This window comes from Elgaria multicarinata, chromosome 4 (genome assembly GCF_023053635.1).
Source record: "Elgaria multicarinata webbii isolate HBS135686 ecotype San Diego chromosome 4, rElgMul1.1.pri, whole genome shotgun sequence".
Classification (NCBI taxonomy): Eukaryota; Metazoa; Chordata; class Lepidosauria; order Squamata; family Anguidae; genus Elgaria; species Elgaria multicarinata.
In genome coordinates, this window is record NC_086174.1 from 144,806,212 (window position 1) to 144,867,159 (window position 60,948).

General features: G+C 44.5%; 1 protein-coding gene across 1 annotated transcript; it reads left to right on the forward strand.

Annotated features, from left to right (window-relative positions):
• The first annotated feature begins 17,877 nt into the window (after positions 1-17,877).
• On the forward strand, positions 17,878-55,415 carry LOC134397858 (uncharacterized). The gene is made up of 5 exons (XM_063124849.1): positions 17,878-18,136; positions 18,263-18,546; positions 20,184-20,227; positions 20,606-20,683; positions 55,342-55,415. Exons 1-5 carry the CDS (start codon positions 17,942-17,944, stop codon positions 55,413-55,415), a joined length of 675 nt encoding a protein of 224 aa, XP_062980919.1. The 5' UTR covers positions 17,878-17,941.
• Positions 55,416-60,948: the final 5,533 nt, after the last annotated feature.

The following is a 60,948-nucleotide window of genomic DNA, read 5'->3' on the forward strand; positions in this document are numbered from 1 at the left end:
TCTGGGTGGGCGTTGGAAAACGCCATCTTGTGGATCCATACTTCCCCCACCCCATGTCCTCCAGGGTTGCCTGCCTACCCCTCATGGGGATGGGAGATGGAGAGCTTAGAGTGGCAGTGCCAGCAGCAGCAGCCGCCTTCGGCTTTCCCCTGGAACCAGTCGCCTTGGAAGTGCCCGCCTCTTTCCCCAGCAAGATCGACTGGTGCTGCCTCTGAAGATGCATCTTCATGCTGCTGGTTCCATAATGCAGATGAACCCCTGCTTAGAGTGAGTTTGCAGTGGCAACAGACAGCAAAGCGGGAATCCACTCCCACCTCAAAGTGGTCCCATACTATACTTCTCTTTCGCTTCCGTGGTGACACCACCAATTGCCCGCCTGAGCTCTCTGGTGTTGCCACAGAAACAGGGGTTACAGCGGAAGAGGTGTGGGATGAGACTGGGGAGAGAGCCTCAGCCTGCTGCTGCTCCTCCTCAGCACCCACATCCTGGAGGACCACCGCCTCCTCCTCCTCCTGCCCCTCCACTGTGCTGAGGACCTCGTCTAGGAGGTCTGGAGACAGGTCCATCAGCGGGCTCATGGGCTCAAACAATAATGAAGGAGTTGGGGATACTCCTCCTCCTCTAATGGCACTGCTGCCACCTGCCTCTTGCAAAGGGGCACTTTTCCCATTCCCACCCTCAAAAAGAGAACTCCGGGCACAAGTTGCAGAAGAAAGTGCCTCTGCCTGCTGCTTCTCCCGCTTCTGTTGCGGAGCAGCCAGCCAAGGAGTTGCCCATTTGATTTTCACAGCAGGAGAGGCAGCCTGCTTACTGGTGCCAGCCTGAGCCTTGCCTTGACCACTGCTTTCAGCATGCCCCGCCACAGACATGCGCCTGCTCCCTCTTCTCATGATGATATTATACTAATACTAATAATAATATGTATAAGAATATACTAATACTAATAATAATATGTATAAGAATATTAATACTATATGTAGGGAAATGGGACAAGAAGTGTGTATGCTTTGCCCAGGATTTGAAATGCTCAATCTGTGGCTGTTGCACTTCACAAACAGTGCACACAGCACACTCACACAATAACACAGTCACACACACAGTCCAAGTAACAGAGAGAAGAAATAGAGAATAATATTTTTTTTTGGTATTTTTTTGTATTTTTTTGTATATAGAAGGAAGAAGGAAGATGAAACACAGTCAGGCTTTAAGAGAGGGAATGGGTGGGGAACAACTAACCAACCAACCAAACACTCCAAAATTTAAAAATAAAGTTTATATTAAATCAAAGTAAGGGAAAAACACAGAGCAAACTAAGCAAAAAGTCAGAAAGAAGCAAACAAACACACACACATGCGCCAAGCTAAATCCTAAATCTATCTCCAAATACAGCAGCAGCACCTAACTAACTCCTCTCCCCATGAACGCTACCCACAAGACGCTAAGAGCTCAAAGCTCTGAGGGTGCCTCTGCCTTAGTCCCCCCCTCAAACGCTGGGATTGGAGGATGCTTCATGAGGTGATCAATTCTCATCAGGACTCTCTAAGCACAAGAAGTTTCAGAAAGATAGCTTTAAATACAACACAGTTATCCCCTTTTCTTTTCCACAATGCAATCCTATGGGCGAAATTTTTCAAAATGGTGATCGAATCGGTCCGTGGAAAGAGGATCGCTCCGCCAATGGGCGCTTCTCTTCGCCTTGCTTCTAGGGGTCTGCGGTCCGCTTCTACTCCGCCTCTGGGCAAGGCGGAGCAGGCCAATTCGCTTCTGATTCTCCGCTTCTAATCTGAGCGGAGCACATGGTTTGAATGTAATACTGCAGAAATATACCTAAATTATATTTTTTGAATGCTTTTCATTGTAGTTTGAATACGATACTATACAGTGTATAGATATTTTAATTCCTGTGACCAGTGACCTTTTTCAGCACATTAAAAGCCTTTTCGTAGTATCTCATCCACCTTTGCTACATATGTGATTGTTGGTAGCGATAAGGTCCTCCCCTTTCTCACATCTCATGGTTTTGATTTCAAGGGGTCTGGATTCTTACCTATTTGTGGCCAATGTCTTTAGAACAGAGAATTTGGGTGGGTGTAACAATTAAAAGGTGCACAAACCGAAAGGACTACGGTTTAAACCATCTCCTCTTGTCCTCCCCAAAACCTAAATGACTTTTCACTTACATTAAGCTATTAAATAAACCACATTCATTTATCTAATACATGAATATTTATTTATTTAAAACATTTGTATCCCGCCCTATATCATTAAGATCTCAGGGCGGTGTACAGATAAAAGCATACAGTTTACATGAATATCGAGGAGCTAGAAATGTAGGAAGGCATTTAGAAAGTGAGCCGATGAGAAATACAAGTTTCCTTAAATGTTGAGCACATACTAAAACCACTTGAGTCAACCAGAACTGAAGATTTCTGGTGAAACAATATTTTATTGTTGTTGTTTTGAATACGTGAAACAGTTAGCTACTACAAAAACCAATTCTCTCTCTGTAGTGGAGTGTTATGAAGAGAAAGGTCACTCCAATTATTTCCAAAGCCACAAGTATGGCAACACAAAATTCAATTCTCAAATAAAATTTATTACATGTAATTAAATAGCTTGCTTTGTCTTTGGCTGGACCCCAGATGCTCGGGATATTAATTTCCTATCACAAGTAGAATGTCCATAATTCTATAATTAGTTGTGGGATCTTATTTTTCCCTCAGACTACTAATTAGGCAATTGTAGCCTGACAATGACTGAAAGTCTAAGGGGCAAAGAAGCTAGAAAATTAATATACTGTTGTTGCTTGTGTTGTCTTTCCAAACAGGGAGAGCAAAGGAAAAGAGATCTTAAGACAAGATACAAACCATTTTAAATGTCTATATCTATAATCTATATGCAATTATGGCTTCACAGATTCTAGCCTACTTAAATCTATAATAGCAAGTATGTCCCTCATTTGCCAGTGCAGAGAGGAGGGAAAGACAAGAAGAAAATGTGAGTTTCTGACATTCTTATGGGACATGCTATGGCTTTTAAAAATAGATCTAACAGCGAGTGAAAAGAAAGTGAGATTCATATTATTTTTAAAAAAGGGAGAGCCAATGGATGTATTCTCACATTATTTTGTAGGAAATTCTAGTATCACAGTAGAGTGAAGTGCTAGCCCATGAGGAACGTGTGATTCGTCTTGGACAACAGTTTGTACTTCAGCCATGAAGGCCCATTTTGCATTCTGGAAATATTTGCATACTAGCCCTTAGGTCTTGCATTTCTAGGAGAGTAAAAAGAAGCCAAAGGCAAAGGTAGAACCAGGCAATCTTCAAAACGGAATATTTACAAAAGTTTATTTACAGTGCCAAGGTGCTGCTGTAAATAAACTTTTGTAAATATGGCACTGTAAATAAACTTTTGTAAATATTCCATATTGAAGATTGCCTGGTTCTACCTTTGCCTTTGGCTTCTTTTTACTCCCCCACGGGGTTTTCCTTGCTTTTGCACTTCTTGCATTTCTAGGGCCAAAATAAAGTTTTGGTTTACAACTGCACAGTGAAATATTAGTGGCATTGCTATATTTCAGGAGGTGTGTTACACAAAAGAGAGGAACTCTCACTGTGAAAACAGGAACAAGTAAACAGTTCTTTTACCTCAGTAAACTATATAACCTGTTATAATTGTTATTCGGTGTAGCAATATTTACCTATTTTTCCTCCTTTTCTTGTGTCCATTCAACCATGGGTGTCAGAGTTCACAGCACATTTGTTTATTTAATGACCCATTGATGAAACTCAACACATTTTGTTACTAATGAAGTCAGAAATTTCACAATCCGGAGTTACCGTTTAAATGTAGATGTCTGTGAGAGAGATAAATGTGGGGTTATGTTCTTGAATTTCAAGGTATTGAATGCATGTGTTTACTTGCATTTATGTTCTGTAAATGAGTCTGTGCTTAATGAGGCATATGAGATATTTTGCCTAAGTTGTAATCTCATAATATGAGCCGTGTATCTGTGTAAAGGTTGTCATACTTTAATGCACGTTGACCATTAATATCAATGTTTGTATAACATTGTACAACATGATCGATTTTTTGCATATGTTGAGTTTTTGGGGATACATACATCCCAGATAATACAGATTAAGAATCACCAAAAAAAACCAAAAAAACCCCCACTCAACCCCCCCCCAACTTGTACACAGTCCTATTCATTACTCCCTTGGGGTCCTCCTGTTTGTTCCATACTTCACAAGGCAGCGCATCACAGCCAGTTTCTGCCTAATGGTTGTTCATGCACACTCAATAAGGTAGTCACACCATGAGTGTTGCAGTTATATTATTTTGTTACCATTCCTTGATATACTTGTATATCCCCTACATACGTTGGCATTGAGAAATTGTATATTTTCCAGCATGTACCTAACCTGCTATAAACACAGCTATGATTCATGACCTAGCTTTGAAATAAATTATCACAAACAGTACAGTGAGCAACATCCTGAATACTTCTAACTTAGGCCATTTTGCAACAGGGGGCAGAGACCTACAGAGGGTGTAGTGGGACACATTCCAGAAGACTATCAGAGCACAAGAAGGGTGATTGTCATGCTCAAATCACCATGCCTGGAGGAGAGGGAGGCCTATTGCCCAGGAAGGAGAGGGTGCCTGCTGCTGCCACCAACACCACTGCTCTTCCCCCATGGACTTCTGCCTGAACAGACTGCCACTCCTGCAGGATTAGGCCCCCAGGTACTAAGCCAGCTCCTGTGGACAATTTCCCTGGCTGACGGTTTGACTGCTTGATCTGTATGTCATACTGGCCCTGGCCTTCCAGCGGCGCTGGGAGCTCAAGCGGAGAGTCGAGTGTGAGGTAGAACGCTCGGCCGCCACATGGACAAACAATGTCAGTGGGACAGGGAGCAGTGGTGGTGACGCTGGCCATGGAAGGAAGGACACTTGCCCATGCCGATCACCTAACACCACGAACACCACCACCATGTCGAAGGGCGATAACGTAGGCATCACAAGTGTGTGAGTGGACAGGTGAGGCAGGCAACAGCATACTGTGTATTAGTCAGGGGAGCAGGAACAAACAGGTGCAAAGGCACGGGCCATCTTGCTGAGTTCCGCGGTTTCGCAACTCGTGCATGTACTATGGTCGCTGACTGGACAGGGTGCTTGCACCAATAAAAAACTCTGAAAGCTCAGAGCAAGCGCCTGCAGGAGAAGGGAACACTGCCACCGCCCAGGGAAGAGGGAGAGCCACCTGCTGCTGCCTGCCTGATTGCTGTGTTGTCACCGCCTCCCCTCCTTGTTGGACTTCTGCTGGTTGCTGTGCAGAAGTCCAACATAGATAGATAAAATAAGTTTTTATCTATCAAAAAAAATTTGATAGATAAAACCTTGGAAGCAGGCACCCTCACAGCTGCCATCTAGATCCACATTTATGGCAAGTTTCAAGCAAATTTATTTATTTATTTTATTTATTTATTTATCATATTTATACCCCGCTCCTCAGCCAAAAAAGGCTTTCGGAGCGGCTTACACTTAGCAAAAAAGACAGTCCCTGCCCTAGGCTTACAGTCTAATAAAGACATGACACACAAGGAAAAGGAGTTCAGGAGGGAAGAGGTAAAGAGAGAGAGAAATTAAGTGGACTGGGAAAGGGCTGATGGGATTATCCTGCTCCCGAAGGAGGGGAGTCCAACTGGAGCAGGCCCCGATGTTTCCTTGGCCTGCTCCTGTCCCCTCGGTCCTTCTTCTTCCCCACAGGACCAAGATGGCAGTTTGCCCTGTGGGGGTGGGGGAAGAGTCCAACAGGAGCAGGCCCCGATGTTTCCCATCATCCCCTGATTTTTGGCGGGGCTTTACCCTCTAAAGCATCACCCGTAAACCCAATTCACACCCCTTTCGATATCCCTGTCAATTTTCACGTTAGAAACTTCAAACTCAGAAAAAGCCAGCCTGTTCTGAAATCCATGGGTTGGATTCAAAGAAATCTAAACTCATTTGAATCCACTGCGAATTCACTGAGTTCAGCTGAGGTTACTCAAGTTCCTCTACTTGTATATCTATGCCCACTTCCCTAGAAATAAGCCCCATTGATACTGAAATAACCTAGAGGCTAAAGATCAGAATTGTGGGGAAGTCCCTAGTTCAACACTTCACTCAGTTATGACCTCACTAGATTACCTTTCTGTGCAATCCTATAGATATTAGGGGTGTGCACGGACCCCCCGATCTGCTTCTCTTCCAGATCCGCAATTTGCGGATCGGGCCGCTTCGCTCCACCCCGCTCCACCTATAGTCTGCTCCGCTCCGGATCCGGATCGGAGCTCCGCTTCCCCCCCCCCATAGGCTTGCATTGAAATCCAAAAAAGTCTACAACTTTTTTTCTGTTAAAGTTAGAAACCTCAAGTTTGGCACCATGACACCTCATGGACATATACACAAGCATGCCAAGACTCAAGCCAATCCCATCATCCGCTGATTTTTGGGGAATTTATGAAAATCGGACACCCCAGTATCTCAGGGATTTAAAGCTGCGTACAGTAGGGCCATTTCAAAGGAAATCCCAATATGCCATGAATTGGGGAGTAGAGATAAACCTAAATATGAATCTTCTTCCACACTTGAAAAATTGATTTAGAACTTCCAAAAGTCTAAGTGAGCGCAGGAAGGACTTATCCCCTGAGTCAAAGCAAGACACAAAACCATCTCTGCGAGGCGGGCAGGGAAGGAGGGAGGGAAGGCAGGCAAGCAGCAGACATTTCTAGGGGCATAAGGAAGTGAGCCAAGGATAATTTCAAAGCCAGTAATGCAAACCATCCCTGTGAGGTGGGGAAGCAGCACAGAGAGAAGCCTTTTCTTTTGCATCCCATAACTACTAGGAGGCTAGGAGTAAAGCTTTGTGATCCTTGTGTCAGAGTTGATTGACTGCACTGTGATCACAGCCATTACTAAACAACAAAATAATAATGTTAATAATAGCAGTACTAATTAATATTAATTGCAATAATAACAACAACAATAAGGAGTTTAACCACAATGAAAGCCTGCCTGACTTCACTGAAGTGGAAAAGCCAGGAGAGCTTGGGCTATGGGGTGTAAAATGGAATAAATAAATAAAGGAGGGGTGGAATTAAAAGTAGCAGTGCTGCTGAATAAACAACAAGAAGAATTTTTTTTAAAAGGCTCTGTCTGTCTTTTACCAGTAAGAGGGAAGTGGACGTGCCCAAGGGGAGGGGGATTAAGAAGTAACCTTTCACTTCAACTCATGACAGGCATTAGCTTCAGCACAGGGCACGTCCACATGCCCTAGGGGACCTCATCCCCTTGCACCACATCTATTCAGTTGTTCCCCAAGGTTAGGGTTCGTAGTAGTGCTGTGTTCCCCAAGGTTAGGGTTGGTAGTAGTGCTGTGTTTCCTATCTGTTATTTATTTGCTTAGTATATGATTTCAGGTTGTGTTTGTGCATTTGGTGGGGCTACTGTTTTAAAAAACACTGGGAAAAGTCCGTTCAGACTAAGAAATAGAAGTTTCCCAGGATCCCAAGTTACCCATTTTGCCTATCCCCTCCTCCAACTTTGGGATCATGTGATCATGACCGGGAGTTGACTCTGCCCCTCAGCACTTCGAAAAGGTACCTTTCCCCAGTTTTTTAACATATTTTTTCAAAAAATTATAGCAAGCGAACCGCAGCACACAGAGAGCTGAGAGTAGGCTCAAAATGACCCCCAGCCACGACTCTCTAAGCACAAGAAGTTTCAGAAAGATAGCTTAAAAAACAAGACAGTTATCCCCTTTTCTTTTCTGCAATGCAATCCTATGGGCAAAATTTTTCAAAATGGTGATCGGAGCGCTCCGCGGAAAGAGAATCGCTTTGCCTATGGGCGCTTCTCTTTGCCGAGCTTCTACGGGTCCCCGGTCCACTTCTACTCTGCCTCTGGGCAAGGCGGAGCAGGCCAATTCGCTTCTGATTCTCCGATTCTAATCGGAGCGGAGCACACCTCTAATAGATATTTACTCAGAAATACATCTTGTTGTGCTCAGTGGCACTCACAGGTAAGGGTGCATAGGATTGTAGCCTTTCACAGGCAGGCTACACAGGCTCCCACTGCCTCATCTCCTTCATATCCAACATAGGGATAATACTACTGACACCACAGGGCTGTTGCAAGAGATGACAAAATAGTATGTGTGAAGTACTTCACATGTCAAGGTTGGGAAGGTATATCTCAGTTGCTGTGCCCATGCTCTGGACGTTCCCACCTCAGGAGATCTGCTTATGTTTTATTTATTTTCAATTACATTAGATGCCTTTAGTGGTTATATTTGATCTAGAAAGGTGAGATCTTATATCTCAAATAAATAAATACTTGAGTGTGGTCAAGACACAATATAAAGATGCCAAGTAGTAAAATGTGGGAGTCAATTTCATTTGCAAATTAAGCCTTCCTAAAAAGCTTTCTTGCTGGTGGAAAGAGAATCTGAATTTCCTCAGTATTCTGAAAACAGAAGGCAGGTAGAAAACCCCAGCAAATTCATACAAGATTCCTTTTTTAAAAACAACAGCAACAGGGTGGCATGGAACACCAAGTTGCATTTACAGAATTTCAAGGTTTTCCTTTAGGTCTGGTAAAAATATGTTTTAACTTAGACATAAGACCACAACAGTAATGTAGCACTGGTAATATTTACCTGATCTCTTCTGATTAGGCAACCTCCGTGTATGAGAAACATTTTGCTAATTATCCCATCCTGTTTGCAACAAACACAGTGTGTGTGGGTGTGTGGGGGGGTTATAATAGACTATACGGACATTCTTCCATTCCTGCACCTTAACATTTTTTTATCCAGTGTTGTTTTTCTCTGTTGTAAACCAAGATTACTCAACAGTGGATGAGAACTTCACCAAAACCATACTAGCATCTTTCTTTACTCCTGTATGGAGCGAACTACTACAAGAACGGAAAGTTTATTTAAGGGTGTCAATATTTCCACACACCTCATCAGGGGAACATCACCAAATTCCCACAACAGTACTCCCCAAGGTAAGACAAATACTACCTTTATTACTTTGTAGAACTCTTTATAAAATTTAAAGGAACCTAGAGCCTAAACACAAGAAAGAATTGAATTATTTTGCTAATTCTGCTGTGTCGTGGCAGGCAATCTTAAATTGTTCATGTATTACTATTAATTTACACTTTACTACATATTTACTTAGTAGCAAGAGTTAAGGAAAGATGCTCCACAACTAAGTTTCAATTCACCATTTATCCCAAGGGATTAATTATGGATCAACAAAATTGAAACCTTTCACACTTTTTGCCCCCTAAACATCAAGGAGTTGTGTTTTATAAACCAAGGAGTCCAATGCAACATTTCTATCTATAGCATATAAACTATTTGAGATGCGTCTCAGAGAAAGCTAAACTAGATCGATATATATATTTGCAATATTTATATACTGCTTCTCATTTGAATAATTCCTAAACAGTTTACAATGATACAAAAGAGTACACAACGGTGTACTTATTAAATGTAAACAGATGCATTTTCAGCAAACGCCTCAGACATGCTGGTGCTGAGGCCTAACATACCTTCGATTAAGAAGAGCAGAAGATGGCACAGGTTTAACAAGTGAGCGGGTAGAATTTTAAATGCACAAGAACTGATTAGATAAACCTTGAAAAAGAGAAGGCAGTGAGACACCATAGGTGTGGTCCACCTAGCCAACTACGGAGTTCACACAGAATTTGTTACTGAGAAAAGAAAGGGCCTTCGTTTTGGAAGAAGCAAGTGGTCGTGGATACACTGTAACTGCTTGCAGGTGTGCAATTCCTTACACACACCCCTCCACAGCTGTTTGGCTCTTTAGTTACAAAACAAATGACTTCTAATGAGAAGGTAGAAAAGCACTGCCTTCAGTGAACCCAATAAAGGGACGGTGTAAAAGCCGGAACGGAACGGAACAGGCCGGAACAGCCCCATTATATTAAAAAACCATACCAAAAACAGTGGCATGTGTTAACAACACCTGAGAACAATATTTTAAGACTAAAACCATACCAATATTATATCACTATTAACCCCAGAACTCCCAAAACGACGTCCGGAACAGAATGGGATGGCCGGAACGGCCACTAGGGAACGAGCGATAACAACCAAACTCACCAGTCATGCATAACTAAATGGCAGGGATGCAATAGGCCACAAAAGTTGCCCTGAAACCACGTTCAGATACCCGTTCTGGGCAAAAACGCATATTGCGCAAAATCGGCCATAACGGCAGCTTCCCAATGAGATAAGTGAACCAAACTCACCAGATGCACATAATTAGGTGGGACAAATACAGAAAGCTCCAAAAGTTGCCCCAAAACCACGTTCAGTTACCCGTTCCGGGCAAAAATGTGTATTGCGCAAAACGGGCTATAACGGCAGCTTCCCAATGAGATAAGTGAACCAAACTCACCAGATGCACATAACTAGGTGGACAAATACAGAAAGCTCCAAAAGTTGCCCCAAAACCACGTTCAGATACCCGTTCCGGGGAAAAACGTGTATTGCGCAAAACGGGCTGTAACGGCAGCTTCCCAATGAGGTAAGTGAACCAAACTCACCAGATGCACATGACAAGGTGGGACAAATATAGAAAGCTCCAAAAGTTGCCCCGAAACCACGTTCAGATACCCGCTCCAGGCAAAAACGCGTATTGCGCAAAACGGGCCGTAATGGCAGCTTCCCAATCAGGTAAGTGAACCAAACTCACCAGATGCACATGACAAGGTGGGATAAATATAGAAAGCTCCAAAAGTTGCCCCAAAACCACGTTCAGATACCCGTTCCGGGCAAAAACGTGTATTGCGCAAAACGGGCCGTAACAGCAGCTTCCCAATGAGGAAAGTCAACCAAACTCACCGGATGCACATAACTAGGTGGGACAAATATAGAAAGCTCCAAAACTTGCCCCGAAACCACGTTCAGATACCCGTTCCAGGCAAAATAACGGCAGCTTTCCAATGAGGTAAGTCAACCAAACTCACCAGATGCGCATTACTAGGTGGGACAGATGTAAAAAGCTCCAAAAGTTGCCCCGAAACCACGTTCAGATACCCGTTCCGGGCAAAAGTCTGTATTGCCCAAAACGAGCCGTAACGGCAGCTTCCCAATGAGGTAAGTCAACCAAACTCACCAGAAGCACATTACTAGATGGGACAGATATAATAACCTCTGAAATTTCCATGAAAGTCAGGTTCTGTTACCCATTCCGGGCCATAGTTCATATTCCCAAAATTAGCTGGAAAAGAAAATTATGGGTGAGGAAAATGAGGCACTATCTATTGTCGGGAAATTGCCTCGAAAGGCAACTTCTATGTGTGTGAATGCAATCAAATAAACTACTTTCATTGTACTAACTGGAACATTTAATAAACTTTCTCAGAATCCAGAGTGAAATTCTGCAAAGATGGTTTCCTACAGAAGCCCATAGTTGTCATGTGGTTTGGTAGTGTGCTTAAAATATCAGTCTATGATGGCATTGTTGGGGTTGGGCTGTCTCATTCCATCATGAAGCTTACAATGACCTGTGGCTATTCACATCTTTCAACCTAACTTATTCCACAGGGTTATTACAAAATTGGGAAAGGTCATTGTAGTTCACCATGCGTTTCTGGGTGGCGGGTGGGATATAAATGTTCTGTCAAAAAAGCCCAGGTCTTTTGAGGATTGCCATGGGAGTACTGGAGGCTGCATTCCAGGAAGTCCAAAAACACGGCCCCCAACCCCTTCCAGGGCTAATGGAGGCCTTCCCCTTCAGCCCTTTCCCCCAAGAAATTGGGTGCCAGTCCCGGTTGCCCTGGAGATCTCCGTTTTTCCAGAGGTCTCCCGGGTTTTCCGGGTCATCTGGTCACCCTTATCACACCAGGAGACAAAGCGTTAATGCCCACATTCCACAATCTTGACAGGTACCCCTCCCCTCCCCAAACATGGAATTTATTTTTAAAAGCCAATCACACAATTTTTAATTGTATGTTAGGTGTCTTGAATAGGTTAGCCCCATGTGAATAAGAGGGAGCTAGGTTGACCATTTGTTTGATTCAGTATAACCCATTGTCATTGGCTGTGATGTTCTGAAGCTTTATTAACATATATGCTTCTTTAGTCATATTCTTTATGAAAACATGAATACAAGAAAAATAACCACAAACAGTAAGAACAAAAACAATGTACATAATATCTATATACTCTGTGTGTGTGTGTGTGTGTGTGTGTGTGTGTGTGTGTGTGTGTAAATGTAAATGTAAATGCTAACATATAGCACCTGTTAACATAAATTTTGGCCTACAGTGTAGATTATTCATTTCTCACAACACTTTGGACATTTGAATATACCACGAGAAGCTTGATTTATCTCAAGGCAAGAATGATGGTGCCAGTCCTGACATGCTCCCTCGCACAGAACCATGGTGTCCTCCTTTGGTTTCTTGCACTGATCACCCATTAAGCACAAAGACCAAGATGAAGTGTAATACTGTTGTATTGCTGAAGACAAGAACTGGATTGTAGAAAATGTTCCTTTCGGTGGTTTTCTAGAAACAGGACTATTGAATTGCTTAATTTCTCTCTGATTTATTTGCTTCTTTATTCTCTGCTGCTGTCTCTGCATTAAACTTGGCCGTGGAAGAAGTGATTTGTGCTTGAGAAGTTCATTTGCAATCCACTGCCGTACAGGCACCATGTCTGCTGGGAAAGGGACAGGTGAGCCACTGCATAGCACATGTGCAAAGAGACATACAAAAAGTTTGGTTGACTTACCTCATTGGGAAGCTGCCGTTACGGCCGGTTTTGCACAATACGCGTTTTTGCCTGGAACGGGTATCTGAACGTGGTTTGGGGGCAACTTTTGGAGCTTTCTATATTTGTCCCACCTTGTCATGTGCATCTGGTGAGTTTGGTTCACTTATCTCATTGGGAAGCTGCCGTTACGGCCCATTTTGCGCAATACGCGTTTTTGCCGGGAACGGGTATCTGAACGTGGTTTTGGGGCAACTTTTGGAGCTTTCTATATGCATCTGGTGAGTTTGGTTCACTTACCTCATTGGGAAGCTGCCGTTACGGCCCATTTTGCACAATACGCGTTTTTGCCCGGAACGGGTATCTGAACGTGGTTTTGGGGCAACTTTTGGAGCTTTCTATATTTGTCCCACCTTGTCTAGTGCATCTGGTGAGTTTGGTTCACTTATCTCATTGGGAAGCTGCCGTTACGGCCCATTTTGCGCAATATGCGTTTTTGCCCGGAACGGGTATCTGAACGTGGTTTCGGGGCAACTTTTGGAGCTTTCTATATTTGTCCCACCTTGTCATGTGCATCTGGTGAGTTTGGTTCACTTATATCATTGGGAAGCTGCCGTTACGGCCGGTTTTGCGCAGTACACGTTTTTGCCCGGAATGGGTGTCTGAACGTGATTTGGGGGCAACTTTTGGAGCTTTCTATATTTATCCCACCTTGTCATGTGCATCTGGTGAGTTTGGTTCACTTACCTGATTGGGAAGCTGCCATTACGGCCCGTTTTGCGCAATATGCGTTTTTGCCCGGAACGGGTATCTGAACGTGGTTTCGGGGCAACTTTTGGGGCTTATTGCATCCCTGCCATTTAGTTATGCATGACTGGTGAGTTTGGTTGATATCGCTCGTTCCCTAGTGGCCGTTCCGGCCATCCCATTCTGTTCCGGACGTCGTTTTGGGAGTTCTGGGGTTAATAGTGATATAATATTGGTATGGTTTTAGTCCTAAAATATTGTTCTCAAGTGTTGCTAACACATGCCACTGTTTTTGGTATGATTTTTTAATATAATGGGGCTGTTCCTTTCCGTTCCGGCTTTTACACCGTCCCCCCAATAAACCAAATCTAAAGCTTTTAGGGGGGGTTGTTTTTGAGAGGGAAAACCCCACTGCCTAAGAGCTCTATGAAGCTGTGGCAACAAGACAACTCATGATGAAGTGTGCATTTAACTGGCCCACCAGGCCATCACTATTAGGGTGACCATATGAAAAGGAGGACAGGGCTCCTGTATCTTTAACAGTTGCATAGAAAAGGGAATTTCAGCAGGTGTCATTTGTATATATGGGGAACCTAGTGAAATTTCCTCTTCATCACAATAGTTAAACTGCAGGTGCCCTGCCCTCTTCTAAATCTGGTCACTCTAGTATAGCTCCTGCAGCTTTAACTGTGGTGATGAAGAGGGAATTTCACCAGGTTCTCCATATATACAAATGACACCTGCTGAAATTCCCTTTTCTATGCAACTGTTAAAGATACAGGAGCCCTGTCCTCCTTTTCATATGGTCACCTTAATCACTATGTAAAACTGTTCAGACTTAATTCACATTGCAAGGGGCCTGTAACCTTTGGTTGGCCAGCCTTTTTCTTGACAAGCTACATTGCTAAAGCTGAGATAATTGTGCACTACATACAGAAGACTTCCACCTATTTTTCACTAGAACTAAGTATGTATATTCAACTACATATGCTGGCCAAGTATATTGTCAGCTAATTTATATCATCAGCCAACTGGCTGTTCTAGCCTCGTATTATTTTCTACTAAAGGAGAGGTTCTGCAGGGGTCTTTTGCCAGCTGCCCTACTCACAATCCTTTAAGTGGAGATACCAGGAAGTGAATACAGGATTATCTGCATACAAGTCTTAAGTAGCCCTATTTATTTTGCAGCTCAGATGCCATTTAATGGATTTATTCAGATCCCCCTCCACACAGGAAGGACAAGATGAAGAAAAGTACCCCCCTTTCTTTGTCTATTGAGTAGAAATAGCAAGTGCCATCTCTGAATAATAAACTGCTATTTCTGTAGCTATATATATCCTTATGTCACTAACTAGAGTATTTAAACTTCAAAAAGAACAATCCAATGACAGAATAAGGTAGAGCTGCTTTCAGTTGCATTTACTTGACTTTTAAGTTTGTTTCTTAATCAATTGAGCATCTATTAATTTCTCCTTCTTATATCCCTACTTCCAAATAATTATAATAATCATTAGTCAAAAATAAAGCCCCTTAAATAATCTGCCTTGCCACAAACATACCCAGCTATCCTCCCTCATCCTCTAATTAATTAAGTCATTAATTACTACCTGCACTAATACTGCCCTATTTATACAGATTTTCAAACTCCACCTACAGCCTGTTCCACCTATCACATGCGTTTGTCTCATAGCCCAGCTATCCAACTGCTTCTCCCCTTAAAAAGAAAGCATTCCCAAATGCAACACTGGTTTGTGACTTGTAGCACATGTAGCCCAATCCTATTATATACCTACTTGGAAGTAAATCTCACTGGGTTCAACTGGAAATAACTCTGCATAGAACTATATGCAGTTATAGCATAGAACTATATGTGTTCTGCATAGAACTATATGTCCATAGAACTATATGTGTTATCTGCATATAACACATCCGAGAAGGAGGCTGCAATCCTAAGAAACCTTACTAGGCAGTAAGCCCCATTGAACCAAATGGGATGTACTTCTGAGTAAACAGGATTGCAATGTTACATAGAGCTTTTCTACAACAGGCTGATAATCCAGTGTGGGAAGGGGGGGGGAAGGGGTGATGTTCATGCCTTTGGGGAGGGTAATAGCCATCTGCAATTGTAACCAAAAGAAGGGCACATGGGGAAGTAAATAATGGTTCAGGGAGGGTAACTTCCACTTTAAATGGGGCAACTGCCACCCGTTGTAGCAGCATCTGTGCCTCCTTTCTCTTCCTCCAATAACAAAGGTTTGCCAAAGCAAAGTTTAACTGGGATACATTCAGGCCAGTTGCAGGGAAACTGTGGCCCTCTACTAGATATTGTTGGACCACAACTCCCATCATCTCTGATCATTGGCCAGGGTGGCAGGGGTCGATGGGAGCTGTTGTTGAACACATCTGAAGGAGCAACAGGTTAGGGAAGGCTGGGTTAGACATTAATAGTTGTTGTTCTCACAGGCTACAGTCTCATCCTCCTTAATTATAGGAAGAAGTTGCTCCTTTTCCCTTCTCCTTCTGCTACTCTCCCTGTGACTGCTAAAGAATACATCTTGGTTTCCCTTTTCCTTCTACAGTCCATTGACTTCCCCCTTTAGTCTCTATAATGGCACAGACAGCTGCATTATTCTTGTGCCCTTCTCTACATGTATACTTTTCATTCTCCAAGGCTATGGGGGGAAAGTAAACTACTGTGCTGTGGCTATGCTTGGTCACAAAGATGTTTTCCTAGTCAGAGGAACAAAAGTAATATCTTCTCCTGTGCTGCCAGGTAAATGGAATTGAAGTCTGTTATCAACAGGAAGAAATTAAAAATCCTTTATCGTTTAAAGCCACTGGTCATGACTGCATAGGTTTAACAAGAAAGAAAACACTTAGGCAGGATACAACCCATCACACATAAAAATGTGTATTAAAAAGGTCCCTCAAAGTAAACAATGGCTGTCATTTGCATTCTTAAATAAATTGGCCACCTTGATCATTTACAGCTATGGACTGATGGTATTTATTATAAATCTTTCTGGCTGCAATAGCAAATAATGCTGTTCTGTATGTAACAAACATGTCTGTATCAGACAATAGAGCATGAATTACTCCAAATTTTCAGACCAATCCCTGTTTATACCATGTTTTTAATCAGTATTTTATGTATTTTATGCTTGTTGTTGTTCCCTGCCTCGATTCAATTGGAGAGGCGGGTAAGAAATACATTATTATTATTATTATTATTATTATTATTATTATTATTGAAAAAATGCCTCTCTGGGGCCCTTATGAGCAGAACAGCATGTGTGTTTGTGTGAAAAGGAGTATATAAACATCATGTACAAAACAACAACAGCAACAATCATTATCCTCTACCATACCAAAGAAGCACACAGGGCTTTGCTAGACCTATCGGGTGTTCCGTCGTTGAGGAGCGGTGAAAGCGGATTTTCCCGTTCAGCTGTGACGCCTCATGCTCCACACCTGCCTTCGATTTGTGGCAGAAGTTTGCGCCGGTTGTGCTGCTTCCGCCGCAAGCACGGTTGCGCAGCCACACCGGCCTGATTGCCGTGGCTTTTTTTTCGCTCGCTGCACGGTTTGCGCAAGTCCGAAAGACCGCAAACTTGCGCAGCTGTCAGCGATGCCGCCGCCGGCCCTGGCGGTGGCGGCGGCGGCGGCGGTGGCGGCAGCGGCGGCAGTGCCAGTGCCAGCTGAAGTGCTGCTGGTGCTGTTGAGGGCATTGATGCGCTCACTTCCTGATGGGGGTCGTGGCGGGTGTAATATGACCCGAGGTCAATCGTCTGCATGGGCACTCTGTGCCTACATCTCCCATCATGCCTCTGAGGTGTCGGCGGCGATGACCGCCTCTGTGCCCTGTGCCCCATCCCAAGGAGCCAACCCACATCTGGCAGAAACAGCTGCGCCAGCGGAAGCGCATTGTCTGGATGCAGCATATCAGGGCAGCAGAGGTGGCTGTGTGTGCGAGTCTGTGCGGGAAATGATAGCCAAGAGAGGGCAACTATGCTCCCTGACGAGGACCGTGACGATCTTTGCGCGGCCATAGGCATGCTGATCTTGCTTCTGTTGGAGTATCAGCGCCTCCGTGCAGAGGTGGCTGCCAGGCGGTGGCAGTTGCAGGAACAACTGGGGAGGTGGCTACTCCGCCGCAGCGAGCTGCGGGCCGCCCTCTGCTGAACGAGGCTAGCCATGCTGGCCGCGTATGGCGACTACGTCCGCGACACACGCCGCCGCTTCTGGGCCCGGCCGAGGAGCAAGGACTGGTGGGAGAACTTTGTCCTGAAGGAGTGGGACGATGAGCAATGGCTGAGCAATTTCCACATGAGCAGGGGCACCTTTTTTGAAATCGTGGAGGAGTTGCGGCCGCATCTGGACAGGAGGTTGACTGTCATGCGTAGACCTATCCCAGTGGAGAAACGCCTAGCCATCACCCTATGGAGGCTGGCTACCCCTTGCGTCTACAGGACCACAGCAGAGCAGTTCGGGGTAGGCTGCTCTACGGCGGCACAAATAGTCCTGGAGGTGTGCTTTGCCATGGAAATGACCCTCCTAGCTCGTACAGTCAAGATTGGGAACGTGGCAGAGGTGAGTGGGGGATGGGGGATGGGGTGGGGGAATGCGCTGGGAACAGGCACTCACTTTTGCGGAGGTCCGCAACTTCGGAACAATGGAGCTGTCACTAATATGCCGTTTGTGTTTTCTGCCCCACAGATCATGCATGTTTTTGGGGAGCTGGGGTTCCCTCATTGTGTGGGCGCGGTGGATGGCAGCCATATTCCTATCCAATCTCCGATACACCAAGCCTCAGAAAACATAAACAGGAAGGACGACTACTCCATGATTCTGCAGGGGACCTGCGACCACAAGGGGCGGTTCATCAATGTGGAAATAGGATGGAGCGGCAAGAACCATGATGCCTATGTCTTTGCCAACTCAGGCCTCTGTGAGACGATGGATGCAGGTGTCTTCGTGCCTACCCATCCAACAATCAGATTGCACGGGCAGCAGATTCCACCCCTCATTATTGCGGATGGCGCATACCCTTTGCGTGCGTGGTTGATGAAACCCTATGGTGGGGCAGTCACTCCACAGCAAGCCCACTTCAACCGCTGTCTTAGGCGAGCACGCCTTGTGGTGGAGCAGGCATTCGGCCGCCTCAAGGGGAGGTGGCGGAGCATAGGCGTGCGCCTGGAGCTGGCGGAAGAAAACATCCCTTCGGTCATCAGTGCTTGCGTCATCCTGCACAACATCTGCGAAACCAAGGGGCACGCCATGCTCGTGGAGGCGGCGGAGCACAAATCTGTTGAGCTGGCTACTCTGGGCGAGCCCTACGTCAATGAGGCCAATCGCCACACCCGGGAAGGGCACAAGGTGCGGGATGCTGTCAGAGAGTTCCTGTGGGCTAACCGCCGCTGACAGCCTGCCTCATAAAATTGGACTGTGCTTCTTCCCCTGTGCAGTCCTTCCAGTCCTTTACCCCAGAGTAACAGGCGTATGCCCACATGTGTGCAATCAAATCTAGGCTATTTACGCCCACATGTATGCAATCAAATCTAGGCTATTTACACCCACATGTATGCAATAAAATATATACTATGTACGCCCACATGTATGCAATAATATATATGCTATGTATGCCCACATGTATGCTATTTACTGTTTACTCTGTACAGCACCATCTACAGTGATGGTGCTATATAAATTAGTAATAATAATAAACTCCAGTCAAACTGCGCAACCTGTAATCATCCTAAATGTAGCCCGAAGGGCAAACCATGCTTATCGCCATCGTCCGCTTATTTGCGGACATCCGCAATCTCGGAAAACGTCAACAGGGGGCGCGTATGTCTCCGAAGGGCAAACCGTGCTTATTGGCATCGGCCGCTTATTTGCGCATGTACGCAGTTCCGAAAAACGTCAACAGGGGGTGCGTACGTCAGGCCTACCCCGGTCAAGATGGAGCCTCGGAGGGTCGCCTACTGGCAGGAGCCCGAGATGGAGATGCTCCTTGAGCTCCTCCTGCAGTCTGGAAGGTCGGAGCGCCTCATGAGGAGCTCCAGCCTCCAGACTATAGATATTTTCAAGAGGGCTGCAAGGAGCCTCTCCATCGCGGGCTACTCCCGCACTGCTGAGCAGTGCAGTAGCAAATTCAAAGGGCTAAAGGCAGCCTTCTTTGAGGCTCTGGAGTGCTACCGGGGTAGCCCTCCTAGGAGAGCCCAGCCCCCCTTCTACGCCCTCCTGCATGAGCTGTGGGATCGGGCTGGGCGACCCTCGTGGGAGGAGCGGTGCCAACAAGTAAGTACCCTTTGTATCACTGTGCCCCATCCCCCAACACTGCAGCCATGCTGAAGCTGCCCTGCACCACCTGCTATAATCATTGCCCCTCTGTGTGGTGGTTGCACTCAGGCTCATGCCACTGCCTTGGGCAACTTGTCATTTCTCCATCCCAGCCCATGTATAATGCATGTTGGCAGCCAGGTGCAAAGGCCATCCCCCATCCTGGTTCCATGTAGGCAGTGGCCCCTAGAGCTGCTTACCATGCCCATGTAATGTGGGTTCCAATGTGGCATCTCATTGCGCAATGAATGTCCTGGCCCACTAACTGATGCATACCTGCCTATTACCTTCACAGGGCTTCAGCGTGCCCGCCTCCAGGCTGTGTGCCAGGAGGAGCCTGTGGGAGCTGAGGAGGAGCAGCACCAAGCAGAGGAGGGCAGTGGGGAGGGAGGCCCCCCTCCTGAGGCGGCCCCGCCAGAGCAACCTCCCTGCAGCCCACCCACCGCACCACCTGGTAAGTCCACAGCCCTACCACAAGCAGGGGTTGGTGCTGGTTCCACGCACCTTCTGCTTGCGGGCTTGGGGAAGAGGCCGCATTCATTGGAGAGGGAGTGGTGCACATCAGTCTAGTGGCATCCAAATGAACACGTATGTGGCCTCCTCCCTGCCAGGTTGTGCACCATTCCACCTGCCCACCCACTCCCTCACTACAGTTCTGGTTGTGCACTCCCCACTCCCATCCCTCACCTCCTCAACACCCCTTCTTTTCTGTGACAGGTGATGGAGCTGCTGTGGCCGTCACTCCAGACCTCGTGCGGTCGTTCAGCCGCTTAGAGGGGACGGTGCGCAGAACAAGTAAGTAGTGACTCTAGTGTTTGGTGTGCTCATGGGGGGGTGCTGCAGCATACATCACTAATACCATCTTTCCTTTCGCAGTGCGCTCCTTGGAACGGAGGGTCACCCGCCTGGAGCGGGATGTCTGGGAGCTAAAGACATCCTGCAGGCAGGATGCTCACGAGCGGCACGACCCGTGACTGTCCCATTTTTATTTTTTTATTAATGTTTTACAAAATAATGTTTATCAGAAAAATAAAGCTTTTCTTTGTTGTTGTTAAAAAAAACCATACAAATTATGTAATGTTTATAAAAAAAATAAATCTAATATATTTTGCTTAAAGGTGTGTGCGCGCTTCTATGCAGTGCTTGGCCAGGATCCCTGGCAGGACTAGGAGGAATGGTGAGCCACCCCACTCCACCCCACACTCAATACTACCTTCCCCCCCTTCATGGGGAGTAGGGCTGGCGCTCCTTGGGGTTACGCTTCGGCCACTACCTGCGCTGCTGCTTGGCGGGTGGGCTGTGTGGTTCCCCAGGCAGTGCAGGGGGAGCTGCTGCAGGCTCCAGGTGCCTGCTCCTGGCCTTTCCATTCCCCCCCACAGCCGCTGGGGCTGCTCTGGCCGGAGCCCCCACCGCCGCTGGGGCTGCCTTGGCCCTGGGCTGAGCCCCCCCAGCCGCTGGGGCTGCCTTACCCTTGCCGTGAGGCCCCACAGCCGGTGGGGCTGCCTTGGCCCTGGTCTCAGGCCCCACAGCCGGTGGGGCTGCCTTGGCCCTGGTCTCAGGCCCCCCAGCCGGTGGGGCTGCCTTGGCTCTGGTCTCAGGCCCCACAGCCGGTGGGGCTGCCTTACCCCTGCCGTAAGGCCCCCCAGCCGGTGGGGCTGCCTTGGCCCTGGTCTCAGGCCCCACAGCCGCTGGGGCTGCCTTACCCCTGCCGTAAGGCCCCACAGCCGGTGGGTCTGCCTTGGCCCTGCCGTAAGGCCCCACAGCCGGTGGGGCTGCCTTGCCTTTTGCCCTGCCTTTCCCCCCCTGGGATGGGGCACAAAGAGGTTGCTGCTGGGGTGGGGATGGGGTGTCCTCCCTCTGGGGTGGGGATGGGGTCTCCTCCCTCTGGGGTGGGGGTTCGGGAGCCTCCTCCCAGAGTGGGCCAGGGAGTAGGTCTTCCACTGGGTCCCTGCCTCTCACTCCATCAGTTTGTGGGCCAGTAAGAGGCAGTGCCCTCACAGGGCGATCCCTATGCGTAGGGGGGCCAGTCCTCAGACCACGCATGCCACCGACCAGCTCCTCCAGACAGGTGGCTACCCTATCCACACAGCGCACCATTGCTGCCCCGTTTTCAGCATCTACTTGGAGTTGCTGCCTTGCGATGTCCAGATATTCGCTGAAGTTCTCAGAGTCACGCTCAAGGATTTGGAGGATGCGGGCGTTGTCTGCTGCTGCCTGGCGCATGATCTCCAGAGCAGCATCTCCTCCTCTCCTCTGGGAGCGACGGTTGCGAATCTCTGCAAGGCGAGAGGCAGGTGACAGGGTGGCTCTGGGGTTTGCCACCCCTGGATCTGTGTGGAGAAGGTTGGCAATTCAGACACATGCTGCAGCACTGAACAGGGGAGGTGAGGATCAGGTGGAGTGTGCAGTGCCATACAGATACACCACCACCTTGGGCAAGCACACTGCTGCACATCTAGCCGCCCAATTGCACAAGAGGGCACAGCAGGTGAAGTGCCCCTTCCTGCCTGGCAGCGAAAGGGTGTGGTTGTGCGGCTAGAACTGCCCTTAGCAACTAAGCAGCTGGCAGTGTTGCTGGTGGGTGGCTAACTCACAACATTGCATTCCAGCCCCAGACTTCTGCTGTTCTGTTATCTGTGAGAGCCGTTCCCATGGCTGAGGAATGCTGACTCCCACTCCCACTCCCACAGCATCGACCTTGGTGCATCTGGGGAATTGCAGGCTCCTTCCCAAGATCTTCCCCCACTGCTCCCCTCCTGTTGGTGTGATGGACTGAAGGCAGTTCAATCACACCGACCCACCACACTAACTGCACCTTCCCCCATTCAGGGCATTCAGCACAGGGCACCTGCCAGGGTGCCGTGTAGATCCTTGCCTACCTACATGTGGCCACACACCTGTGTGTTAGTGCTGCCACGTCCCCAGCGTGTCTGAGTGGTTGCAGGAGCACACATGCACACCTGAGGAGTGCAGAGTACTCACCAGGAGCACGTCCTCTATCTGGGCTGTCCCTGGAGCCACCTTAAGTGGGTTCTGGGGGGCCTGTCAAGGCAAAGTCAGGCCTATGTCACCAAGCACACTCATACCTCACCGTTTGCCAGTCCACCCTCTGCCAAGGATCAATGCCCATGGTTGTGGGGATGCTGTATGGTGGGCACATACTCACAGTTCAGTCCAGTCTGGCTGCTGGTGCCTTCACCTGCTTTGCTGGCAGAGTCTGCAGCTACATTGCCGGATTCTTCATCATCTGGTGGCATGTAGGAGAAAGCATTGGAGGTAGGGGGAAGGGCAGCTTCCCCTCCCCAGAGATGCAGGGGCCTCAAATGCAGCCCTTCCAGGCCCCCCTCCTCCAGGCATTTTGCGTGGAGAAGAGAGGATTCCCACTGGCATGGGATGCTGTGCTTGTGCCCCCACCTCCCGCCCCCTACCAGCAAGCCTGTGGGGTGGCTCTGCAGTCCCATTGCCGAAGTTGGTGGGGAGGTGTAGGGGTGGGCTGGGGGAGCCAGACGGGCACACTCACCAGCTGATGTGTCTTCGTCCACATCCCTGCTGAGTGAGGTGGTTTCGCTGGCGTCCTCAGACATGTCCTGGGAGCCCACAGGAGGAGAGGGTGGTGGCTGAGTGGCTCGGGAAGTTACACGTGTGGACTGTGTCCGAATAATTCTCAGACTGCCTGCCACGTGTTTGGGGCGCGTCGTGGTATCCCCACGGAGAATGTAATGTAATTTCTGATAGTAGGGGCACGTGGTGGCATTGTTGCCTGACCTCTCATTATGGTTCCTCACACACCGGTAGTCTGACCACAAGCCCTTGGTTTTAGTGCGACACTCTTTGGCGGTTCGCTCATGGCCTCTCCTGCCCATCTCCCGTGCCACTTGTTCGAACACATTAAAGTTGCGGTGGCTAGCCCTCAGCTGCTCCTGAATCCTTTCTTCTCCCCAAATGTCCAGCAGATCTAGGATCTCTTGGTGTCTCCATGTCATGCCCCGCCCTTTTGGCCCCATGACTGATACCTATTCAGGGGCTAAGCAGAGAGAACGGGGCTCGTTACTTTCCGCACCACCGGAGGTCCGACACCAACCCCCCCTTGCTCCCCCCCCTTGCAAATGCAGTCCGAAGGGCAGGGGAGTGTAGTGAGCCATTTTAAAGGGGCTTCCTTCACCTGCTGCCCGGTGGCCGCTGGAAGATGACTGCCCACCCTCGCTTGCTGCCCTCTGCCAGCCGGTTCCTTCCAGCTGGCTGCCCACCCACACCCGCAGTAGCTCACCAGCCACTTTTCCGGTCCTCCGGTCCTGCGCGAAATGTAGCTATGGGAATAATAAAAAAAGCCTCTCCGCCGCACTGCCCCAGCTGGCGAACTGGGCGCAAATGGCGGAGGCGGCTTGACCGAAGCCGCTGGCCACTCCCCTAAGCACGCCTTTTCCTGACCCTACATCTGCATGGGCACTCTGCATGGGCACTCTGTGCCTACATCTCCCATCATGCCTCTGAGGTGTCTGCGGCGATGACCGCCTCTGTGCCCTGTGCCCCATCCCAAGGAGCCAACCCACATCTGGCCGTAGCTATGGCAGCAGCCCACAAACAGCTCTGCCCTCTGCCAGCCTGGTACCCACACTAACAGGCAGCGTACAGCACTGCCATTATGCGGCCACGGTAGCTGCCCACCGCAAGGAGTCACCAGCCACTTTTCCGTTCCTCCATTCCTGCGCAAACTGTCACTGGGGGAATAAAAAAAAAAGCCGCTCCGCTGCGCTGCCCCAGCTGGCGGACTGAGCGCAAATGGCGGAGGCGGCTTGACCGAAGCTGCTGACCACTCCCCCTTAGCACACCTTTTCCTGCCCAGTGCAGACCGCAGTGACCTCACATCCTCCCACACGTACTCCGAATTACCACGGGACGGCAGGAAAAGGCGCACTAGAACTCACTTTTTTAAAGTCGGGAGAAAGAGGCTTCACCGCAGGATAACGGCGGATCCTCGTGAACGTCATCTGGAAGCCTCGACGTGACTGCGGAAGGTAACGCGCGCTAGAGCCCCGTCTAGTAACGCCCACAGTGTCAATGATCTAAATCAGTGTTTTCCAACCTAGTGCCCTCCAGACATTTTGGACTGCAACCTTCAGAATTCATGACCATTAGCCATGCTGGCTAGAGGGCACCAGGTTGGGGAAAGCTGAATGAAATGACCATTAGAGCATCTGCCATCTGCATAAAGTGGTGGCATCCCTGGAAGGTTTGTTTATTTATTTATTTATTTATTTATTACATTTCTATACCGCCCAACAGCCGAAGCTCTCTGGGCGGTTCACAAAAATTAAAACCATAATAAAACAACCAACAGGTTAAAAGGATAAATACAAAATACAGTATAAGAAGCACAACCAGGATAAAACCACACAGCAAAATTGATATAAGATTAAAATACAGAGTTAGAACAGTAAAATTTAAATTTAAGTTATAATTAAGTGTTAAAATACTGAGAGAATAAAAAGGTTTTCAGCTGGTGATGAAAGGAGTACAGTGTAGGCACCAGGCGGACCTCTCTGGGGAGCTCATTCCACAGCCGGGGTGCCACAGCGGAGAAAGCCCTCCTCCTAGTAGCCACCTGCCTCACTTCCTTTGGCAGGGGCTCATGGAGAAGGGCCCCTGTAGATGATCTTAAGTTCTGGGCAGGTACATATGGGAGGAGGCGTTCCTTCAAATAACCTGGCCCCAAACCGTTTAGGGCTTTAAATGTCAATACCAGCACTTTGAATCAGGCCTGGACCTGGACTGGCAGCCAACGAAGTTGTAAAAGGACTGGCATAATGTGATCTCGCCGGCCAGTCCCTGTCAGTAAACAGGCTGCCCTGTTTTGTACCAGCTGAAGTTTCCAGACTGTTTTTAAAGGCAGTCCCACGTATAACGCATTGCAGTAATCCAAACAAGAGGTTATCAGAGCATGGATAACTGTAGCTAGGCTATCTCTGTCCAGATAAGGGCGTAGTTGGTATATCAACCTAAGCTGATAAAAGGTGCTCTTTGCCACTGAGTTCACCTGTGCCTCAAGTGACAGTTCTGGTTATGCTTGCAAATTCCTTCTTTCGGGAAGGGAAAGTGAATGCTAAGTTCAGGTCTCTGTCACCAATATTCTGCAATTGTCCTTGATTAATATGAATCCCTTTAGGCACCTTTCACCTTCTTTGATAACAGTCTAATCACTCTGAAAGAAATCCGAAAAGGGGCCTTGGTATTATTATTCTCATTTCAACCACCTGGGTTGAAATTGCTGCTGGTGAACGCCAGGTCGGTGAATGGGAAAATGACTATTATCCAGGACCTGATCCTGGATGAGCATGCTGACCTGGCCTGTATCACAGAGACCTGGTTGGATGAAGCTGGGGGTGTTAATCTCTCTTAGCTTTGCCCACCAGGATTCTCTGTCTAGCAGCAAGCAAGGCTTGGAGGGCGGGGAGGTGGAGTGGCAGTGGTCTATCGGGATTCCATCCCCCTGACCAGGTGCCCTGTCCTGGTGTGCGGGGTTTGAATGTGTGTATCTGAAGGTGGGTGCCTGAGACAGAATAGGGATTCTGTTGGTGTTCCATCCACCCCACTGCTCAACAGTCTCCCTTCCTGAGCTAGCCGGGGTAGTCTTGGGGTTGGTGTTGGAGTCCCCTCGGCTTGTTGTGCTGAGGGATTTCAACATCCATGCTGAGGCTGCCCTGTTGGCTCAAGACTTCATGTCTGCCATGACAACCACGGGGCTGTCCCAAATAGTATCTGGCCCCACCCAAGCTGCTGGGCACACTTTGGACTTCATTTTCTGTGCTGGATTGGGTGACCATGATGTGATATTGGAAGAACTTTCTACAGTTCCGTTGTCATGGACAGATCACTCACTACCTGGTGGGGTTTAGACTTGCTGGCACTCAGAACCTCTGCAGAGGTGGAGGACCAATTAAGATGGTCCGCCCTAGGAGGCTGATGGATCCGAATGGTTTCCTGATGGCTCTTGGGGTTTTTCCTGTTGCCTTGGCAGGAGATTCTGTTAAAGCCGTGGTCAATCTCTGGAATGGAGAAATGGCCAGGGTGTTGGACACAATTGCTCCTGAGCATCCTCTCTCGTGAAGTGGAGCTACACCAGCCCCCTGGTTTTCCAGGGAGCTGGTGGCGCTGAAACAAGTGAGACAAGGGGGGGGGTTAAGCTATCGTTCTGAAAATTCTTGTGCACAGAGAGTCGTGGATGGGGGTCATTTTGAGACTACTCTCACCTCTTTGCGTCGTGCGGGTCGCGCGCTAGAATTTTTTAAAAAATCGGTGGGAAAAATACCTTTTTCAAAGGGCTGAGGGGCAGAGTCAGCTCCCGGTCATGATCACATGATCCCAAAGTTAGAGGAGGGCATAGGCAAAACGGGTAACTTGGGATTCTGGGAAACTTCTCTTTCTTCATCTGAACGGGCTTTTCCCAGTGTTTTTTAAAACAGTAGCCCCACCAAATGCACAAACACAACCTGAAATCATATACTAAACCAAGAATAAGAGATGGAAACACAGCACTGCTACCCACCCTAACTTTGGGGAACAACTGAAAAGATGTGGTGCAAGGGGATGAGCTCCCCTAGGGCATCTCATCGTGGATGTGCCCCCACTCTCTCCTGCACTGGAAGGCCATTAGAGCCTTCCAAAGAGAGTAAAACGGTGGAGCAATGCCTATCATGAGTCGAAGTGAGCGTTTACTTCTTAGTGGTGGAGCGATGCCTATTATGAGTTGAAGTGAGAGTTTACTTCTCAATCTCAGAGCTCTTGGTGAAGCAATGGCTGTCTTGAGTTGAACTGGCAGCTACTTCCCCCTCCCCCGGGCATGTCCCCCTATTGCTGGTAAAAGACAGATATAGCCTTTTTTAAAAAATTCTTCTTGCTGTTTATTGAGCAACACTGCTGCTTTTAATTCCACCCCTCCTTTGTTTATTTATTTATTTATTCCATTTTATATGCATTACTGGCTTATCCTTGGCTCCCTTCCTTATGCCCCCAGAAATGCCAGCTGCATGCCTGCCTGCCTTCCCTCCCTCCTCCCCTGCCCACCTCGCAGGGATGTTGTGTGTGTGTGGCTTTGACTCAGGGGAGAAGTCCTTCTGCGCTCACTTGGAGTTTTGGAAGTTCCAAATTTTGCAGGTTTAAGCCCCGCCAAAAAACAGGGGATGATGGGACTGCCTTGAGTCTCGGCGTGCGTATGTATCCCTGGATAAGCTGTCATGGTGGTGAGTTGAGTTTTTTTTTTAACGTGCAAAATTGACGGAGCTATGGAAAGGGGTGTTGGATTTTCATAAATTCCCCAAAAATCAGGGGATGATGGGACTGCCTTGAGTCTGGGCGTCCATGTGGACACATGGATAAGCTGTCATGGTGGCGAGTTTGAGGTTTCTAACATGCAAATTGACGGAGCTATGGAGAGGGGTGTGAATGGGGTGCCCGATTTTCAAAAATTCCCCAAAAATCAGGGGATGATGCGATTGCTTTGAAACTTGGCGTGCGTGTGTATACCCCCATGAGGTGTCATGGTGCCAAACGTGAGGTTTCTAACTTGAACAGAAAAAAAGTTGTTTACTTTTTTAGCTTTCAATGCAACCCTATGGGGGGGGAAAACGGAGCTCCGATCCGGATCCGGAGCTCCGAGCGGAGCGGAGCGGAGCGGAAGTGGGCGGAGCGGGGGCGGGGCGGAGCGGCCCGATCCGAAAAATGGCAGATCTGCAAGTGAAGCGGAGCGGGGGGTCCGTGCACACCCCTAATGTAAACCATCCCTGTGAGGCGGGAGCAGCACAGAGAGATGCCTTTTCTTTTGCATCCCATAACTAGGAGGCTGGGAGGATAAGAGTAAAGCTTTGTGATCCTTGCTTCAGAGTTGATTGACTGCACTGTGATCACAGCCATTATTAAACAACAACAACAATAGTAATGTTAATAATAGCAGTACTTATTAATATTAATAGCAATAACAACAACAACAACAACAACAACAACAACAACAAGGAGTTGAACCACAATGAAAGCCTGCCTGACTTCACTGAAGAGGAAAAGCCAGGAGAGCTTGGGCTATGGGGTGTAAATATAAAATGGAATAAATAAATAAACAAAGGAGGGGTGGAATTAAAAGCAGCAGTGTTGCTGAATAAACAACAGGAAGAATTTTTTTAAAAAGGCTCTGTCTGTCTTTTACCAGTAAGAGGAAAGTGGACGTGCCCAGGGGGAGGGTGATATGCCAATTTTTGACTGGCCCTAAGTAAGTACCAGTCTTAAGAAGCTACCTGTCACTTCAACACATGACAGGCATTAGTCTCCACTGGTTACTCTTTGGAGGGCTCTGATGACCCTCCAAGGGTGGGAGGGTGTGTGCACTGGGCACGTCCACATGCCCTAGGGGACCTCATCCCCTTGCACCACATCTATTCAGTTGTTCACCAAGTTAGGGTGGGTAGCAGTGCTGTGTTTCCTATCTGTTATTTATTTGCTTAATATATGATTTCAGGTTGTGTTTGTGCATTTGTTGGGGCTACTGTTTTAAAAAAACCCTGGGAAAAGTCTGTTCAGACTAAGAAAGAGAAGTTTCCCAGTATCCCAAGTTACTAAGTATCCCATTTTGCCTATCCCCTCCTCCAACTTTGGGATCATGTGATCATGACTGGGAGTTGAATCTGCCTCTCAGCACTTCAAAAAGGTACCTCTCCCGCTTTTTTTACCCGATTTTTAAAAAAATTATAGCAAGCGAACCACACCATGCAGAGTGCTGAGAGTAGGCTCAAAATGACTCCCAGCCACAACTCTCTAAGCACAAGAAATTTCAGAAAGATAGCTTTAAAAACAACACAGTTATGCCTTAATCTTTTCCGCAATGCAATCCTATGGGCGAAATTATCCAAAATGGCGGGTGGATCGCTCCGTGAAAAGAGAAGCGCTTCTCCTATGGCCGCTTCTCTTCGCCATGCTTCTAAGGGTCCCCAGTTCACTTCTACTATGCCTCTGGGCAAGGCGGAGCAGGCCAATTCGCTTCTGATTCTGCGATTCTAAGCGGAGCGGAGTACATCCCTACTCTTGGTCAGTCGAAAGGCAGATCAGGTCATTGGGATTCAGCTTGTATTGGATGGGGTTACACTCCCCCTGAAGACACAAGTTTGCAGCTTGGGTGTACTCCTGGATTCAGCCCTGAGCCTGGATGCCCAGGTTTCAGCAGTGGTCAGGAGTGCATTTGCACAGTTAAAGCTAGTGCGCCAACTGGGAGGAGACAGAGAACATTTCTACAAGAGTCTTTTATTGCTTGCGTGTGATTGGCCAATCATGGAAGTTTACAGGTCCTTTACACAACATTGTCACCCTTCAGAACACTTCCTACACTTTTTGAGCTTAATTCCATTCTTTAAGAGATTGGAGATAAGCTGAAATAAAAGTTAATGCAGTTTATTGGCAGTGTGTAATGCTGGCTTTGCACTGTAATAAATCCACTAGATGGCGATGTTTCATTGAACATATAGAGCATTGCTGAGAAATGAAGTTTTCAATTCAAGTCATGGGTCTGCCATCTAAAGGAGCCCATTGTAAAACCTACGAAGAATCTGGAAGAAGGAAAACATGGTGAGGATGCAAGATTTCAGTCCCATGTGGTAAACATCAGAGATCATGAAGGAAGGTTCTGAGAAACTGAAGAGAAAGAGACAGAAAAGAGACGTCCCAAGGAGGCTGAGTAAAGAAAGACCAGGAAAGAGAGCACCAGCAGTATTCTGCCCTTCCCTTCCTCCAGTTACCAGATAGCAATTGTTCCATAACCAAGAGTCAATAATTGAGGCCTACAGTTACCTTTTAGTCCTGGACTGCACAGCCACAGACAGGTTTTAAGAAATAACCTACCTTTGTGGACCATATAACTATTGCCCTGCCCTCCATCTTATTTAGACACTTTAAATCATGTATTATTTGAATATTTGTTTTGCTGCCTCCCCCGCCTGCTTTTCCCCTTCCTTGTTAAATAAATCCCAGTTCTTGTTTTATAAATTTCTCACCATTTCCTTACTCCCACCCCCATTTTAGAGAACAGGAGGTCCTGGTGGGCTGGAGGCCCCACATGCTAGTATGAGGTCAGCATGTGTCTTCCTCACCCATCCTACTACTACATGAACCCAGTTCCCGTGATTTGCACCACCACACAGTTGATGGTAGGGAAAGTGGGGGGGGGGGTACACCATCTATATTGTTACATCACATGCCTCCCAGGGCAACAACAAAACACCATCACCAATTATGAGATCACATCTGTACACCTCCCTGTTGGTATCAAAATGCTGACCTGTGTCAGGATCTGTCCTGTCCTGCAGCACCATTTGGCGGCAGCTTTCCATATAACCAGCCACAGGGCTTCGCAGGATGCAAGCCCTGGCTGGTAAAGCCTTAAAGGTTCAGGCCCAGACCAGTAGGCACTCCCAGATGGACTCATACAGAACAGCTGGCAGTGGCCAGGAAAGGCCTTTATAAGAACTGCATTTCCCCTTCAGCCTTTGCCACAGCAACACCGTCTTTCGTGCTAGCTGTAGCCGGTTCCTGACCATTTGCTACCACAAATCTCGCCTTGCTGGACCTCTTGCATGTCTCGACCATGCTTCTGCCACCTTTCCTACCTGGTACATGCCTGAACCTTGCTTTGCCTTCGACCATTGACTTTTACCTCTGGTCCTTGTTTGGACTCTGTTCCTCCTGGACTCTGCCTCTTGCCTTGATCCCTGCCCGGACCTTGCCTGCTTGTTGACTGGACTTCTCTTCTGCCTCTGGCCCCTGCTTGGATTCTGAACCTGTGTCTGACCTTGTGCCTGTTTCCTGGATCTGCCTCTGGCCCTCTGTTGGACTCTGCCACCCGAGACCCGTGCCTCACTCCCAGCTTGCTCCACCAGTATTCCAACCACCCAAGCCAGTTCCGCCTCCGTCCATCCCGGCCCCGGCTTTCCTGCCTAAGGATCCTGCCACCCATGCCCCGGATCGTGACAACATGACAGGGTTTTAACATGGCAGAGTCTTTGTGGCAGGCAAGGAAGTCTGGCAGAGGTGAGTGCAGATGTGACATAAGCAATCCACAGAGATACTGTATCAAACAATGGGGAGTAAGGATTCAAATCCAGTTCTGGAGGGATGGCAAGGCTCCCACCCAGCCCTTTGTTGGTCTCATGTCTAGACCTTCTCCCCCTAGTTTGGAAGAAGGTGTTTCAGGTAATCAATCAGAATCAGACTCTGAAGTAGAGGAGTCGGCACCAGACACAGGCCAGCCTGTACCAGTGGGGGAGAAAGCTCTCACTGGTTCTTCACCAGCTGGTGGTGAACTCTCTCCAGGACTTATCTCATCAAGGGCAAAGGATACACAGTCAGTGGGAAGCCAACGTTCTTCCGAAGGAGAGAGCACTGACAGGTTAGCCGATCCTAGAGTACACTGCTTACTAAAACAGGCGGAGCAAAAGGAAGGTGAAAGAAAGTCGGCCTGGCTCGCATCGTGTCAGAAGCTGCCTCAGAACTAGTCTCTCTGAAGTTAACACATTTTGGGAAAAGGTTTTCCATTCTTCTTGACTGGACAATTGTCTCGCTTAATTTGCATAGTTTTGCCTAGGGGAAAGTTCCAAGAGATTAGACTCTCTTCGGGTGGGAAGAGATGTTTATTGCTTAAATAAAGCTTTGTGGATTACTTAGCAGGCCTTGTTATTGTCTCCCAAGAAGGCAGGAGGTGTTGTAGAAACACGGCAGCTGGCTTGTAGAAAGTACACAGCACCAAGGTAGATCACATACTTCGCTTGGTAAGAAGTCCCAGGTTCCAGCATCTCTACCTATTTATTTATTTATAATAAATAATAAAAATAAATAAATACCTAGGGGAGAGAGAAAAACCCGTCTGGAACCTGGGAGAGCTGCTGCAAGCCAGTGTAGACAATATTGTGCCAGATCAGAGACACATAACCTCTTCCAGCCCAGGGGCTGTGTCCCATTTCAGAGAATCTCTTGGGGACCACATCGAAGTGGTGGGAGGGGCTGAAGGCAAAAAGGTAATTTTTGGTGGGGCCAAAATTACCTTTTGCTTTCAGCTGTGTCCACCACTGTTTTAGGTTAAAGCTCTTACTGCCAGTAACTAAGGGCTTTTCTAGACAAAGCTTTTATTGTGTTCTCGCTATTACTCACAGGAGTTTGTGGGTGCTTGAGATGTTGTCATCCTCCAGGATGTGTTTTCCAAGTATTTTCATGGGGAAGTTCTGACTGCTGAAAATTCGGTATTTGGGGGAATGGTGGAATGAAACACTAGTGTAATTCCACTATATGCACCATCTAGAGGTTATGTAGCGAAACATAGTCCAAAACATCTGGAGAACTGATGGAAGGCCATTGAGGGCTGATGGAAGACTCTTTTGGTGGGTAATTGCCCTATTCAAATCACTGAAATGTTGCAGCCAATCAGTGCAGCTGAAACTGGGCAAGTAGCCCGATGTTTCTGATGTGGGGGATGGGCAATATTCCTCAAGCTTCACTGTCCTGCCCCACCACCGGGGGGGGGCTTTAACTGTTCACTGGCACATAGGTACCATCTTCCCGTAATCCTCTGGGACAACCTGAGTTGCCATACCTGAAGTGCTGAAGAGAGAAGCTGTCGTAGCCTGGTGAATCCATCTATCAGGACAAAGTGGTTTATGGGTGGGAGAAAAGTGGCTTGCCAGTGCATGTCCATGGGAAAGGAACCAGCTGCTCACTCCCTTTGAATCTGAAATTGCTCTATTGTGGTCACTTCTGTGGTGCAGTCATTATATGGATGAGATAGGTGGAGACAGGGCCTTCTCGCTGTAATCTGGACAGCCACAACAAATGGGACCAAGTTGAATCAGACTTAGGAACTGGTGAGAAATTTGCTTCATCAAGTTTTTTTGTCTGTTTGCTTGATGAATTTACCTGATCCATACCTCCCGGAATGGGACCCAGAATTAGTCACAATTTGCAGTTGGAAATCTGTACATCGGTGCAAAACCTATTGCATATTTTTTTAAAAAAATGCACACAGACACACTTCAGTCAATGTGGGAATATGTCCATTAATGCACCCATTTTATTTTATTTTTTAAAAAAGTGCACAGAAATACATACAGATTTTTTGTTGTAAACCAGCCCCACAACTCAGATGAAACTGGCAAGGAACAGACTTAGAGGTGGGGAAAGGATGAAATCAGTGGAAACAGATTTAACAGATCTGCCCAGATCTGCAAACATGTAGTCAAACAAGCTGATCTTGCCTGGTTTGTCACCTCTATGAAACTTGATGCATGTTTCATCGCTACCTCAGTTATGAGCGGAGAAAGAACTGGTGTCATATAAGTGCAGTTCTCAGTGACTTGCAACAGAGATAGGACATGCTGTGTTACCTAGTATGCATACAGCTCTTCTACACAAAGCTGTTAATCATCTCTTAATCCACTGTATCTACTTTTGGTTGCATCGCAGACTTGAGATCCGAAGCAGTACCCAAGAAACTTTTCATCTCCTGCTTTTCTGCTACATAACCTCTAGGTGGCACTATGGTATAGTGAAGCAGCACAAATATGCAAGAGGAAATTGCAGTTTCTTTCACTCTCATAATTAAATGCTGCTTTTTCCCTGCTCTACCAAAATTCGCCCAAAGTGCTGGGTAGACACAGAAGCAAAATTGGAGAATCATGCCACCGTCTACAGAACCCATAAACAATGTCCTTTCCACCCAATTCCAAGGAAGCAGTTTCTGTGCTAAACCGGTGTTTGTTGGCAGTAATGGATTGGATGAGGGCAAACAAATTGAAGCTTAATCCAGATAAGACAGAGGTGCTCCTGGTCAGTCGAAAGGCAGATCAGGGAATAGGGATTCAGCTTGTGTTGGATGGGGTTACACTCTCCCTGAAGACACAGGTCCACAGCTTGGGTGTACTTCTGGATTCAGCCCTGAGCCTGGATGCCCAGGTTTCGGCGGTGGCCAGGAGTTCATTTGCACAGTTAAAGCTAGTGTGCCAGCTGCGCCCGTTCCTAGAGATGTCGGACCTGGCCACGGTGACACATGCCTTAGTTACATCCCGATTGGATTACTGTAACGCGCTCTACGTGGGGCTGCCTTTGAAGAGTGTTCGGAAACTCCAGCTGGTTCAAAGAGCTGCAGCCAGATTGTTGATCGGGGCTGGTTACAGGGAGCATACAATTCCCCTGTTAAAACAGATCCACTGGCTTCCAGTCTGTTTCCGGGCACAATTCAAAGTGCTGGTTATGAGCTATAAAGCTCTATATGGTTCGGGTCCAGGTTATTTGAAAGAACGTATTCTCCCTTATGAGCCTGCCCATGCTTTAAGATCTTCTGGAGAAGCCCTTCTTTCAGTCCCACCTTCTTCACAGGCACGCTTGGTGGGAACATGGGAGAGGGCCTTCTCGGTGGCTGCTCCGGTGCTCTGGAACTCTCTTCCTGGGGAAGCTAGGCTGGCTCCCTCCTTGATGGGCTTTCAGAAGCAGGCTAAAACTTTTTTGTTCCAGCAGGCCTTTGGAGAATAATCCAGCCCTCCATCTATGTTGATGTCTTATAATTTTGTTGTGTATTTTTTTAGTTGTTTATGGTTTTGTTTCCCTCCCCGCCATGTATATTTTAAACTTTGTAAGGCCGCCTTGAGGCCCAGCATTGGGCAAAAGGCAGGATACAAATAAATATAATAATAATAAATAATAAATGCCTCAGGTAGAAAAATCAATGGATAAAATGAGTGACGGGATGGAGGATGTGCCTTCACCTGGGTGCTCATATTTATACTCTCTATATACCAAGTCTTCTTTTCACACACTGAGTGATTATGTGCTTGTGCTAAGTGTTTGCAAATCAACTGACATTTGATCATTAACCTTCCAATAATCTCCCAGTTGTTGCACATGTGCATATTGCTGCAGTCCTGGTCCTGTGTAAATACACAAAAGTCAACCGTCAAACTAAAACTGCAGGGAGTAAGCCTTAAAAACAACGTGCATATTTTTGATAGCCATTGTTGGTTTGAGATGTCCCAAAGAATGACTTTGCGACACAAGAAAACTGTAGAGAAACACATTGAACTGAACAGTAACAGCTCGAAGGAACTCACTATGTGAGGTCCAAGGCTACTGTTTTACACAGAAAAATCTATGAGCGCTCTGCTGATGCTGGCATTTCAGGAGTGCTTTGAGAAATGAAAAGCCAAATTATATTAACATTTATGCTAGCACTTCAAACTTCAGTGAGATTGTGTGCTGGGAATGTTTCTGTTTTATGCTCAGTAAATAAAAACTTGCTCCTTTTCAGAGACGCTTTCGTACAATGTAAGTCAGTGTTTCCCCCAGGAATTGAAATTGTGCATGGTAGGGAGGAGGGATTGTTGAATTTTCATGGGACTCAGAGGTGAGAGCCTTTGCCTTAGGTCAATATGGAGTAAAGACGCACGGTGTCATTGTAAAACATGGCGGAGAGGGTTTTTCAAAATCATGACAATTTCATTCGAGTTAACTACATTTACAGCTCCATTTTTTTTCTTGCAATTTTGTCCAACTCTGCTACTAAATTTTTCAAATGCAGTGCATTCATTTCCCTTGATTTCTTATGCATCTTATGTGAACCGCCCAGAGCGCTTCAGCTATGGGGCAGTATACAAATACAACAAATAAATAAATAAATCTGGTAATCCAGAGGCATATCTAGACCTACCTGCAGAGGGGGGAGGATCTCACAATATGGTGATTGTGAGATCCTCCCCCTCAGTCTACACACAGCATGTGACGTCCCAGGAGGAAGAGGGCATTGCACCTGCCATTTTTTAAAGAAAAAATTGAGAGCATGAGCGCTTGATCGCAAAAGTGAGGTTTGTTTGTTTTTTACTTGCGAGGAGCTGGGACGAAACCAGGACAGCCGGCCACAAATCCTGCGGTCTCAGGATTATCCTGAGACCGCAGGAAAAGTCAGGATTAAAGGGTATGCCAATATCCCAGGGAAAGGGAGGAATCATCCCTCCCTACCCCCAAGATCCCCTGTGCGTCAGATGGATGCACAGGGGTGATCCTGGGGTGATCCCCAGGATATCGGCAGGTCTAGACATGCTCCTATCCTTCAACTGATAAACTCATATTATAGTGCAATTCTGTACATGTCTGCTCACTGCAAGTATTCAGTGAGACTTACTCCCAGGTAAAAAGGTTTAGGATTGCAGTGTTATTACTTATTAGTGATGTGTTGTTGCTGTTGTTATTGTTGTTAGTGTTAGTGACTTATTGACAAACTTAGATTAGTGACTTCTCAGGCACCTGGTAGTTCCAGTCCTTCATTAGTTCACAAATGAGAGGCAAAAAGCAGCTTCTTTCAGAACATAAAATTCTATTCAGTAATGAAAAAGAGCACTGAATTGCAATTGTTGCATTTGGAAGAAGCCAGAGATTAATTCTTTCTTCATTCGTTCCTGATTTGGTCACAATGATTTTTTTTCAACTAGAAAATGGCAACCTTATTTATTTATTTATTTATTACATTTTTATACCGCCCAATAGCCAAAGCTCTCTGGGCGGTTCACAAAAATTAAAACCATAATAAAACAACCAACAAGTTAAAAGCACAAATACAAAATACAATATAAAAAGCACAACCAGGATAAAACCACGCAGCAAAATTGATATAAGATTAAAATACAGAGTTAGAACAGTAAAATTTAAATTTAAGTTAAAATTAATTGTTAAAATACTGAGAGAATAAAAAGGTCTTCAGTTGGCGACGAAAAGAATACAGTGTAGGCGCCAGGCGGACCTCTCTGAGGAGCTCATTCCACAACCAGGGTGCCACAGTGGAGAAAGCCCTCCTCCTAGTAGCCACCTGTATTGGCAAGTTGATGGGGGTAGGGTGTTCAAAGAATTTGGGGGGGGGTTTGGAGGGAATTTCCTGATCTAATTTAATCACAGGCCTTTGATGGTCTTAGGGTGGCCATGTATCCTAAGGATACCCATACATGGGTGGCCATGTATCCTCTTTTATTTATTTATTTATTTATTTAGAATATTTATATACCACTCCTCATTGAAAAAATTTCAGAGCGGTGTACAAGGTAAAATGAAAATAAAAACAGAATAAAACAGTTAAAACAAAATTTAAAAAGAAGCAAAATAACAACAACACAGAAATCCAAGGCTGCATGTTAAAGAAAGGCTTCTTGGAATAAAGATGTTTTCAGGAGGCGCCGAAAGGAGTACAAGGTTGGAGCCTGTCTGACCTCCAGAGGCAGGGAATTCCACAGGAGGGGTGCCGCCCCGCTGAAGGCTCTTCCCCTGGTGGATTCCAATCGGAGGATGGATCTAAGTGGAACCACCAGGAGCAGGCCCTCGGATGACCTCAGTGACCGGGCAGGTTGGTAAGGGAGAAGGCGCTCTCTCAGGTATTTTACAGAGGACAGTCCTCTATTCTGAAGGCACCCTCTCTTTGAAGGGCTGGCCAGCAAGTCATTCTTTAGCTTGTTGCTTGTTCTTCTCTAGCATTGCTTCTGAATGGCTCCAGCAAATCTCTCACATTTTGGACAATAGATACACAGAAAGAGGGAAATAGGTTTCCATAAGTATTGCCAAGCATGAGCTACAACTTAGCCTCATATTTTTCCTCTTGTTAATGGGGTTGCAGCCTGGTTTAGGGAACCCTGAACCTCCAGGTCCTGGTAAAGTGTACCTTCAGCTCTCTCGCTATGCTTGGGCCCTGCATGTTCTCAATCTCCATTGCAAACTCAACATCTGAACAGGCCTGAACAGTTGTTTTTAATTGTCTACAGGTTTGACTTTCTAGATTCAAGATCATTGGTCTTTAAATTGTTGGTTGTTTTTATGCTCTTCATGATTTTAATTTTTGTGAACTGTCCAGAGAGCATCGGCTATTGGGCGGTATAAAAATGTAATAAATAAATAAATAAATAAAATTTAAAGAGCACCCATTTAGAGGCTGAAATTAAGAACAGATTTCTAAGCATCCACTGCTAGTGGAGCATATTTTTCAAACTTTGAAGGTACTAACGCACACAAAGAAAACTGCACATTAATAACCCCTAAACTTTAATTAACACTGTGTCTCATTCATGTGCAAAATTAAAAGCCCATCTTTTCTGGAGAGACTCCCCTTTTTAATTAGGCAGTTTTGCTACAGCAATTGTTACATTTGTTCATTGCTTTCAAATCCTACTAATGATAGCCAGATGGTCCCCCCTTTTTTTGATTACTTATGAAGGGCAGAATTCTGCTCACAGGGAAGAAAAACAACTTTTTTTCCTGTCAACAATCTCCCTACATTAGCAAAGAGGCCAGTTTCTAGAGGGCCAGAGAATTTAGAATTCTGGAATTGCAATCATCTGCATGGTTTTAATACATATAGTTCCTATAGAAATTAGTAGAAACTCCCTACTTATAACTGCATGCAGCATTATAACTAAATACTCTACCATGGCATCATAGTTATATTTGGGCATTCAAACCCCACTTACCACTACATGGGAATGGGGCCATGCCATATAGCCCAGCTCCTGACATTGCATGCATGACACAGAGCCTCCCCACAAGCATTTGCACACATGGTGCAAACATCTGAAAAACAGGGTCAATGCACGTATAGCTTGAGCCATATGTGGAAACCACCTGGAGTGGGGTTTATGTCATGCATGCAACGTCAAGAGCACAGCTATCCAGTGTGGCTCCACTCATGTGTACAGGTAAGTGGATTTCTGAATGCCCAAATAGGGCTCATGTGTTTGCCCCATTCACGAATGCAGTGGAGGGGGTAGGAATCTAATTTTTACATAAAAAGGTGGACATGGATAAGAAGAGTGGTATAATCTTCTTCCCCTACCTTACCTCCTCAGGCACTTTTCTCACAGAGCATTTCTACACCAGGGAAAATCCTGCAACTTATCGCAGCTTTCTGCTTCCGTTTTTGTCCCACGATCACCACATGCTCTTTTTAAACACACTTCCTTTCCCCACTCTGTGTGCAACCCGCAGCTATGCCAGATCTGTAGACGCTGCCTGTTTCTGATGCTGTTACCCTGTTGTGACATCTTTGTGATGCTAGCACAATTCCAGACACCTGAGATGTTGCACTTGCTTTGCAGTGGTTATGCTGCATCCTAAAATGCTGAATTGTACATATAGGCTGCGCCTTTCCCATTAGCAAGGCAAATGTAACGTTGCTCTCAGGTGAGATGGACGTACCATTTTTTAATTACATAGCACTTTGAGAAACCTAAAAGATGTGGATGGTTGGAAAATCCATTCATAGTCAGGGATATTTGTGTGAATGCACCTGCAGGTTCACCACATAAGCAGATAATGAGACAACAGGCATAACATTTGGTTACCTGAGAATCTTGATTTTCATTCCCAAAGCACATTTTTATTCATTTATTTATTTCATAAATTTATTTATTTATTTCATTTCTATACTGCTCAATAGCTGAAGCTACCTGGGCAGTTGATAAAAATTAAAACCATAAAGTACAACTTGAAGTATAAAATATGGAAACTTACACCACTATATAAAACCACAATATAAAAGTACAACCAGAATAAAATTGAGCAGCAATGACGAGATTTAAAATACAGATTTAAAATACAGCTTTAAAACAGCAGAGTTGAAAGACTACTCTTCTTGGCTGAGGAAAAAGGATGACAACATGTGTATAGTGTCTGAACAAATCTCAGTAAGTAAAGGAAGATTGGAGTGGAAAAGACTATAGCCTTATTCAGATGTGTAGGGGAAATTGTTATCCCTCTCTTTGGCACACTTTCAGTATTGGCATACCATGCTGAGATGTGCTGGAACACAGGATAACACTTTTAAGATAAAGCCTTGCTAAGAAACATCTTGGTACTTGCTGGCCAATGCCTTGGAATGTGCTGACGCACTGACTCAAGAGCCACAGAATACAATACAGTATTGAAGACACTATGCTGTGATCACGTATTTCCTTAACCCTTATATGGTATATTCATGCTGAACACACACTAACCAACACCTCCTGTGCACCCCCTGTGCACGAGGTAATCATGCATTTAACATGCTGTACTTAACAACCAATCATAGCTTGTATACAAGAAATGTAACCACTTAATTCTTAATAAAAACCAAGACGGGGCCGCCTGTTTGGGATGCCTCCTCTTCATGCAGTTGGACTCCTTGCCAGTTATTCACTACATAGAATCATAGAATCATAGAATAGCAGAGTTGGAAGGGGCCTACAAGGCCATCGAGTCCAACCCCCTGCTCAATGCAGGAATCCACCCTAAAGCATCCCTGACAGATGGTTGTCCAGCTGCCTCTTGAATGCCTCTAGTGTGGGAGAGCCCACAACCTCCCTAGGTAGCTGATTCCATTGTCGCACTGCTCTAACAGTCAGGAAGTTTTTCCTGATGTCCAGCCGGAATCTGGCTTCCTTTAACTTGAGCCCGTTATTCCGTGTCCTGCACTCTGGGAGGATCAAGAAGAGATCCTGGCCCCCCTCTGTGTGACAACCTTTTAAGTATTTGAAGAGTGCTATCATGTCTCCCCTCAATCTTCTCTTCTCCAGGCTAAACATGCCCAGTTCTTTCAGTCTCTCTTCATAGGGCTTTGTTTCTAGACCTCTGATCATCCTGGTTGCCCTCTTCTGAACACGCTGACGTGATCGGATCCAGGAAACCCCCTGTTCATCGGCTGGAATAGCCTTGGTACCACTCAGCGTTACTACGCTCCCTTATCGTGAGTATGGGTGGGGAATTGTCAGCTCCGCAGAAGCTTCATGCACAAGAGCTACATAAAATTTTAAAAGAGCAAGGTTGTACAACTGTATCCCTCAGTCATGTAAGTGACCTAGTAAATGAAATAGGGTTGCAATGCCCTTGGTATCCCGAGGCAGGGACACTTCAGCTCACAGATTGGGTGAAAATAGGTACACACCTATACACTGAACCACGAGCTCCCATACAGCACTTGTTGCTGTGGCAGCGATGCAAAGATGCGCTGGAGAAGGTAGGAGCCGAGGCATCCTCCAGCTCATTATCTTTTATCGCTCCCATTTCTCAAACATCACTCCCATATCCCCAGTTAGTGCCTCCTGCATCAGCTTCACAGCTGAGAGGAGAAGAAGCAAATAGTGAAGTGTTGCCAAAACTTAGCAAAGTCCGTGAGGCTTTTGAAGAGGAAAAGAGGAAAGGAACACTAACCTCAGATGAGCTGTTTGAGGGTCTTAACAACTTTCCTTCAGCTTATCCTATAACCTCACATCAAAATGACCAAGGACAGGTAGTTGTCAATTGGACATCATTGCCTTATTCAGTACTTAGAGAATTGAATAAAGCTATTCAAGAGACAGGCATACGCTCTACTTATGCCCAAGGCATGGTGGAGAGTATTGGCAATGTATACACTATGCTTCCTCAGGATTGGAAAGATTTATTTCGCATGATCCTAAGTCCAGCCCAATATGTAGTTTGGGACAGTGAATACAGAAAGGAGTCGCTCCATATAGCCCTAAGCTCTAATGGAGTGATAACAGCAGAGCAGTTGTATGGCAGTGGACAGTTTGCAGTGATAGAGGCTCAGGCGCAACTGCCTATGCCTACCTTTCAGGCCATTAACTGCTGCATCATAAAAGCATTTCAAAGGATGCCAGTGTCTGGAAAACCCTCAAAATCCTTTACTATCACACACCAAGGACCTAGTGAGCCTAACCATCAAAGGAAGCCTTACAGAGACAAATTGACAATGAAGAGCTATTAATTGGCTCAGACCTTACTGCAAGCTCACAACTGATGAACTTTCACCTTTGTTTGCCGCCCTAAAACAAGGCAAACACCCAGCTGATAAAATTTCTTTAACCACTAATCAATTGCAAGTTTTGTCTTTAGTCAATGAACGTTTAAAAGAAATTTGGGTAGATCGCCAGGTGTTAGATCAACCTTGTCAAGTTCTTATACTTACAGGGTTAAGTCAACCATATGCAGTTATTACACAGACACGCATTGAAACCTGTGACACTCAGTTCAGGAGTAGATCTTGCAACACTAAGACCTGCAATCGTCACACACACATACTTGAATGGCTGTATCTCAGTCATAGCCCTAGCTGTACCATCTCTACAAAACCAATTATGTATGCCAATCTGATTATTAAAGCTCGAGAGCGTACAAGAGCACTTTTAGCCCAAGATCCAGAAACTCTGATAGTTCCCATGCCTCTTCAGATGTGGGAATGATCAGTGTCATTTTCTGAAGAATTGCAAGCTGCCCTAGCAGGCTTTGTAGGACAAGTTACATATCATATTCCTGCTGACCCTCGACTGCAATGTTTAAGTCAATTGTCTGTTAAAATCAAGCCTTTACAAAATGACTTCCCTATTAAGGAAGCCCTTACTGTTTACACTGATGGAAGCCCAAAGAGAGGAGTAGTGGCCTGGAAACAGGAAGATCAGTGGAGAACCATGTTCACACTGCCCCAGAAATCACCTCAAAGAGCTGAACTAGCTGCAGTTATTTTGGCCTTCCGCACATTTCCTCAAGCACTAAACCTAATAACAGACAGTTTATATGTTAACAATGTAGTACGTGGTCTTCCAGGAAGTTATGTAACCCCAGTCATAGATAAGAACCTTTTAGGTCTCTTTATAACCTTGCAGACTCTGTTGGCTCACCGCACCAATGAATATTTTATTGCTCACATCCGTAGTCATCAACCCTTCCCCGGGGAGATCTCCACTGGTAATCAAGTGGCTGATCAATCCCTTCGAGCTCTAGCTGTGCAAAAACTAACTCCATGGGAAAGCCATGCGTTTCATCATCAAAATGCTAAAGCTTTAGCAAAACAGTTTCAGCTGCCATTAGATCAGGCACGCGCCATTATCCAATCATGCCCACAGTGCACAAGGGTACATTCAGCCCTTGATATAGGTGTCAATCCTCGTGGCACAGTTGCCAATGAGCTATGGCAAATGGATGTTACTCATTTTAGTCCTTTCACTCCATGGAAATACCTTCATGTGTCAGTTGACACTTACTCAGGATATATTTGGGTCACATGTCAAAAAGGAGAAAAAACAAAACATGTTATTAATCATTGCATTAGAAGTTTTTCAGTAATGGGAATACCTTCTGCCTTAAAAACAGATAATGGACCTGCTTATTGCAGTACTTCTTTTGCACAGTTCTGTGAAACCTGGCAGGTTACACATACTTTTGGCATTCCATATAATTCCACTGGTCAAGCTATTGTTGAACGCACCAACCGTACCTTGAAAGAGCATTTATACAAACAAAAACAAAAAGCAGGGATCCCCATTGGTTTGGGCTCCTGCCAGGAATGGCTGGCAAAAGTGTTGTTCACTATTAACCATTTGAATGTTCTCCTACCAACTAATACTACCCGATTACAACAACATTTCCAAATGCATACCCCTCTGCCGCAGCCGCTGGTCACGTACCGGCAGCTACCTAATCCTGTCTGGCACGGCCCTGTCCCCTTGATCACTTGGGGTCGGGGTTATGCTGCTGTACTTACTCCAACAGGACCAGTGTGGGTTCCAGCACGGTGTGTGAAACCCTGGAAAGAGAATGTCGTGGCATCAAGGATTGACCAACCCGATTCCAGAATTCTCCCTACAACTTCAGGAGGACCCCCTGAAAGCACGTGGCAGGGTGCCCGTCCAAAAACATAAACCAACATGGGGAGAGATAAAGGCGTTATCTTTCCAAGCTCAAAAATTATTGGAGCAACAGCACGTTGATCCAACTCCAGAGAATTTTCTAGTTGCTACATTTGCCTGCTTAAATGCTAATTCTTTGCTGACAATAATTCTGTTATTTAGCTGTATAACTTGTCCAGTTATAAGCACTCCACTACATGATAGAATGCAGTACAATGTATGGATAAAGTTAGCAAAAATAGTAAACACCACTGATTTCTGTCTTACTGATGCTCCAGATATGCATGGATTACTTAGTACATGTCTCATTCCCATATGCAAAGCTCCTGGTTCTCTTGGTAATGTTACTGGGTTGAGTAAATTTCTGAACTTTAGTGAGATTCATTATCATACCATGGCCCAATGGGGAATTGCTACATACCAGTTACCCCAAGATGCTATACAGTTATACACCCCATATGTTGTAAACCACAAGAATAACACATGTGCTAGAATGGTAAATTGCTCTATTCACCGTCCACTAAAAGGTTGTTTGTCCCCAGGACCTTCTTTGTGGAATTGTTCAAAGATAGAAAATGTAACAAGTAATTATGGACACATTATATTGCCAATTGGATGGTTTTTCACATGTGGGTCTCGTACTTATAATTATGTACCAGCTAATATAACATTAGCACAATGTTGTCTTAGTCGCTTGACAGTGTTTCTACCACCCCGGCCTACTAAAAGCACTCGACAGAAAAGAGAGACTGAGACTATGAATGCAGTTTGTGATGGAAATGTTACTGTTTTGAGTCCAGCAGAATATATTTCCCTGGCTATGAGCCTTGTCGGGGTTCCTGGATTGGCTGTGGGAAATGCCAAACAACTTGGGCATCTGGCATGTTTACTAGCAAAGACAATTAACAGTACTTCCGTTGCTATTGGACTTTTGATTCAAGAACAACAAGATTTACGCCATGCTATACTGGACAATCGAGCTGCAATAGACTTTTTGTTGTTACAAAGACATCTTGGCTGCAAAGCTGTGGAAAATATGTGCTGTTTCAATCTCACAGACAATAGTAACCAAATTCAACACCAACTGGACTTACTTAAAAAATATGCACATGCAGTTAAACAAGATATTGCACCTGAGTGGTGGAAGTTTTTGTGGTCCTGGTTTCCAACAGGATGGTTCAAAACTATATTTCAATATGCTGTATTGATTGTATTTTTATTAATCACCTTCTGCTGTTTCATACAATGTATCCCAGGATTACTGTCATGGTGTGTTCCCTCTTGCCGTCCTAAGGCTTCAAAACCAAGCAAACGCCAAATTTATTATGCTTACAAGGCTTTACAATTAAAAGAATAAATGGGGAGATGTAGGGGAAATTGTTATCCCTCTCTTTGGCACACTTTCAGTATTGGCATACCATGCTGAGATGTGCTGGAACACAGGATAACACTTTTAAGATAAAGCCTTGCTAAGAAACATCTTGGTACTTGCTGGCCAATGCCTTGGAATGTGCTGACGCACTGACTCAAGAGCCACAGAATACAATACAGTATTGAAGACACTATGCTGTGATCACGTATTTCCTTAACCCTTATATGGTATATTCATGCTGAACACACACTAACCAACACCTCCTGTGCACCCCCTGTGCACGAGGTAATCATGCATTTAACATGCTGTACTTAACAACCAATCATAGCTTGTATACAAGAAATGTAACCACTTAATTCTTAATAAAAACCAAGACGGGGCCGCCTGTTTGGGATGCCTCCTCTTCATGCAGTTGGACTCCTTGCCAGTTATTCACTACACAGATGTTTGTAATTAGAGTGCAGTTAGGGTGACCATGTGAAAAGGAGGACAGGGCTCTTGAATCTTTAACAGTCGCATTGAAAAGGGAATTTCAGCAGGTGTCATTTGTATGCATGCAGCACCTGGTGAAATTTCCTCTTCATCACAACAGTTAAAGCTGCAGGAGCTATACTAGAGTGACCAGATTTAAAAGAGGGCAGGGCACCTGCAGCTTTAACTGTGGTGATGAAAAGGGAATTTCACCAGGTTCCCCATATATACAAATGACACCTGTTGAAATTTCCTTTTCAATACAACTGTTAAAGATACAGGAGCCCTGTCCTCATTTCCACATGGTCACCCTAGAACAGTTCAGTAAATACACAAGGAGGAGGAGCATGCTAGCCACACCTCCTCTGGTGTCGCTCTCATTGCACCGTATATGTGGAGGGTGACATTGTGAAAAGGAGAACCTCTTCTATCTGTGGGGCTCTCCACATGATACAGAACCCTGGATAATTAGTGTTCCAGGTCTCATGGGTAGCTTTCATGGATAGAGGAGGCTCTCCTCTTTACAACTGCACCCTCCATGTGTACAGTTTGACACCGGAGTGTGGTGGGGCAGTACGCTCCCCCTACTTGTGCGTTGACTGAGCTCTAATTACGAATGCCTGAATAGGGCTTTTTTTGTGCTAGCCATATCAAGTGCATCGAACAGCTCTCTCTCTTCCATGACTCATCATCATCCATATAATGTGTGTGTGTGTGTGTGTGTGTGTGTGTGAATAATTTCATGGATGGTGAACCTTCATTGGCAACTACCAGCCATAACAGGTAAAGGACATTCCATTTACCTACCTCTGAGTAACAGATATGGGGAAAGACAAGATGGGAGAGTTGTGGTTGTTATGCTCAACTTTCAGCTTCCAGAAACATATGGTTGGCTAATTTGACACACACACAAACACACACCCAAATATGCAGAATTTGTTGGACCCATTTGTCTGATCCAGGAATGAAACTGTTACATTCTTAAAAGCTTAAAATGCTATTCTTGAAATAAGCAAAACATTCAGCTTGGTTAATCTTCAACAAAGATAGTCCTGAATCAAAACATTGTGATCTGTAAAATGACATTTGCAAATTAACATGCGGTTATTGTATTATAAGTTATGATAAATCTGCTGTTATTAACACTCTGCCCTTTCTTATTGCCAGTTTAATTTCATTCAAAGTTTAATGCTCTGCTCCGCAATTGTGCCTTGGGGGGTTGTAATATAATGGAATAATCATTTTCTTTTCTAATTTTCTACTTAAAGTACCAAGCTATTCATGACTAAATAAAGTTCATGACTTTGGCCTAGTTCGATTTTAGAGAGTAACTTTGGGTGATTATTCTTTGGTCCCTTGGCAACTGTTGCCAAGTTGCCAAGGTCCCTTGGCAACTGTTGCTCCACAGGGCACCATCTTGTCCCCAATGTTGTTGAACATCTATATGAAGCTGCTGGGAGCGATCATTAGGGGATTTGGAGCCAAATGCCATCAGTATGCTGATGACATGCAACTCTATCTCTCTGTGACATTTGAATCAGGTGAGGCTGTGCAAATCCTGGATCAGTGCCTAGACTCAGTAATGGGCTGGATGAAGGCCAATAAACTGAAGCTGAATCCTGGCAAGATGGAAGCCCTGTGGATGGGTAGTTCCCAAGTCTGGGAGCACTGGCTGCCTGTTTGTTACTAGGCTAGGTTTAAGGTACTAGTACTAGTGTACAAAGCCCTAAACAACTTGGGGCCAGGATACCTGAGAGAGAGAGCTTTCTTCCTTATCAACCTACCCAGTCACTGAGGTAATCTGAGAGCATGCTCCTGGTGGTTCCACATAGACCTACCGTATGACTGGAACCCACCAGGAGAAGAGCCTTCAGTGTGGTGGGCCACTTCCTATGGATGAAGTATTGCTTGCAGCATCTCCTGAATGCATTGTTGTTTCAGGAAGCTTTCCCTGAATAACCAGCCACTGTTTTATCAGAATTTTGTTCTTTTAAAAATGTAATTTTTAATATGGTGGTTTTTATTCTGTTTTTATTCATTTGTTCTATTTGTTGTTCAACGCTCCGAAATCTTTTGGATGGGGAGAGGTATATCAATATTGTAAATTAAGTAAAATAAAAATAAATAAACACAGTCTCTCTAGGCCATTTGCATGAGAACCTACATTAGCCATGGTTTTTAACTAATCCTTAGTAGCACTGCTGCAGCGCAGATTGAGATGATTGTGCCACTGCTGAATGGCATGCACAGACGTTTGTAGATCAGATTTTCATTCGATTGCAGTCGTAGCTTTCCAAGCACTTGCAGCTAAGTCCCAAACTTAGGCCATAGCTAGACGGGGCTTTATCCTGGGGCGATCCCTGGGATAGTCTAGCTACAGTTATCCATGCTCTGATAACCTCTCGTTTGGATTATTTATTTTATTTATTTTATTACATTTATATACCACCCCACAGCCGAAGCTCTCTGGGCGGTTTGCAACAATTAAAGTTCTGCAATGCGTTATATGTGGGGCTGCCTTTGAAAACGGTCCAGAAACTTCAGCTGGTACAAAACAGGGCAGCACATTTACTAACAGGGACTGGCCGATGAGATCACATCACGCCAGTCCTTTTACAACTTCATTGGCTGCCAGTCCAGGTCCGGGCCCGATTCAAAGTGCTGGTATTGACATTCAAAGCCCTAAACAGTTTGGGGCCAGGTTATTTGAAGGAACGCCTCCTCCCATGTGTGTTGGGGTGTTCTGAGAAACAAATTCCTCTCCAATCAGAGAGATTAGCAGAGCAATGCAGCGTTCCAGGCAGGATTCAGAGAAAGTGAATATAGCCACAAAGATAAACGGCAGCAACAGTAATTTCTTCAGCAATGCTTTACTGAGGCATAGACAGAGATCTTATTTACAATATCATACAGTTATACTCACACAACGTCATGGTCACACAGGAGAGAGAAGATATGCTTCTACACAAGACTTATATACACAGCATTATCTTTCTCTACCACTTTACAGCTTGATTGACAATCAATCACTCTTGTCAAGTCATTAAGCAATAAACCAATTATCTCTTGACCTTTAGAGTGACTGATGCAACTCCTTGCAATCCTTGCAACCGGCTGGGTTGGACTGAAACTATGGATACTTAAAAATAAAAACCCGGACAATGTGTACCTGCCCGGACCTTAAGACCTCACCCTTCTCTGTGAGCCCCTGCCAAAGGAAGTGAGGCAGGTGGCTACTAGGAGGAGGGCTTTCTCCGCTGTGGCACCCCGGCTGTGGAATGAGCTCCCCAGAGAGGTCCACCTGGCGCCTAAACTGTACTCCTTTCGTCGCCAGCTGAAGACCTTTTTATTCTCTCAGTATTTTAACACTTAATTTTGACTTACATTTAAATTTTACTGTTCTAACTCTATATTTTAATCTATATCAATTTTTGCTGCGTGGTTTTATCCTGGTTGTGCTTTTTATATTGTGTTTTGTATTTGTGTTTTTAACCTGTTGGTTGTTTTATTATGGTTTTAATTTTTGTGAACCGCCCAGAGAGCTTCAGCTATTGGGTGGTATAAAAATGTAATATATAAATAAATAAATAAACTGATCCAGTGATCAAGTGATCAAGTGATCAAGTCCAGTGATCAAGAAAAAACAAACCCAAGGTGGAGAATGTAAGGTTATGTATGAATGGCCAACTAGGGTGTTTACTCTGTAGGTTCTTTTGCACTTTTCAGGAAATGCAGAAGGGCTAGCTTGCCTTATTTCTTTAAATAGGAAGCAACATAGCTGATGAGTTCCAAAACTGCCACAGCAACAGGTGTTCCCTCTGGAAAGACCATAAATTATGCTCATGGAATGATTTGAGGAGGTGGATTGGGGTGGGGTGGGGAAAATACTCAGCAGGACTAATTAAATTCTATACATGCACCTCAGGTGTTAAACCATCTCCCAGCCATGTTTACAAGATGTTACTTCCAGCCAACACAAGACAGTGGATGCACTAATCTAGTTGCAATCGGAAAGAATACAGAGACAATCATAGCTAGAACTAAATGAACATAAAGTCACCTTTATGTTGGACAGTTCAAAGGACATGTTCATCTCATGGTGCTACAAACCAACTTTGTGTGTAGGTTGCCAGTGTCTTTGTAGCTGTAGGTTGTGGCATCCTCAATCCAGAAGGAAAGAGTTCATTGGATAAACAGAGACCTACTTCCCACTAAGGTGGTCAGTCTGCGTCTGAGATGCACCACACTGAAGTTGTGGGCTGACCGTTGAATGCTCCTCAGTACGCCCACAAAAATCCCTCCAAGGTCTAGTCAGTTTTCTACATGCAAAGATTGTGCACATGTGGGTGTTTGTGTATATGTGCGTGTGTAGGAGCATTCCATCATGTGAGCCCACCCAACCCCACCCCACATTTTAAGTCTGACTTGGTATTGCCCAGACACAAGTATACTGTTTAGGTGAGAACTAGGCCAAAGTCATGAACCACTGTAGCACAGTGCCTCCAATGCCCATCCCAGGGAGTTGATCCAGGAGGATACCATGGTCGATGGTATCAAAAACCAATAAGAGAGATTGCGCTCATTTGACTGTGACCTGACCTTGAAAAACTGGGTCCTTCAGCCCACTTGTGAAGGGGCCTTCTACTAGTAGGGCTAACAGAGGGTGACTGCACTCAGCATCATCTAGTACCCACTTGTCTCAATCAGAATTTCAAATGGCAAAAGTTCCTGCTAAGTGAAATCTCTTCAGCACTGTGGTCAGTGCCCAGATTTCACTTGTCTGGATCAGTAGTCTTTCCTGTTCTGTATTTCCATATTGTAACACATGGATTGTTTTGTTAGCATAGGTGCCTCCATTTTCTAAAGGAAGCTGTGAAGTAGCCATTATACAGTAAGCGAAGTGTCACATACGCGAGAATATCTCCTTGAGTGCATCCTTGCATCTGTCTTATCTAACATAAACAAGAGCTTCGGCTCAAGCTTACTGTAAGGCAAAGGGATTGTTTATAGAACAAAGGGGTTTGTTTAGCAAAATTAGCCATGCTGCAGTGTTATGTTCTGATTGGTTTATGCTGCTACTGGGCCCTGCCCCTTGCAGGCTCAAATGCTGTGCTGAATTCCCAATCTCTCTGTCTGATTGCTCCCTTTGAAGAGACCAGACCTTGATTTCTAATCAATAAAGCGCTTTTGAACCCTCTGTCGCTGAAAGTGTGGAGTCGTGCTTAGTGGCTGTTTGGATTTCGTCCCTGGGTGAAGAACATTGATCTAACAGTTTGAACTTGTACATTAAATCCCAAGAAAACAAACTGCCCATCCTGCCCCTCTTTGGATTCACTTCCAGATGATTTTATAGCTACTGCTTCCCACTGTCCATAGAAATATGTAATTTCATTCCAGAAAAACTTTGTCCTGAGCATATCTGTTATTAAACCCCTATGAGTCTATAACATACAAATCTTCTAACAGCTCTTCTGCAGACAGAAATGAGTGGAAAAATGAGTAGTGACTGATCATTTGGTTACACAAGAAGTTAGTAAAAAAACCCAAATCAACTGTCAAAGCTGTCCGGAAATACAACTGGAGGAACTTTGAGAGTCAGAGGAAGGCTGTATCTAAGACCTGGACCTGGTGGTGAGTGTATTTGGCTGGGATGGAGGTTTAGGGAATTTGGCGGGAAGTAAAAGCATGAAGAGGCTTATATTAGCAACAGTGTTTCTTGAATCCTTAAAAATTGTCACTAAGCATTATTTTGAAAACTCCAAAGTAAATATTCATTAAACAAAAAACCTACCGTTTACAAAACAATGTTAAGGCTCTCCAGTTTTCAACCATGCACCAAAAAGCAGGGAAATTGGGAGTTAAGGCTCACAAGCCTTAACGCTACATCCTCCCTAAGGAGGCAGAAAGTACCAGTGAAATTCTCACTCTCCCAAAGCAGATAAACTATGAGGACAGGATGGAGAATAGGATATGCAGAGGTGACTGTGGGGTTGTGGAAAACTGATGTCAAACAACTTAGTGCCACCTACTTCTTTTTTTGTTTAGAGCAGCCCTTTCCCAACCTGGTGCCCTCCAAAGGTGTTGGACTACAACTCCCATCATTGCAAGTCAGTATGTCCCATGGTCAGGAATGCTGGGGCTTAAATCAAAGCTAGTGTTATGTGTTGAATTCACTTTTCAAATTAATAAATTAACCAAAATGCTTACATCTCCCTCATTTTAAAGGTAAAGAGATGCAACTTGACACCATGATAGCTCTTAAGCCATGCTAAGTTTGAATCAGATCCATCCATACCTTGATTTTTAGGAATTTTCTAAAGTTCAAACACAAATCTCCTCTTTGGGGTCTAGGACCTTAAGCAGTACAAGTTTTTTTAAAAAAGTGAAATTAAAGATAAAGAGTTGAAACTTGTTGCCATAGTAGCTCTCAAGTAGGGATTTAGCCATCCAAGTTTAAATCAGATCCGTTCATGGCTTGATTTTTAGGATTTTTTTAAAGTTCAAGGAATGAACGGATCTGATTCAAACTTGGCATGGCTAAAGCCTTACTTAAGAAGTACCATGGTGCCAACTATCATCTCTTCATCTTTAATTTCTTTTTTCTAACTTGTACAGCTCAAGGCCTTAGACCTCAAAGATAGATTTGAGTTTCAACTGTAAAAAAAAAAATCCTAAAAATCAAGGCATGAATGGATCTGTTTCAAATGTGGTATGCCTAAAGCCCTACTTAGGAGCTCTCAGGGTCCCAAGTTTCATATTTTTATTTTTAAAAATAATGGAGCTGTAGGCATTTTGGTTAATTTCCATAGACTATAATGGTCTGTTTATTCCAACTTTAAAAGTCCTATTGTCTTCAGTGGGCCTTACTCCCAAGTAAGTGTGTTGAGGGTCTTATGTCTACTCAGAAGTAAGTTCCATTGCCTTCAATGCAGCTTACTCCCAAGTAAGTGTGCTAAGCTTCTTGTGTCTACTCAGAAATTCAATTGTCTTCAATGGGGCTTACTGCCAAGTAAGAATATGAAAACAACAGAATGAAATTTAATAGGGATAAATGCCAAGTTCTACACCTAGGAAAAAGAAACCAAATGACAGTTACAAGATGGGGGATACTTGGCTCAGCAATACTACAAATGAGAAAGATCTTGGAATTCTTGTAGATCACAAGCTGAATAGGAGCCAACATTGTGATGTGGCTGCAAAAAAAAGCAAATGCCATTTTGGGCTGTATTAATAGAAGTATAGCTTCCAAATCACACAAGGTACTGGTTCCCCTCTATTTGGCACTGGGTAGACCTCATCTTGAGTATTGCATCCAGTTCTGGGCACCACATTTCAAGAAGGATGCAGACAATCTGGAGCGTGTTCAGAGGAGGGCAACAAGGATGATCATGGGTCTGTAAACAAAGCTCTATGAGGAGAGACTGAAAGACCTGGGCATTTTTAGCTTTGAGAAGAGAAGACTGAGAGGACTGAGCACTCTTCAAATTCTTGAAAAAGACCACTGGATTAATGAGTAAGGGGCTCATTCCTTCAAATTGCATGGATAAAAAAATTGCCAATCTAAATTCAGTAATCACAGTGAGTGAGAGAGTTCCGCCCCCTCTACTTTAAACTACCTTCCTTCCCTCAATCTTTCACCAATCTTCTTGAAATTTTCAGGGTATGTAAAACCAACATTTCTTTCTTGCACACGTACATTTCAGCAAGATTGGTGAAACATTTTTGATTTTGTGAACATTAGAATGACCCCCCAATTACCCCTTTATAATGATAGAATGCTTTTTTTGCTCTCCAGCCTTAACTAAAGGGACACTGCCGTGGCCCTTTAAATACAGATGCATGATTAACCAATGAGTATCCAGCACTAGGCAGATTTAAAACAAAATGCACTGGTCCTCAGACGAATGTAACTCCTGCTCAGTTCATGGGAATTATAGCAATGGAATGGCCAATATTTATGCTTTTGATGTCATCCACCTAAAGCAAGAATGCTATCCTATAACCAAAGACTATCTCTTGGCATAACCTAATATATATCATGAAAATAGTCTAAGAAAGTGAACCATACTACACTCAATGGGCTTGTTCAGACAACACGCTAAGCCATCGTTAGGCTGCTAATCCTTTTGCAGCAAATGGCCAGTAAGCATGTTTAAACTGTGATCTAGACACCATGGTTAGGAATGGTTCACACGACAGTCTAAGTCATGGTTCACATAGCATGCTAAGCCAAATGTTTTCCAACACAGTTTCCCACTGAGAAGTAAAATTAAAATGCAGAATAGGGGAGGAGGGAAAATAAAAGAATGATGTAGTTGAAATGTCCATACAGGTCTAAGCCTCTTATTCCCAGCTATGAGGAGGTTTTGAAGTATTTTCAGTGAATTGGTGGCAGTGGAAAAGGTTCAGCTTGTGGAACTCAGAGTTACTGTGGCAGAGAGTTCCTTAGGTCCAGAAATAGAAACATTTGCTAAAAATAAGAAAAGCCATAGGCAGGACTGCCCAGTGAAGGTTCAGTTTCCCCATAGGTGGTATCAGTGCTGGGGAGAGAAAATCTCCCATGTGTGCTCTGAAGCCAGTCTGAAACTAGGCCTCTGCATCTTCAAAGCAGACCACTGCTATTGCTCAATTTAGTTGTGCTAGCAGTTCTGCATGGTGTCTGGAAAGGTGTCAGCCTCCTTCTCTACATTAAGGGAAATCATGCTGTTTACCTAAGGCTTTTGTGTTCCTGATTCTTTGGCACAATTGTTATGGCCGCATTACATGGGAAGAGAGGGGTGACAAGGGGTTTGAATTGAATACTTCCCCTCCGTTCAGTTCTACTGAGTTCTATTGAGTCAGCACCATCTGTGGTGGAACATCCAGCTGTTTCCTGGCTATTATCACTTTAAAAGTTTTTCTTTTTATTCCAGGATTTCCAGAGGATTCCGCGGGAGACATCCTGCTTCTTGATGACATCATGAAAGCAACCAAAAAACTTCTGTGAGTGGCCAATCACGAGTGTGCAATAAATCTCTCGTTTAGAGAAATCCAGTGTCGGATTCCTGCATATCACAACATGCCTGACTGTAGACATAGATCCTCCATGATCTTTCCTTCACTTTCTGCATTATCTCATTCTCATGTTAAAGAATAATAAGGCTCCTGGAGAATATTTTTTGCCGCCAGAACTTTTTAAAGACAATGTTGACTGGTGGGCTTCTGTTCTTGCAGGCCTCTACACTCATATAAGTAATACTGGTCGTATACCTAATGGATGGAAACTTAGCATAGTAATTCCCTTATTTAAAAAAGGTGATCGCAGAGACCCCAGTAACTATAGACCTATCAGTTTAATAGATATCCCTGCAAAAATCTATGCTAGATTGTTATACCAAAAATTAGAGGAGTGGGCGGAACAAAATGCTATTTTGGTAGAAGAGCAGGCAGGTTTTAGGCAGGGAAGGTCTGTTATTGATAATTGTTTCACACTATCTCATTTGATATCTAAATATACCTCAAAGGGTGGACAGCTCTTCACAGCATTCATCGATTTAACTGCAGCCTTTGATTCAATTAATAGAAGTCTTCTCTGGGATAAGTTGGCTAAAACAAACATTGATCAGAGACTCCTTTTTCTTATAAAGATCCTCTATACAGATACCCGTTTAAAGGTTAGAACCGGGGTAAACCAAGCTTTAACAAACGACATTCCCACAAGTAAAGGAGTTCGTCAGGGTTGTATTCTTGCGCCATTCCTCTTCAATTTCTATGTTAATGATGTAGTTTCTGCACTACATAGTCAAGAGCTTCATATGCAAAGGATACTGGATAAATCGTTGAATATCCTCCTTTATACGGATGATATGATTTTGTTTTCTACCACACAGGTTGGTTTGCGTAGGCTTCTGAGAAAATTTAGTTTATATTGCAGGGAAAATGATTTAACGATTAATGGTAAGAAATCAAAAGTGTTAGTCTTTGGAAAGAAAAAGAAGCGATATAAGTGGGTTTTGGATTCTAATGAAATTGACCAGGTGGATTCATTTATCTATCTTGGCTTAGAGTTTACTTCCACAGGTTAAAAAGAAACGAACTAAAGGCAACGGTGTGTGCAAAATCCTTGAACAAGCTCTTGAATTATAGACATCCTGGTTCTCTTTTGCCAGTAATTAATGTGTACAAGGCTAAAGTGTTGCCGATAAAAATTTATGGGGCTGAAATCTGGGGCTTTTCTAAAAGTAGGGAAATAGAAAGGGTCCAAAACCGTTTCTTTCGTATGATTCTAGGGGTTGCATTTGTCTGTCCAGCATACGTGCTTAGATCGGAATTTGGTATCTTGGCTGTTTTAGACCAAATACATTGCAGGCTATTTAATTATTGGTTTAAGCTAGTTTCAATGAATGAGGCCAGGCTTCCAAAGATGTGTCTTCTCGAGCAGATGGCCAAACCTTTAAAAACTTCCTGGCTTTATAAATTTAGTAAGATGCTACCAAACTATGGCTTTAGTTTGCAGGCACTTAGCATTTCAAACACCAATATAAGAAATGCTGTTAAACTTAGGATTTCAGATATTAGAAGGCAGTTTGATATAGCGGCAGTGTCAAAATCAAGGGCCATGAAATGGCTAGCCAAAACAAAATTCCATTTCAAAGAAGAAAAATATTTGTTTTTTGTTATGAAACGGGCCCATCGAGTAGCCTTTACCCGGCTTCGATTCGAGCTGATGGACACAATGATGTTACAGGGTAGATTCCAAGGTATTCCATCGAAAGATAGACTATGTATATGTGGCAACCCTGAAATTGAAGATTTAGCCCACTATTTACTTGAATGTTGTTTATATTCAAAATGTAGAGAACATTATCTATCTATGTTTTTAATACGCATGAGAGACTGGTCAGCCAAGGATAAATTGTCCTTTCTCCTACGTGGTTCTAACTATTTTGTGACCCAGAGGGTTGCTCTCTTCGCTCTTAAAGCAGCCAGTATAAGGAAAAAAGAATTAGAAAAAATGGATTAATTAATAAGTTTTTATCAAATGTTGCAATATATGTGGGGTTTTATTAACTGTTAGTCATATATAATGTATTAATTATGAACTGTATATTGTTTTAGATTTTTAAATCATAAATTTTAAGTATTTGTTTGTTTTTAATAATATGTGATTTTTTGAAATGGTCAGTAGACTTATTCAATAAAGGTATTCATTCATTCATTCATTCATCATTATTACAATCTGCACAGTGTCAAGCAAACTACGAGCACCTTTGGGCTGTACAAACATTTCTAGTGTGTGTTCATCCAGTTGACACCCCCTCCCCCGCCCCAACAGTCACACACACTACCCAGTTGCATTTGAAATGCCCAAGAGCACAGAGAAAAGAGATGCATGGAACAGATTGACATGTCAGGTTTTTGTCTCAAGCAGGCAACTTCTCATATTCTTTATAGTTCGACATTACTCTATTGTTCTTTTTATTTGATAACTGCTCCAGTAATGGCTTTCATTTGCAGTAAATCTCTCATTCCGTCTTTCCCTTCCCTATTAAACCTTTGATGATAACCTTTCCGGGATGCCAACACTGACGTTCACTGAAGCTTTAAGAAAGAAAAGAATCTGAGGGAATTTGAGGAAATTACAGGGTTAAAAATAAATTGGTCTAAATCAGAGATGATGTTGTTTAACTATACTAAGATGGAAGAAAAGGATTGGGAATTTAAGGGAATGGAATTGAAAGTTAAGAACGAGATTAAATATTTGGGAATTAAAATTACAAAAAATCTAGAGAATTTAGAAAGGGAAAATTTAACGAGGTTAAAGAAGGAGGTACTAGAGAAATTGGAAAAATATAAAAGATTAAATTTATCTTGGTTTGGGAGAATAGCTTTGATAAAAATGAAGATATTAGCTAAAATTAATTTTGTATTTAGGATGCTACCTATAAAAATATCAGAAACCGAGATAAAAAGTTGGCAAAATATTATTAATAAATACTGTAATGGAGAAAAGAGAGCAAGAGTGAATAAAAATAATTGGTACCTAAGCCAAAAAAAGGGGGGAATGGGTCTCCCAAACATAAAATTATACTACATAGCAAATAGATTAAGACATGTTGTAGAAGCAATTATGGGAGTAGGAGATTTATATTGGATGGAAGAAAAAATCATAAGTAAGGTAGAGATGAATCTGGAGAATGTTTTTTTTAAAGATGGAGGAAGAAAGTGGGTTGGAAGTATAGATAATCCACTCCTGAGGACTCAATGGGAAATTTGGAGTAAATTTAAAGGGAAGCTGCTTCCGAGCAACTCTCCCTTAGCACCGATAATAATGTTAAAGAATTTCCCAGAGGATCTAAAGGGCAGATTATGTAAAATATTAAAAGAGAAAAATAAAATAAAATTAAAGGATTGGGTAAGAGATATTAAAACAAGAGAAGATATGGAAAATTTGTTAAAGGAGAAGAAGCTATCTTGGCTAGAATATGGTCAATTAGAACAATGGAATAAAAAGTGGATAAAAGATAATAGAATGTGCAGAAAGATGACGAGGTTTGAAGAATTAGTAGTAAGTAAGGAGAAAGGAAAAGGAGGTAGTATAGTTTCAAAAGGATTAATGAGTGAAATATATAAAATATTGTTAGAGAAGGAGTTTAGAGAGAATACAGAGAAAATGATTTGGGAATCAGATTTGAAGATACAAATAGGGCGACAGAGCTGGGAGGGACTATGGAAACAAAGAGTGTTGAGAAGTTTATCAGTAAGAATAAAGGAGAATTATTTTAAAATTTTATGGAGGTGGTACCTAACCCCGGTTAGATTGAATAAGATAAGTGATCAACATTCAGCAAATTGTTGGAGAGGATGTGGGGAAAAAGGAACGTATTTACATATGTGGTGGCAATGCAAATATGTACAAAGATTATGGAAGATGGTGTTTTCAGAAATTGAAGAAATAGTGGGAATGAAAATAGAACAAACACCAAAAATAGCATTGCTGTCACTATTTGAAGATATAAAGTGTGGAAAAGGAACTATAGAGCTGATATCGAGTTTGTTGGTTGCAGCACGATTGATGATAGCTAGGAACTGGAAGATCCAAGGGGAATATTCTATTGAGGAATGGTATAAAGTAGTATGGGACATAGCCATTAATGATAAACTGACATGCAATATTAAGTGGAGAAAAGGCGTAACTAAAATAAATGAGTTCGAAGGAATCTGGAAACAGTTCCTAGTGTTCGTGTTTACTAAGGGAAGTGGGAAACCACCAGCAGAAGAAATGATTAGATTTTGGACTCAAGAATGATCCCGAGGTGGGGGGTGCACTTTTATGTTAAGAATGAAGATGTTGTAGTGTGATAAGGCATATGTAATAGTTTTTGATATTTGTACTCAACAATTATTCAATATGTATGCAGCAGATATTTGATGTATTTTTTTTCTTATTGTGTTTGTTTCAGTTATATTTTGGAAATGTTTATCTATGTTTATATAGTGTTGAAAATGAATAAAAATTATTATAAAAAAAAAAAGAAAGAAAAGAATCTGAAAAAAGAAAAAGGAGCATCGTCTGTGCTAAGAGGTGTTTAATGAAAAGATGTAATTATACTACCCCCGGGCATTTGGAAAAACCTGCCCAGCATACAGACTTGCTTTAGAAATAAAGATATCTTCAAGCAAGAAAACCCAAGGGTATGATCTCCCAGTCACTAGCTACTGTTCAGACATAGAATTGCATATTATTATTATTGCTGGTATATTACCCCTGCAAGGCTAAACAAAACCATTTAAAAATACTTCTAAGTCACTGCAAAATGTTTGGGTTGCAGCAAGGAGAGCCTACGCCCAATATTGAAAAGTAACTTCTGGTCTAACAGTGTAGGAATAGCTGATCAAGGCTTTGGAATTTATAGTAATTAACAAATTAAATCAGATGTCGAAATGATTTTGTTATGCCAGGAGCCCTAGTAGAAAAATGGATTCTACATTGTAGACTAAAATATTCATTAGGGTCATGAAAGGTTGGATTGACAACTTTGGGTGATTTATATTGTTATAAAGCGTGGCCTGGCCGTATCCTTTCTCAGGCAAAATACTCGCTAATGGTCCAGGATGGCCAGGGAAATGTCTACTTATGGAAACCTAATAAATAAATTCAATATTACTGAAACACCTTAAGTTTTCAATGATCTCTCTTACAAAAAGAAGCCAAACCTTGGCAATGGCATTGTCTCAGACACTAAGCCCTGGAATTTAGGAGTCTGTGAGTAGTGGTAGCGCCAGGGTGGAGATGTATCCACTCCTCACCCCATCTCAAGTAGACCTGCGAGCACCATATTCCACATCTGAATCCTGAAGATGTACCTTTGCCTATGGACTCAAGGAAGGGATTGCTGATCCCTTAGCTGGACCTACCAGTTAGCCCGTCACAGAGGAGGGAAGATCTTGTGATGTGTTTATTGCGTGATCCCTCCTCTGTTTACACGTGATGCGTGACAACCTCAGAAGGAGAGGCGTCACGCACACCATTTTTAAAA

Bases quoted from the DNA above. Each gene is read 5' to 3' on its own strand.
- LOC134397858 (XM_063124849.1), top strand. From the start codon at position 17,942: ATGCGTAGACCTATCCCAGTGGAGAAACGCCTAGCCATCACCCTATGG. The intron at 18,137-18,262 runs GTGAGTGGGGGA...TCTGCCCCACAG, and splicing joins AGATTGGGAACGTGGCAGAG to ATCATGCATGTTTTTGGGGA. The intron at 18,547-20,183 runs GCACGGGCAGCA...TTACCTTCACAG, and splicing joins ACCCATCCAACAATCAGATT to GGCTTCAGCGTGCCCGCCTC.